At 41.1% G+C, this 62,500-nt stretch overlaps 1 protein-coding gene across 3 annotated transcripts; it reads left to right on the forward strand.

Moving 5' to 3' along the window:
- Positions 1-42,220: 42,220 nt before the first annotated feature.
- On the forward strand, positions 42,221-49,707 carry LOC117809017. 3 transcript variants are annotated; one of them, XM_034678684.1, is made up of 8 exons: positions 42,221-42,335; positions 43,092-43,127; positions 45,917-46,078; positions 46,236-46,335; positions 46,609-47,555; positions 47,726-47,878; positions 48,096-48,185; positions 48,974-49,707. In XM_034678684.1, exons 5-8 carry the CDS (start codon positions 46,620-46,622, stop codon positions 49,277-49,279), a joined length of 1,485 nt encoding a protein of 494 aa, XP_034534575.1. In that variant the 5' UTR covers positions 42,221-42,335; positions 43,092-43,127; positions 45,917-46,078; positions 46,236-46,335; positions 46,609-46,619; the 3' UTR covers positions 49,280-49,707. The 3 variants fall into 3 exon arrangements, 2 of the variants coding, with proteins under 2 accessions (XP_034534575.1, XP_034534574.1); XR_004630422.1 differs by lacking the exons at positions 42,221-42,335; positions 43,092-43,127; positions 47,726-47,878; positions 48,096-48,185; positions 48,974-49,707 and having other exon boundaries at positions 43,142-46,078; positions 46,609-46,731; XM_034678683.1 differs by lacking the exons at positions 42,221-42,335; positions 43,092-43,127; positions 46,609-47,555; ... (1 more) ...; positions 48,096-48,185; positions 48,974-49,707 and having other exon boundaries at positions 43,142-46,078; positions 46,236-46,352.
- The last annotated feature ends 12,793 nt before the right edge of the window (positions 49,708-62,500 follow it).

Raw genomic sequence — 62,500 nt, forward strand, 5'->3', positions numbered from 1 at the left:
GCAGGGGCCCGCCTGCCTGCTGGATTATGTATATGAGATGTGGGTTGCAGGATCACAACCTGCCACCTTCTGCACACTGCAAGAAATGTCAAGTCATTTAAAGCTGCACCTGCCTCCACAAAGTGGTGCTTCAGCAGGGTGGAGCGGCCCGGCCCGCTCATTAAGATGCTGTTCATTCAGACTGATGAGTGACAGACAGGAACATCACAGAAAAACATCCACACACAGGAAAACAACAACAACAAGGCAGTGCCAACACACATGCTCAAAATCATTACAATGTCTTTCTCTCTGCAGGATTCCACTTTCAGTACTTCAAAAGCATCATGAACTCAAACACAGGAGGATCTGATTCAGTCCCAATGATGGATGATGAGGACTGACATCAAGGACCGAGAAGGTAAGTAATCACAGCTGAAGCAGCGAGCATGAGACAGATGATCCTGTATTCAGAAAAGACTAAAACCAAGACAAAGTCACATTTCCTCTGTGTCTGTGATTCACCTCACATCACACACTCTGCTTTTACTATGGAGGAGAAGAGCTCAGTCCTCCTGTCGGTCTACATCTCTGTTAGTAAAGACCACTTTTATCCTGTCATGTCATATTTCATGTGGTGTGTTACACTAAGAGGAACAAAACAGTCCAATGTCATGTGGTTGTTAAATGCCCTGAGTCTGTTGGGTTTGCATATTGTGGAGCTGACATTGTTCGGACCCATACAGAGGCTCTCATGATCAGAAAATTCAAGAGATGAAAAAACTCCTTAACACAGACTAGAATGACTAACATGTATCCACCTTTACCTGTACAACCAGACAACATCACCTGAGACACATGATGTGAGAGAGATCCAGAATCTGACAGACTGTGGCTCAGAAAAACCTCTTTTTGACGAATGTGAACCGGGTTGTATTTCCGGGCTGGTGCTCGCGCTGGTTCGGAGCTGGTGGAACACGTGAACCAACACGGCACCAGCTTGTTTTTCCGCCCGCTCGAGCCCGTGGAAGAGGCACGCCATGACGTCAGATTTGAGGGACCACTTTTCCCAGCAGTGCTAGCGTGAACTTTCCCTCACAATAACAACGATGGCGGGCAACAGCAGCTTGTCTCCTCGGCCGACCGCTGCTTTGCCTTAGAGTCCATTAGTCTCTTTTATATTTTCACTGCAGGACAATGGAGGAAACACGTTTGGTTTGTGTTTTTGATCACAGGCCCCCGTCCCTTGCCCAGCCCCTCACCCCTGATGTAAGTGATTCGCGGTTTTAGACCAGCAAAGAGTTGGAGCTGCTCTGGAACCGGTCTTCCCGGCTGGGAGCCGGTTCACTCACAGTTGAAACACAAAAAAAGGGTTCTCAATTGAGCGCCGGCTCCAAACCGGCCCTTAACTGCCTCGGTCGAAAAGGGGTAAATGTGACGTGTGGAGCCCCTGAATCCCCATAAGGTGATCATGATAGTACTTTTGATTCATGTGGTATGTTTAAGAGAACCTCCAAATTTTGACTTCCAATTCTTTTGTGATGATATGAATTCACTGTAGAGTATTTGCAGCTCACCACGCCATGCTTTACTGGTAAGATCAACTTATTCTCCATGGTTCACCAGATGAGTTAGCTTTATTTCTGCTTTCTTAGTTCCAGCATTGACGTCTGCTTATCATTACTAAAAAGAATCCGTGAGAGACCTTAATGTTTCGGCTGTTACCAAATTAAACTGCATGTTGGTGCCGACAGGAAATGTTTCTGTCGAGTTCATCACAGATGGCAAGAGAGAGTTCACACTGCCCACGTAGCTTTTTGTGCTAAAGCTAAAAACATCTGTTTCCAAGTAAACATGACATTTGTATGCACACAAGTTGATAACAGGATAACTTAATATATATATAGATAATATATTGTACACACAATAATAACCTACATGCAAAAGATAATATCTTGTGTGCAAAAGATAACCCATTTCCAAAGGTTAATTGACATGCACAGAAACTGTAACGCAGCAAACACTTTGTGCAAACAAGATCATTTGTTCACACAGGATAATCATTTGTATGCACAAAATAATAACTTGTACAAACGAGACAATCTTCTCTAGCACTTTTATGTGCAAGATTATTTGTATGATAATTTGCCTGAAAATGATTATTACATGCCTCTGAGTTATTATCTTGTGGGTACATATTAAGTTAAAGATTATAAATTCTGTGCACCAGATTAAACTGATCACCTTTGAGAGGAGCTCTGGAGAAACTCTGCAGCTGTTGGGGAGCGTTTGAGATGTAGAGAGTTAATTTTTCGATGTGTAATTATAAGAATGTGTGGGGCTTTGAGGGGCCGCAAGGCTGCCCCTGTCAGAGCCTCACAGCACCAGCCCTTTGGACCCGCTGTGGCCCTAGGCCCCCGGCTGGGACACTCTTACAGCGGGCCCCCTCTGCTAAGCGTCAGATCTGGAGGGCCGGGGCGTCGGACATTGTGTTGAGAGAGCTCTTGCTGAGGAAAGACTCGGCTGCCGACACAAACAAACCCCAGGTGGCTGCTTCACAGTTTCACAGGTAGAGACAGCATCCTCTCTCACTCAGCTTTTCAGAGAGATGTTTTTCAAGACAGAGCGTCAGGGAGTGGAGCAGCTTCACTATTTAACTCTACATTTACATCTCTTTCAGTGTCAATCAGACCCTCAGGGATTAACTACAGGGTTAGCCTGGACTGACCTGACACACAACATGGAGCAGAGATAAGTGCAGCTCTAACCTAATAATAATAATAATAATAATAATAATAATAATAATAATAATAATAATAATAATTATGATTATGATTATAATTATAATAATACAAATAATGGTAATAATAATGACGATAATAATAATAATCATAAATACATAATAGTAATAGCATAACAAATAAAACAATAATCATCATCATTGTAATGATAATAATAATAATAATAATAATAATGATAATGATAATGATAATGATAATAATAATAATAATAATAATAATAATAATAATAATAATGATAATAATAATAATAATAATAATAATAATAATAATAATAATAATAATAATAATAATAATAATGATAATAATAATAATAAGATAATCTAGGGGAAAGTATAGAGTATTAAAGGCAACAAGTGCAAGGACAAGATATGAATAACTTCCATTATTTATCAAGTGATTTTCAGGATGTTCAATCAATAATCAATGTTATACAATAAACACCTCATGTATACAATCTTAACTCCGACACACACACACACACACACACACACACACACACACACACACACACACACACACACACAGAGAGAGAGAAAGAGAGAGAGAGAGAGAGAGAGAGAGAGAGAGAGAGAGAGAGAGTGAGAGAGAGAGAGAGAGAGAGAGAGAGAGAGAGAGAGAGAGAGAGAGAGATAGCCTGTTTGGCGTTGAGTAGTCTGGTGTTGGTCAGAGCTTTCTTCAGAGCCAAACAGCTCTCTTATTTTAAACTCAAAGCACAGCCAGAGACTTCAGCAGAGAAAGGGATCTCTAGCCGAGTTCTCAGCGTGATGCAGACTTTCTGTGGACATGCCGTGAAATAGCTTAAGATCACTGAGCGTCTATTCTGGTTACAGAAACCTACGCTTTCACTTAACTGTCAAGTACAGAAATATAGCTGCACTTCATCTTTTGAAGCTGGATCAAACATCACCACTCAGAGGAATTAGAAAGTGTATTTGATCTTTGCAGCACAGTTATAAAATGTGGTAGAGAATATTGTTTACTAACTTTTCAGTTTCTGTCAATCAGAAACCTTAAAGTCTACCAACACCAGTTTATGAAAGTCTAACTACAAGAGGAACCGGCCCAAGATTAAATGAGTATTTGTCTCATTGCTGAACCTCTGGATGTCTAAATTTGAAGCTTAACAACGACCACCAGGTTTATTTCTGCTCTGTGGACACAGTGACCATCAAATACAGCCTTCAAATCTGCATCCATCTGAACAAGCCACATTGAGATCCTTGAGGCTCAAATCCAGGACACACAAGAGACAAAACTAAGAAGCACCGCTCCTTCCCTCCGGCTAAAAAGGAAACATCCGGGAGCTGCTTGTTCAGTATTAAACACGAGTGTAAAGAAGTCGTCTTTGCAGGAGAAATGTCCGGCTAATTAGTTTGTTAAGATGAGAGAGGGTGTGAGGGGGGAGACAGGGAGAGAAATGTCCCTTTTCTTTCAGTCCAGACAGGTTAAATGTGCAGTTAGGCTCGCACAATGGAGCCACCCTTTCATATGCAAAGATGAGGTATATGGAGCGAGCCGGGTTTTGTGGCCGGTGATCAGACTTCAATTGAGAGGCACCAAAGTGTGACGGTATCCCCTCCCCTCCATGCCTCCCACTTTTCCCTCCTTCCTCATGCTCCTCCAGCTTGCATCCATGTTTCCCTCCATCCTCCTGCGGCATCACTATCCCTGCTTTATTTCAGAGCAGCGTCCCAAAGAACTGTGGTTACACTGGATGAGTCTGCTGCTCATGATTCAGACAGGTGGAGGATAAGGGTCTGATGGAGGATGGAGCCTCTCATATCGCTCAAAATTATTTGTGCATTTAATCTTTAGACTTTATTCACTTGTTATTATTTTGTCCAAAATAGATATCTGATCAAGTTGGATGTGGTTGGTACCATTATTTGGAATATTTAGGGCCTGTGTCCACTTTTGACAGCCACAACCACATTTTCACTTTCAGAGCTTCCTGTTGCTTGTTGTGAAGTAATCTCACAGCACTTCTGCTTTTCTTGATATATTGACAGTGCTTTCTGTTTAAAAGGGCTCTGGATGCTTTCATTTTATGTTAGAATGAAGGACTGAAAGGAAGGAGCCCACGTTCTGGATATCCGCGACAAACTGTCGTCTGTGCTGAAACGACATCTGGACCGTTCCAACGTGGTCATTCACGTGGGATCAAATGACGTCACTCAACAGTCAGAAATCCTTCGTGCGAACTTTCTGCAAATGCTCTCTGCCTTTAAGAACACTGGGAACGCATCTTCAGAAGCGTCCCAATCCCATCTCTTCGGCGGGGCTGTGGTCGGTTCTCCCGCTTACTGTCCCGACACATGTGGCTGAAGAGAGAATCCAGCGCTGCACAAATGAACATGGACTTTATTAACAACTTATTCAGGAACCCCAGCCAACTGGACAGACCCGACGGACTTTATCCAAACCTGCATGGGGCAAAGATGCTCTCTGCTAACATTGACTAAGCACAACACCTGTCAGACGTCTGAGACAGCCCATGCCAACATGATATAACCCATATGTTTGACCAGAGTAACCTTCACTGCCAACATAGTGAACCTGTTCCATTAAACACTCCTACAATACCTGTCCAGACTCCTCCCATCACCCTCATGGGGCATGGACTGTCTAATACACTTTCCTTTGCTCAACTTGAAAGTCATTTCAGGCACTGTCATTCCAAAGTTTTACTTCCAGTGAATTATGACAATCTCATTAACATTAGACGCACAACAACTCCATCAGCGCCCCCTCATCCCTTGAAATGTGGCTTGTTAAATGTAAGATCACTCACAAACAAGTCATTTATCTGCCATGATTTTATTATGGCCCAAAATCTGGACTGTTTCCTGATCACTGAGTCATGGCTCACCCCTGATGACCTCTCCCCCCTCATTGAAGCAACTCCGTCAGACTTCTCCCACTTTCATCCACCAAGGTCACATAAAAGGGGTGACGGGGTTGCTATAATTCACAAAAAAGCCCTCAAGTGCTCCATCAACTCTGTAGACCCTTTTTCATCCTTTGAATTTCTGGCATTTGTTATACATAGCACCCCTCTGGTCTTCTGTGTTCTGGTATACAGACCGCCTAAGCCCAATGTCAATTTCATCAATGAATTTTCTGATCCCCTCTCCCATATTACTCCAAAATACGACAACATTCTCATTCTTGGAGATCTGCCCCACAGATGCCATGACCCGTGATTTTATCAATTGAATTGAATCTTTTGGTCTTCAGCAGGGTGTGAATGTACCAACCCACATTAAAGGTCATACCCTAGACTTAGTTCTTTTCTCTGGCATCACTATCTCTAACCCTGTGACAGAGGACTTTCACTTATCAGATCATAAAGCAATACTGTTCACCCAGCTCCTCTCTGCTCTCGCCTTTTGAACTCCTCCTCTGCTAAAAGATTTGCTGAAGTCTACAGGGAGGCATCCATCATCTCCAGTGATGAGGCCTCACCAACTCACCAGAGCACAGAGGAACTCGTTTTAGTATTCAATAACACTGTTTTGTCTACCCTTGACTCTGTTGCTCCAGTCAAAATTAAAAAATCAAAGCCTTTGGTCTCTCTGTGGCTTAATAACAGTAATGTCAGAGAATTAAGGAGAGCATGCAGAAAGGCAGAGCGGCAGTGGAAGCAGGACAAACTGCACACATCATTCCAAATAATGAAGGATCTCTTGAAGAGGTATCAGCTGACAGTAAAAAATTCCAAGGCTGAATACTTCTCCAATGTTATTGATAATAACCTCCATAATCCCAGGGTCCTTTTCAACGTACTGAAATCTGTTACCTCCGCCACCCCATCTCCTGACTCAGAGATGGCTGTCTTTAATTGTGAGGATTTCCTTATTTTCTTTCGAGAAAAAGTGCTTGACATAAGAGCTAGCACAGATCCTTCTGTCAGTAGCCCATCCATCTATCCACAGATCACTGCAGTTCTGAATCATCTTGGTCCCATCACTTTACCAGAACTCATCCACATTGTATCTACAATGAAGTCTTCCACCTGCTCTCTCAACATCATACCAACTAAACTCCTCAAACAAGTCTTAGCCACCATTGGCCCTGAGATCCTTTATATTATCAATAGCTCCCTGAAAACCAGCCATGTCCCCCAATCCTTCAAACACACTGTAGTCCACCCGCTTTTGAAAACAACTAATTCAGACCCATTAGTCCTCAATAACTATAGAACAATCTCAAAACTACCATTTCTTTCCAAAATCCTAGAAAAAGTCGTGTTCCATCAATTGCTCTCCCATCTGACTCAAAACTGTTTATTTGAAAAGTTCCAGTCTGGTTTCAGGGCACTTCACAGCACAGAATCTGTATTCCTGAAAATAACAAATGACCTTTTACTAGCTGCTGACTCAGGTAACTGCTCCATTCTTTTACCTCTGGATCTAACTGCAGGCTTCGACACTGTTGATCATACCAATCTTATTATTAGATTTATTATTGGATTACAACAATGGGCAGGGGTCTCTGGCCCCGCCTTAAAATGGTTTTCCTCAGATTTATCCAACAGATCCTTCAGTGTCTCCATTAGCAACTCAACCTCCTCCCCTGTTCCTATTCCCTGTGGTGTTCCGCAAGGTTCCATACTCAGTCCAATCCTCTTCTCAACACACTTGCTCCCACTAGCTCCCACTAGGCCACATTACTCAAAAACACAACATTTATTTTCTTTGTTATGCAGACGATACACAACTCGACCTCCCCCTAGAACCCAACAACCTCAACAAGCTAACCAAACTCAAAAAGTGAAATCATGGATGGCTGCTAATTTCTTACAACTCAATGACAATAAAACAGAAGTGATTTTATTAGGACCACCACATCTGATCAATAGTATTTCTCCTCATCTTGACTCACTGGCCCCCTCCATAAATCCTCATGCAATAAACCTTGGAGTCATACTAGATTCAGGACTAAAATTTGACAACAGATAAATCAGGTAGTAAAAATAAGTTTCATGCAGCTCTGCACCATCCCCAAACTCGAATCAATATTAAGCACCTCGCCTTCATATCATCACGCATTGATTACTGTAACTCCTTGTACTTTGGTATCTCCCAGTCTTCATTATCCTGCCTTCAAATCGTCCAAAATGCAGCAGCTAGGATCCTGACAAGGTCAAAAAAGAGAGACCACATAACACCAGTTCTTGCCTCCCTACACTGGCTTCTGGTCATCTACAGACTTCATTTTAAAATCCTTCTGTTCGTATATAAAGCACTTCATGGTTTGGCCCCCTCTTACATCTTAGAACTCCTGTCTCCGTATTACTCTGTCAGAGCACTCAGATCATCACACCAAAACTTCCTGTTTGTCCAAACAGCAAGGACAAAGAGATAGTGGGACAGGGCCTTCTCTATCTGTGACCCAAAACTGTGGAATTCTCTTCCCCCCACCATCGGGTTCTCCCTCTGTGGAGACTTTTAAAAGTCGTCTTCAACTCACTTTTATTCATTAGCTTTTAACTGTCCCTAACCACACTGGCTCAGATACTCACTGCACTGTTAATTGTATCTCTTGTCATTACTGTTGTTATTATTAATGTTAATTTAATATCTAATTATATCGCTCTCTTACCACTCTTCTTTCCCTCTCTCCCTCTGTATGTGTGTTTTTTATTTTTCATTTTCTCTTTGTTTTCCTCATTTTCTGTTGTAAAGCACTTTGGATCAACTGTGTTGTGTGTAAAGTGCTATATAAATCCAGTTGATTTGAAGATATCAAAGGAGAAGAGGACAATGTTTGGATCAGACAGAAACTATCTGGACATAAATGGAAACCTGATCCCCCTCTGTAGTGCCTGTTTAACTGATAACTTGAACTGCCATCAGGCTCATTTCAAACCAGATCAGCAGAGATGGGGAGTGTTACGGCAGGGAGGGGTTTGGACAAGAAGCAGGGAATGGTAAAACAAAGTTTGGGGGTGGTAGTTGAGGGTTATTTGGTGGTGTCATCCAAAGACTGAAGCCGTGAAATGGTGCTTGTAAAAGCTTGGCGCTGGTCGCCTCATTGAGTTGTCAATCTGCCCGGCAGGTCCCCCGTATGATGAGACCTGTCAGCGAGGGAGCAGGAGGGGTGGGGATGACCTAATGCTAAATCACCTCCCTCCCTTTTCTCCTCTGAGAGGTTTGAGTGACACCCCCACCGGCCCTCAATACGACCCCCTGTGGCGCCATGGCAGCAGACGCACCGGACCAATCAGGACGCTGGGCGAGGGCTGACTGGTCAGCGGGGAAGATTAAACACTGGAAGAGACTCAAGAAACACAGGTGGTGGAGAAGAAATAAAACACTTTACACAGAGGGACTTTTCTGAGGAGAGAAACACACACAGGCTGAAAACAAACTCATGTTTACATCAGCAGGAATCTGGCATCAGCAGATTCAGGTTTTAAATAATGTTAGCTAACTGACAGAGCTGAGGAGATTAAAAAGGGTTGGGACTTTAAGGAGAATCTGTCTGTCACTTTACTTCCTGCTGTCTATAATGTTGCTGAGATTCTTTTCTGTAGCCATGATGAGCAATGGCTAATCAACATGAATATATGTTGAAATCAAAGAGGAGTTTCAGACTAAGCTAACCAACCTTTCTCTGCAGATAGAATACAGTGACCGTGTCGTTAAAGGGGAATAGCAGATTTTATAGGTTACAAACAATCCTAGTGTTTCCTGGGGGTCATGGAGAACAGGTAATCTGTCTCTGAGTTGACTTTGCAGAGTCTGGATGTCCTGTCAAATCATTTAGTAAATTCTGGTTTCTGATGAAACTTTGAGAGGATGAAATACAGATCCTGGATTATACCACAGAATTGTGCTCAAGAGTGAAAGCTCCAGCCTGAATGTGAAGGGAAACACATGACCAATCCAATGAAAGACAGCCTTTTAGTGATGCCAAATCAAAGCACAAAGTCAAGGGCATCTACCTGGCTCCAGATCATTACATTTTCATGAATCACAACCCAGAGCTTGGGATCAAGCCGTAGACGTCCTCCTTCCAGACTCCAGCTGATACGGACGTGCTGGACTCCAGCGGCAACAGCTACTACTACTCGTCCCATCACTATCACCTCTCCCTCTCTCTCTTATTCTCCTCTATCCCTCTTTCCAGACCCAACTCGGTCGAGGCAGATGGCTGTCTAACATGAGTCTGGTTCTGCTTGAGGTTTCTGCCTGTTAAAGGAAGTATTTCCTCTCCACTGTAACTAGCTAAATACTGTGAGGTGCAATGCTCATGGTGGATTAAGGTGGGGTCAGACTGAGTCTTATCCTGTCTTGGTGTTGGGTCTCTGTTCATAATTTAACATAGAGTGGTCTAGACCTGCTCTGTTTGTAAAAGTGTCTTGAGATAACATTTGTTGTGATTTAGTGCTATACAAATAAAGATTGATTTATTGATTGATCAATGCTGATGCTTAAGCACCATGTCTTCAGCATGAAAGCCAGCTGAAAGAGATCACAGTACTGTTAGCGGAGATGCATGCTTGAGATCATCAAACCTGTACTCAGTTTAGTTTGTCTCTGAAAATAACAAACTAAATCTTTGTGAGTAAAAACACAAACCAATCATTGAAACATACTGAAAAGGACATGTTTCCAGTGAGTCAATGTGAGTGTTGAGCACAAACTCAGCGATGTGCAGTGTTTCAGTCAGCACGATGGCGAGGGGGCAGGTGGCGATGCAAACAGCTCCACCATTGGCCTTTGGTTCTCCGTCGCCTCCTTCCACCTATCACACCATGTCTTTGTCTGCCTCCGTCTCCCAGAGCTCCGCCCTCTGGACCAGACGCATTGTCCTCTTTGATGACTTGACGTCTCTGTCTGTCACCGAGATGCAGACACAAAGACACAGACACACACACAGGACTCACCCAGTCACAGTCTGGCATCCTGACAGAGTCTCTTACAAAGGTTACATGTCAATCTGATCTGACAACCATGATAAAGACTTTTAATGCAGGTCACACTCTGAAATACACAGAGATGTCATGCCTGAGACATTTCTTTAAAGGCATCATGCATGAGATACTGTGGAATATCTGACAGATAATAAGGTCATTTAAGGTAAGATGAACTAAAAACTCAACTTCTTTGTCTATACTGAAGAAATGGATCTGTTACCAAAGAGACATGTTAAAAAAAACGTCTGAACAGCTGAAGTCTTTTATGATAACTTGAGGTGGGCTGAAAAGAGGCATTGGACTCAAAAGCACAGCCTCTTTCCAGCCAGGCGTTACAGGTAAGGTGAAAGAAAGGGACTGTGATAGAGTCTGGGTTTGGATTCAAGCCATAACAATACAGAAAACAGGTTTCCACATACCCTGTTCCCACTCTGTGCCTGTTTAAAGTAAGCATGTGAAAGTCTGCTCACTGACTCATCTGTGTCTGTTGTGTGCTGCGGTCAGGTTTCGCGTAAATACCTTCATTTGTTTAAAATGTAAACTTTAGTCTTTAAATTTGACTTTCAAAGTTGGAGGGAGCTCCTGGAAAGAGGAACAGATGGAGGGATGATTTGCATTGAGTCAGGGTAACATGTACAACATTACATAGAAATGGTGTTTGAGTAAGGAGCTGCCATGTCTCCTGATGCCGGTCACACTGTAAAGTAGCTCTCTAAAGATGTTACGTGCTATTCTTCAGTCTTGGCTCCATCACTCTGGACATTTCAGGGATTCTGTTGGAAAATGAAAGGTCTAGTAAAGTTTAATTATGACTCAAAACCCTTGTGGCTTTTGTTTTTAAAAGCAAGGATCTGCCTGTTAGACCTCTGTGTCACACACATTAACACACAGACAACGCATGCAAAAACACAGGCTCTTTTCATCCAGCTGTGTAAGATGCTTGATTGGTCCAAACCCCGTGATGACAGTTATTAACTTTCCCTAACATGAGCAACACCAGAGACAAACTGATCACACGTCATGTCAAATCAATCCACAGAAAAGAGTTCAGACACATTTAGCTTCTGCTTGTTGACACCATAGACCGTAAGGTGAGGGGAAACTGTTAGCATCATACTGTTAAACAATGTGGCTAAAACATTAGCTTCAGTTAGCATGCTAAATCAGCAAGCTACGGACATTTCCATATTGGATCCTGTCCATGAAGGAGTGGAGCAGGTGAGAGAAACTTTAGGTTAGTGATCTCTCCAAAGAAAGTTAAACCATGAGCGGTGGTGATGATAGCAGCAGGGTTCAAAGTTGTGACATTAGTTTCTTTTTAAAGGTGTGTGAACCACAGAGCTCAGAGAAGAAGGAGAGCTGAATGAGGACAGTTTCATGTTCAATCCACCGCAACAGGCAGAGAAGAATCCATCACCATGGAACGATCACTGACGAGGAATCACTGGGACTATTTTTAAAAACTGTAAACAGAAATCATTTAAATCAATAAAATCATCTTTAATCAATGATTTTAACAACGTGTTTGTATCTTCAGTTGGCTGGCTAATAAGCAGGATAATGTCTGGTTAGCAGGTTGTTATGGGCAAAAGAATCCTGACTGGGTGAGACAAGACCCCGACGCGAGGAGGAGGGGTCTTGTCATGAATTCTCCAGAGTGGGTTTGCCTGTTTCACTGATACATCTCTGTTACCTGCTGACTTGGTTGCTCTAAAGTATCTTTTCATTTTCAATTGGACAAAGCAAAAAAACATTAAAGATGAGAGCTGAGTGTGTTTATCAAATGAAAGAGCACATCATGTTACGAGTTTGGTTTGAGTGAATGAAGTAAAGAGCACAGAGCGACATACGTTCAAAGTCAAAATACATTCAGAGATTACAACACTGAGGATGCTCTGTGAGGGCTTTCTTTAACTTAATCTAACCTTCTAATGATACACATCTGACATGCAGAAGGAACACTTGCTTCCTTTTTTCTCAAGCTAGTTAGCTCAACATGCTGGAGCTAACTAGCTTGAATAATGGAATATGAATTGAGCCAACTCATTGAAGTGTTTCCACTTTGGTTTTAGCTTGATTTTGATTCTGGAAAGACAGAGCTGTACCACTCTCTCTTCAGGAACATGTATCAAGCTTTGAAATCCAACATTTATAGGCCTGTCTGTTGGTTACAGTGGCTAAGCTTTGACTTTGAAGTTGCTGTTTGTGGAAGATTTTAGTAAAATGAGGTTTCTTCAATACAAAGGCAAAGAGGACTGTTGACATTAAAGTCTGTCAGGGAGACAGAGGGACTCCAGTGACAGGTTGGTTACTCCTGGACATCAGAAGTGACAACAACACTTTTACCAAAACATGTGGAACGACTTTGTGACTCAGAAAATACGTCTTGTTCCTGGAGTTAAAAAGAGCGACTCTATATTTTAGGGCCGTCAGAAGTGAGCGGTTTGTCCCGCTTGGCGCGGCGCGGCTCAGGAGGCCCTCTGGGACTGGCCTTGTTTATTTGGACAGCAGGCAGTAATGTGGCGAGCTGCAGCCCGGGAGGCTGACCAGGAATGTGGCTGAAGGTCTCATCTGGCCTCATCAAAAGATGACCATGAGCCTCTCAACACGGAGATTACTGCATGCCCCGCCAAACCCACACAGCAGCGGGCTGTCTGGAGTGCACTCACTGGCACAATGAGAGGCGAAGTGAGGACACTTAGCTGAAGGAGAAATCATTTTACTGCTTCATGTTCCCTGCTGAGTCCCTCCGGTCTGTCTCCTCACCGGAGTTTCATTTGTCACTTATCTGGTCGTGCTCTCACGTTTTATCCTGGTTTTACTCTTATTCAAAATAGATAAAGAAGATTTTAAGATTATTTTTGGGCCGTTATTGACAGGATAGCACGTTGGATAGAGTAAGAAACATGCAGCAAAGAGCGGCTGGTCAAATTCAAACCTGGGCTGTCTGCTTTGAGGACTGCACCCTGGCACCATGACTTTAACCCCTGAGCTAAACCAGTGCCGACATATTAAAACCCAAAACTTAAAAGACCTGCATTAAAACTGAGTTTCAGAGTTTAAGTCTGAGCACCAAACACCAAAAGTAACATGCAGAATGTCTCTCCTGAGATGTTTCCCTCTGATCTGTGTCCTATATGTCTGTGTGGATCTGTTGTGGCAGGAAGGCTCTGACTAAATATTGACCACCAAACTTTGGCATTAACAAAACCCTGACATTTACAAACACATGTCACACTGCAGAGAAGTGGTTAACCTTCACATAGTCACAGAAATAGAAGCAAAAATGTCTGTTTCTGAAAGCAGCTCTGTTTGCATCTCTCCAAACTGCTCGTCCTTCATCATATACTAAAAATACTTCTTTCAGCAGCAGCCCTGAAGAAATGTCTGGATTTATAGTAGTGATATACCCAACTAACAAATCAACTCATCTTGGCTGCACAAGAAAAACAGGATAAATATCCTATTAGCTGTACTTCAGGGTCAGTCAGAGAAGGGTTCAGAGTTAAATGGTCACAATGATCACTGTCTTTGTGGGCTGAGTAGAGTCTCTTCGGCCCTCGCAGACATTTTGCTGTCCTCATCTTGTAAAATACTCTCCTCCCTCGATCTTGGATGTTTTTATTCGTCCCACTCTTTTGTACCAGTCACATGAGATAAACATCATCACCCCCAGCCTCTCACTAGTGCTGAATTTTCAAGAATATTTCCTGATATGTTCTGAAATCAGCTAACTCTGACTTCACATGGAAATCACTCTTGCCTCTTTTCCACCAAAGTGAACCGGGTTGTATTTCCGGGCTGGTGCTCACGCTGGTTTGGAGCTGGTTGAACTCATGAACCAACACGGCACCAGTTTGTTTTTCCTCCCTCACGAGCCCGTGGAAGAGGCACGTCATGACGTCAGATTTATGTGACATCTTTTTCCAGCAGCGCTAGTGTGAACTTTCCCTCACAACAACAACGATGATGGCGGACAACGGCAGTTGTCTCCTCGGCCAACCGCTGCTTCGTCTTGGAATCCATTGGTCTCTTTTATTTTTTCACTACAGGACAATGGAGGAAACACGTTTGGTTTGTGTTTCTGATGTAAGCGGTTCGCGGTTCTAGACCAGCAAAGAGTTGGAGTCAGCTCTGGAACCGGTTTTCCCGGCCGGGAACTCACAGTCAAAACACGAAAAACCGGTTCTCAGTTGATGCGCCGGCTCCGGACCGGCCCTGAAACTGCCTTGGTCGAAAAAGGGAATCTCGCAGTAGAAAGTCGGGGTGAAATTGCATTCACACATGCAGCTCAGCCCGTTAACTTGTTAGTTATTAGGAGTTCTCTGTGTGTGAATACAGCTTGGGTCGACCTGGTTAAAACAAGGAAGAGGATCCATGTTCAGTGAAAGAAGGTTTATTAACCAAAAGACAAATAAAGGTAAAAGATTAAACAGAACCTTACACCAAGAAACACAGGAAGGAATCACTGGAGGAAGAACGACACAAGGAGAAAGCACCAAGACGCATGAACCAACAAAGATACGTGAACACAGGGAAACTAGATACACACAGGAGGTTGTGTAGGAGGTCTGTTCTCTAGGCCTCACTATAAAGACATCAGGATGAGATCTGACTGACAAAGATATGGTACATTTACAGCTCCCGCTGTTTTAGATGGTGCTATATTTCATCACAGATGGATTCACTGAATCAACACCTGAGAGGAGATAAGCGCGAGTAGCAAAGACGTTTCAACACGCCTTTAAAATCCTTTTGAACTCAAAAAGCCGTGACAGAGATCGGCCGGTGTTTTGGTTTAAACAGTGACCCTGTTAACTGGAGACTTTCAGCCGGATGCATCCCTCATAAACGTCTTTAGACGATCATTAAATATCTGATGAGGATATTTTGAAATCTTAATAAAAACTAAACTAGTTTGCATTCCCAGGAACTCCCTCTGTGTTTCAACAGCTGTGTAAACTCCACAAACACTGACACGTTCAGCTGAAGGTCTCCAGTTTACAGGGTCACTTTTAAAACCGTAACACCGGGAGAGACGCATTCACGGTGGGCTGAGAGAAGACTACTGTTACAAGCTGCTAAATCAAGAGAATCACAGCTTCTTCTTTTGAAAAGTACACACACATACAAAAAAGATAGAACAAATAAAAACTAATGAAAGAAAGAGAAATCAAGTGAATCACAGATGTGTGTGATGTTATTGTGGACGGAGGGAGGAATAAAAACACTGAGGTTAATCTACCAATCAGACACGTTCAGCATTGCAGGCCCCGCCCCCCGAAAGTCCCAGGACCTTTGAAAAGTACTACCCCCCTATAGCAGGGGCTTTTTAGGGGGGAGATTATCTACCCCTGAACTAAATTCAGACCTTGGGTCCACCGGTCGAAATGCATGTAGTTCAGGGGTAAAGTTCCTCCGGTTGAAAAACACCTTTAAAGTGACTGTGTGAAAGTATAGAAGCATTCCTCCTGACTCTGCTCCTGACTGCTCTCTCCGTTCACACAGGAGGACGCTCATAGCTGCTAACTTGGTAACTGAGGTAGAGTTGGCATTGTATCAGTCTAATTAGGTCGCCCCTGTCTGCATTACATCTGCTTTAACCATTAGCATAACTCTTTATTTAACAAGCACCAAATGTAACATCGAATTACATCATTTAAATCTAACTTTTATACCAAGTTTGGCCCAGAAAGAGGACTGGGGGAAGCACAGAGAAGTGACAGAAATGAGAGGTACACATGCTCTTTTAGCTCACAGTTGAAATAATGTCCCGTTACAATAGAAGCACCATTGAACCAGTCTGAGTATCACAGTGGGCCCAGTGTTTCAGGGCAGCTCTCCGCTCGGCTCCTCACATCCTGCTCTTCCTCTCCTCTCACCTTTAATTGGTCGGAGCAGCCGCCGGCCAGGACGTCTCGGCGCTGCGTGACGCCTGTGCTCCCTCCCTCACAGCTCAGACAGAACGGCCTCTGTCTGCCACAGTTTCCATGAGTACAAACCTACCTGCTCTGTTCATTTCTATTGTGAGTTATGAGTTTATAAAAATTTGCACCAGCCAACAGAGTCTAATTTTAGCTGCAGTAGCTGCACAAAAAAACATCTCATACTGTTTTATACTTTTCCCCTGGTACCGGGACTTTCCTGTGTGTCCACTGTTCATCTTGTTTTTAAACAGAACCTGGAAAATGCTTATTTGTCCAATCAGGACGTGTTGTTTTTCACGCATGGTCATGGTTTGTTGTTCCTAATGCAGTCAGTGCAGAAAGACTATAATACTATGATACTATCTTCGGAAACTTCCACATGTGAGAGCATCGAAAAAACACCATCGTGGATGCAAAAAACAACAACTTAAACTGAATAGCTTCTTTTCACTGAGCTGATGTCCTTTTTATTAATAACAATAATCTCTGTAAAGAATAAATGGCATGTTTTGAAAGAAAATGGATTAAAACAGTATTTTATTATATACATTTTGCAGTTATCAGAGGAAACAGGTAAGGTTTGATGTTCTCCTAATCCTAATCTCACTGTATTGGTCTTGTCCTTGTTTTAAATGAATCCTTGCTTTGACGGTTTGTCATTTTAGAATAATTTGAATGTTCTTGCTGGATTTTCTTCTTTTATCAGCACTTTAACTCCCCCGCACCTTTCCTTTCCTTTTTTTGAATCGATTTCTCCAATACACAGAGGTATAGTCCTTTTTACTTCACCTATTCTTCAAAACTCAGTGTTTAGATCACCCAGCTCAACTTTTTGTTTCACATAACTGTAACAGACTGGGGATTGAGAAGCTAGAAGCTTTTAAATGTTCCTCATGTGTCCCTCACAAGTGCTGACCAGAGAGAGATGATGTTTTTATTCACCAAAACCATGTCCTCTGGACATTAAAACGGCTATCTGTCTGAGTGTCTTTAAAAGTGAACTAAAGACTCTTTTTAATCTGGCTTTAAATTTGTAGTAATTTCCTTTTAGCCTTGGACTGCATTATAACCATTATTACCATTGTTTTAGCATCATTTAAATATATTTTCATTTATTCTATCTTACTATATCATATTATATTCTAATAATTATTTTTCTAAATTATTTTGTTTTATTTTCTGGAATTAATCTGATTTTATTATGTAGATTTTATTGAAATAATTGTATTCTATGTTTATTTTTCTGGTATTTAACTGATTTCATTTTATTTATTGATTTTATACGAATGATTTGACTTGATTTTTCTGGTATTTATCTGATTTTTTTTATTGATTTGATTGTCAGTTTTATTTTTAAAGTGTTTTAAATAACTTTCCACTTTCACCTGTGCTGTTGTTTTCTGTCTCTGGTTTTTAGTAAAGCACTTTGGGCTGTATACTTAAATGTATGAAAGCTGCTATCTTTTTGAAAAAATCGTATTAGTACTTATTTATATTTTTTATTAGTGATTTTGGAACTAACAAATAAGCAAAAGGACAGTTAACAAAGTTGCACACAACACATGACACTGAACCGCGGCAAAACGAATAGAAAGTGTACCAATAGAGAGCTGATGGCATTTCACCAGAATTCAGATGACTGCTGTAAGATAATAATAATAATAATAATAATAATAATAATAATAATAATAATAATAATAATAATAATAATAATAATAATAATTCTTGGAGCAATTGGAAGGTTGCTAGTTCAAAACTGAGAGGGTCAGAGAAGGAATAAGCAAAAATATATATATAGAATTCTAATAAGATTAAAGGTGCTATCTAAATAAAGTTGAGTAGAGGCTAACAGCCTTTAGCTGCTTGTTCTTTAACTTCTTTCTAACTCAACACCTCCACATTCTTTTGCTTTTTGTCCACATTAGCCAACATTTCATGAGACTTGACGTCGCTCCCTGTGGAGCAGCAGTAACACAGCAGACCTGTGAACACATCTGATCAGTGGAGCCACATTAGCTTAAAGTTAGATGTGTAAGTGATCTCTGAACCATAGAAACAGCAGACAAACAGAAAACACTTCTTGTCCTCTGCTTTAAACTCTAAGTAGGTAATCTGCCTGTAGTCTGGTGAAACTGTTTCTTTATCTTCATAGAAAGCTTCAATGGAGAACATTTAAGCCTTAATTATAGACTGCAGGGCATGTAGAAACATTAGCATACCCATCATTGTGTTAGCAGAGAGAAACTGCTGCTGTGTCTTCTTGAAAGCTGTTCTCAGTTCAGAGCGTTTAATTGTAGAGCGTGAGGGATGTAAACACGTTTCTGTATCTAAGAACTGAATCAGCTGAAATCACTGGTGTGCTTTGGTGGGAATCAGACAGAGAACACTGGAGCCTCGACCAGCCGTCTGTCTCTGTTCTGCCTCTTTGTCTCTGCTTCATTAACGTCTCCTGGAGGAGGCTGCTCGACGGCTCTCTGTCTGTCTCTGTGTAGACTGACCCGTAGCTGTGTGGTCAGACGGCGGCGACAGTTTGAGCCTCCCGGTCATCGGGGCTCTCGCCAGACTGTCTCACCCCTACAGTGCCAGGCATAGCTTGGAGACAGACAGGTGCCTCTCTGTAGACCAGGACTCGCTGCAGAGAACAGACTGTGACTCAATTTTTAAACTCATTTTGATGGAACACTTCACAAAGGCTCAGAGATTCACAAACAACACTTTGCAGAACATTGATGTTCTTTATGTAAAGATCTTCAGTTATTCTCATTTATCTTATACTGCAGTCTGATTATTAAAAGGAGACCAAACCGGCTTTAGATTCTTTAAGCAAAGAATCCAAACTTGTTTTTTCCACATTTGTAAGCAAGTTAAGTGATTATACATGTTGCATTTCCCACAGGGACTCACACGAATCCAGAGGTCATCACAGAAGTCAGAGTCAAAGTCAAAGTCTTCTGATTGTCAAAAACTGCAATATGCACCAAACATACAGAGGATTTGATATTAGGTTTCTCTCTCAGACCCTAGCAACGACAACAACAGATAAAGATAGGAAATACACACAAGACGAAGAGAAAAGATAAAAAAGACCTAGCTAGAAAAAGATAAGCTAAATATGAAAAATAGGATTTATAACAGTGCAAAAAGTGTGTTCATCTGAGGATTGAAGATGTGATTCACTTAACTAAAGGGTGGATCATGAGCAGTGACCAGTTAAAAGATGCATGCAGAAAAAAAGGGACTGCTAGATTAGGGCCTGTGTCCACCAACAGCTTTTTATACTGGCTGTGTCCACAACCTCAGTTTCAGTTTTGCATCACTTTAGGGGAGATATGTTACAAAAAGTTTTCCCATGTCTAACTGCTAGCATGCTTAATATTTGTCTTTATCCAAGGGAATATTAAAAGCAAAATGCAAAAACAATGGATAGAAAAAGTGTCCTGACATCATCAGAAAGCAGCGCTGGACCTGGAAGTTGTTCCCTCAAAGCTAATGCCAGGGTCAGTTTCACATTGTCATAGACAAAGCTGATACCTGAGGAACTGTCCTTTCTTGGTTTTGATTGGGTGGTGAAGGAGAAATAACTTTAATGAGTGCAGCATTGATCCAAAAGGTAAACTATTTTCAACTGAGAGTGACAAAATAGAGCTGATGCTAAGGGAGTTACTGCACTTCAGATTCGCAGCACTGAAAACACTGGACTGCAATGGTTTTGTAAGGAAACAGGCACAGCTAGCACAATGATTGTTATCAGTGGACAGAGCCTTTACGGCCAAGTTCCACCAGATCTGTGTCCGATCCATCTCTGATCCGTCAATGCACTGGATCTAATAGGTTTCTATTCTAGTCAATGTGTTAACTTCCACTGGATCCACTTTGTTGTGTTCCGGCTGCGTCTCTGATCCGGCAGGTCTGAGTCCTCCGGATCAGATACACAAGACTGCTATTTCTGCCGGATGCCAGAGCATGATGGATCAATCCCAACAGAGCAGATGGAGCGGGACAGGAAGTCAGGTTTCACCAAAACAAAATGAAAACATCTGGTTAATTTTCAGAATAAAACACTCTGTGTTATCACCAGATTGTATTTCACTTAACTACAACAACAAACCAAAGTCATGATGAGTGGAGCCAGGCCTGGAGTCAACAGGTCAGAGGTTTTCAGAGGACCAGAAAGACAACATGAATGAGGAGAGGAGGAAGAGAATCCTTGATTCAATAATTACTGCAGGAAAACCTCGGTCACATGACTCCAGCTGTCCGGAGGTCCTGCTCCGTGCAGGTCTGGTGGGTGTTGACGGACGAGAGAGCACGGAGCTGGACCACAGCTGATCAGAGATGGACCGCGGACACGGATCTGGTGGAAGTCCCGGGTTAGTCTCTGCTCTCTGGCTAAAAGTAACAATACGAAACTTTAACATTTTGATGGTTAGATTTCGACTTATCTTTACTTTAGTCTTGGTGTTGGAGAGAATGTTGTTTAGCCTGACACCAAAAAGAGTGAACAAGGAATAAGCGAGGGACACATCAGGAGCATGATAACAGCCGATGAATCCGTCTGTACATTTAAACACTTTGCAGAACTCTTAGGTCAATATGATGATGATAATCTGCTCACAAAAGCATAACTTCCTTTGCTAATGCCAACTCAAGGAACATAAATGTATATTTTTAGATTTTATATGTTGTTTTGAAAATAAAGACATTTGAGATTGACTTTGGAACGAACCCAGCTTCATGGCTGACCTCGGGACGAGAGCAGAGGGTCACTCTCTCTTCCCTCCTCCTCTGATCAGGACAGCTGCTCCTCATCTCGTCTCCAAGGTTTGTGGTAGAAAGTAAAACAAAGTCAAACAAACAGAGGGAGGAGAAGTCATTTGTCATCACGGGTACAAACACAACAATCAGAGACATACCAGAGAGATCAGAGTCACAAGCATTTCTTATCAAACTGTGTCCGTGTTGATGGATTTGATTAAGCATTCCTTCTCTCAGTTTGACAGTTTGAGCCTCTCTGAGCTGGAGATCATCCTCTGACAAAGTTCCCTTTGAGAAATACTGACACCAGTGTTCAATCTCAAATGGAAGCATTTTTAGCCTCTATCTTGACTTAAGCTTCAGTTAAAAAATTAGAACAGTTTCTTTTATAAAAATCAATCCTTTCTCTGTTTTGTTTTGTTTTTTTGTTGTTATTGTTGTTTTGTTTTTGTTTTTACCTTTGTTTTCCTCTTTATTCTTATTCTTATTCTTATTATCACATCTTTGTTTGTCTGTTTTTTTTATGTTTCTCATATTCATGCCTTTTTTACTTGTTACTTGTCTACTATAACTCGGTCACTTTTCTTGTAAAGCACATTTCTTGCACAATAAAAAAAAGGGAAAAATAGAAAATAAAATAATAAATTAAAAAATGAATTAGAACAGTTTAGTCTTGCTGAAAACTCATACCTGAACAGTGCAACAAATGGTCATGCCATTGGCCTCTTTTCCATCTTTCCATCACTCATTTTCATTCTTTTGAAGTCTAAACCCCCGATGGACTCTACCTTTAAAGCAACAAAATTTACATTTCCAACTCTACATGTTTTTGTCATAAGATGTTAAAAAGGTACTGATTGAACTTGGAGTGAATATTGGTGAGGATAAATGGGACGCGATATGGAACCATACAAGAAAGATATCGGTTTGTAATCGTGCTAGACTACTGCAATTTAAAATCCTGCACCGCCTGCAGATCTCTCCCAGTCAAAGACATAAAATGAATCCCCAACTCTCACCTCTGTGTTTAAAATGTAAGATTTCAGTAGGGACCTACACGCATTGTGTCTGGTTCTGCCCTAAAATTCAAGCATATTGGGTTGACATTTTGCAAAATATGGAAAAAATTCTTGGTGTGACTTTGTGTCCTGCTCTGGCAGACTGTATAATATTCTTACATATGCTGCCAGGAAGAATATATTCTTGTCATGGATAAGTGAAAAACCACCATCTAAGGCTAACTGGCACAAGATAATCTTGGAGTGTTTTCCTGTTGAGTACTTAACCTGTTTGCTTCACTCCAAAAAAGGACAATTCATGCAAATATGGACCCCGTATCTCTGCTTCTCAAACTCTACTGTGGCTTCCACTCTTGAAAGTATTATGCTTGACTAACTCTGGACGTTGCCCTCATTTTGAGAGGAAAGGAAGAAAAAAAAAAAACCCATCCCCAATACTAATAATCTACCTATGTGTTGTATGCTTTTGTTTTGTTTTCACATCTGTATATATGGATATATATGTGTATGTATATATGGATGTGTGTGTATATATATATATATATATATATATATATATATATATATGTTTTATCTATATGTTGTATATATATATATATATATATATATGTTGTATATATGTTTTCTTTTCTTTATTATTTATGATGGATGTGCAGACCAATGTTGTGCAAGTTTTTTGTTGCTGTTATTTGTGAAAAAAAAGAAAAAAACCCAATAAATATATTTTGCAAAAAAAAGGTACTGATGATACGCAGAACAACCTAAAGGGTTAAAAAAGATCCCTTTTTATTTATTCTCTACTTTTCAACAGATCTTGGAAGTTAACTTTCTTTCATGACATTTTTAAAACGCTCCTTCAACATGCTTCTGTCCTAAAGGCGACCTACACTACCAGTCAAAAGTTTGGACAAATGAACTCTTGACAAGGCTCATGTTCATTAGAAACCATTCCAGGAGACCACTTCATGAAGCAGACTGAGAGAATACCAAGAGTGTGCAAAGCTGTCATGAAGGAAAAAGGGGGCTACTTTACAGAATCTAAAATATATATATAAATATAAATAAACACTTTTTGGTTGATTCAATAATTTCCAAGCTTTGGACTGGTAGTGAACATCTGAGAGTGAGTACAACACAAGCAATGGTCGAGACAGGAGGTAACAACATGAGTCAGTGTGCTGCTTCCTGTCCAATCAGACGCAGGGGCTGACAAGGCTTGAGAAAGGTAATGCAGACATGAACAGTTAATGAATCTGTATTCACATTTAAAACGGTCTCACTAGAAAGAACAGCGTATTCCTCTAAGTTGGGGAGACTTCCTGGCTCCAGTTGTTTGACCCTCTTCTTGGTGTATGACAGCCCTGCCAGTTTGTTTCAATTAACCTCCTGCTGGGATCCTCTCTGCTCTGCATGTTGACCCTGCTGCTGCTGCCCATTTCTACCCCTGGAGGAGGGGCTGAGAGTGAGACCCGCTCTGGATCTCACCTCCTTGTTTCAGAAGGTAAACAGCAGTCTGTACTTGTACCTTTATTAACAGACACAATGACCTCAATGATTACTCCACCTCCTACGTCACGATGTCATATATAAGAAGATTGTTGTAGTCAGAAAAAAAGGCCACAGCTTTTCTTATGGTTTCCATCAGGACCAGTTTCAGGATGCCCCTGTTGGTTCTCGGCAGGAGATAGGACACCCGGGGGAAATCCTTATCTCCCTGATCCTTGGGCACACGTGACCCGACCACAACATGTTTGACTTACTGAGGGCGAGTAAACAGAATGTGGTTTGAAGTCTTTATATTCAACAGAGGTCACTGTTAAAACGTGTTTGTGTGGCAAGGAGACAAACAACCTTTACAGAGACTTTCCCGTCAGGTAGATCTGGATCAGCTGATTCTGTGCTCTCCAGTTTAGGACATTAGTGGTGTTGTTTACACATGCACCAAAACTCCTACAATCATACAGACATGTTCAGATGCACTTTATGTGTGAGCCATAGACTGTATAAATAATGGACGTAGTCTCCGTGACGTCATCCATCTGTTCATGAAGCGCTGTTTTGGTCAATCATCGACGGCAGCCATTATGGAAATATTGAACTCAACATAACTGCTGTCGAGCGAGTGTGACGTAAAGAGGCGGGCTTTAACAAATGCACAGACAAAGTATACAGTATAGAAATCATTTTCATGAGGTACAAGGAGGAAGATGAGTGTTGAGAATCATGAGGGTTTACTTTTGATTGTTGGTGTAAATATGAAGATAGGAGATGAAGATTTGTTTTGTGGGAATGCTTTCATATAATGACAGATAATAGTGAATAAAGGGATTAGATACGTTTTAACTTCTCCCTCCATGTAAAGTAAAATGTTTCAGTGCTTGCTAATGGAACTGAATGATTTTTTTAAAATTCTATTTTACTTTTACGTGATCGAAAATAAGACATCTAATCAAATCAATGATAATATAATAATAATAATATAAATATATAAACAGAGAAAAGATAATTTCTCAGTTTCAATGCTTGACATGTTCTCGTAGTACTGTTTCCATTTTATAAAGAGTTGAAATGATTAGAAAACCACTTAATTCTGTGTTTATCAACATTTCACACAGTGCTCTAACTCTGTGATTTTGGTTAACGTGGGAGACAGTGGATTGAATCAGTCATGGTCGTGAGATATGTGACACCACTGTTTACTTTTCACCCTAAAGATGCTTTTAACAAAGCATCGAAGCTCAACACAGGATCAGAGGTATCCGCTCATGAACTCTGTGTGAGTGTGTGTGTGTGTGTGTGTGTGTGTGTGTGTGTGTGTGTGTGAGTGTGTGTGTGTGTATGTGTGAGTGAAAGACGGCTGAGAAAACAAACAAGCTCAGATTCACAGAGGAACAGGGAGAATATAAACAGGAGGAGGACTCCTAATTACATATTTCACAGATGGAGAACAAATCTCTGGTGTTGACATCCCTTTTTCTTTGTTTTGCTCTTTTCGTTGGTTATTGTTTTTCCATGTGCTTCTCATGCCCACAGAGTCTCCTGTGGCTCTGTATGGGCATTTCACACATAAATCTCATACAGTGAGAGCTCACAGTTCAAAGCAGCTCTTGAAAAACATCAGCCTCAGTCTTAATTAAACACAACTGTGGAGCTTTGGGTTCACTTTCAGTCATAATAAGCACTATTGTCTGAGCTGGATTCTTTATTACTGAACATTACAGACATACTCTGTTTTATTACCTGGCTGTGCTTTCTGAAATACTCTTTTTGATTTGATTTGAAAGTGTTTATTTAAACATGTAGAAAATAAAAAGTGACACTAAACACTAAACAAAAACCAAACGTTACATAAAGAGCAAACTGAAAAGATAATAAAAGTAATGTATCATCTGTAATATGAACATCCCGGCACCGGTGCAGCTTCTTCCCTCAGGCCGTATCCCTCATGAACAATCAACAGTAAACCACTAAAGAGTCCTGTGATACATCACATACATGTGCAATACTTTGATTTCCAGTGCAATATCTCAATAACCACGTGCAATATTGTAATTTATTTTCCTTAACACATTTTATTATTATATTCATCTACTACATGTGCACTCTGGCTAAGTTAACTTATTCATGTCTTTAAAAGTACTTCTTTACCTTTCTTTGTACAGATACTATTTTTATTTAGATTTTTTAGATTATATTTTAGGTTTTTATATTTATTGCCCTTACTTTCTTGTTGTGTCCTTACTGTCTTGTTGTTAAGTACCAGTGTTCCATTCACCACGTGAAATTCCTCGTGTGTACTTTATTGGCAATAAAGCTTTCTTGAATCTTGAAGATCATCTGGTGACGTGTGGTGTGACATACCGACTGGTGGAGGTTCCTTCTAGGGCAGGGACGTCAAACTCATTTCAGTTCAGGGGCCACATACAGCCCAAGTTGATCTGAAGTGGGCCGGACCAGTAAAATCACAACATAATAACCTATAAATAACGACAACTCAAAATTTTCCCTTTGTTTTAGTGCAAAAAGGTACAAGTACATTCTGCAAATGTTCACATTTAATGAACCATCTTTCTACAAAAACAGCTGTTGGATTATACAAACAGAAAGTAATCTATTTTCTCACTTTGAGAAAAAAAGTCCCGGTAAAAAAAAAGTGCTGTTCAGGTGCGCTCCCTCAGCACTATGATGTTATGCGACCCCCCAGAGGACAAATTTTAAATAGTAGTTACTTTTATTGAAAATTTGCAGTTAATGTCTTCTCTGTCATTTTTTCACTTTGTGAAGTCGTTCCGCGGGCCGGATTGGAACCTCTGGTGGGCCGGTTTTGGCCCGCGAGCCGCATGTTTGACACCCCTGTTCTAGGGTACACAAAATGAGAGTACCTCAGAAGTCTGCTGTCAAGAGCACTAAGAAAAGCTGACTATACACTTTATCCATAATAGAATCAGTTTTTCTCCACACTACTAACACAGGAAGGGAGCGGGTGAGGGGCAGAGGGACAGAGAAACAGACTGGTGAAGGTTAGGTCAGGAGGAGGTTGAAAGGAGAAAGACTAAGAGGAGAGAGTGTTTAAGTGCCAGCTGGATGTCTTTGGGCATGATGGTGACACGTTTGGCGTGGATGGCGCAAAGGTTGTGTGAAAAACTTTGTCTGTCTCTTTAGTCCAGCTATCAGTTGTACAAGGAGGTTCACTCAGCCCCCTTTAGCATAACCGTCTTCCCCATCCCACACAGAGCCGTCGCATGGGCTGTGTGAACTGTTCACCCACACAGGGCCTATTATTATTATTTCTAATAAATACATTAGATATATGTGATTTTGTCTGTCTGTCAGAGACACTGGATTTGTGTCTGCAAAAGTTACTCCAGACCCAGAGCAGGCATATATAACGGACTACTTTAATTTGATAGTGGACCAGGCCCTCACTGCTCTCCATACCTGTTTTAAACAAATGCAGGAGTTTGGCAAGATGTGTGGATTTCTTCTTGATCTGACCAAACTGTGTGAAAAGGAGGAGACTGACCTGCAAAGACAGAGCAACAGACTGAGTGATGCTCCGAGCACGTCCGAATCTCAGGATCAAAGTGCACAGGACCTCTTCGAGGAGTCGAGGATACTTGGAGAGGTAATCCCAAAGGGAACAACTACAGCACTTCAAACTCTTTGTTACATCAAAGGAATTGAAGGAACTTTCCCCAACTGTGAGATTGGGCTCAGGATCCTATTGACTTTCCAGTAACGGTGGCATCGAGCGAGCAAAGCTTTTCAAAGTTGAAACTAATCAAAAACTATTTGTACACCTCCATGTCACGGGACAGACTGTGTGGGCTTGCCCTGCTATCAATGGAGACTGACATTGTGTCCAAATTGCTTTATGAAGATCTTATTGTTGAGTTTGCGGCCAAGAAGGCAAGGAAGTGACTCTGACATGATCAGTTTCTGTGCAATTTACGCATGGTGAGTCCATCTCACTTGTTAGAGTTACAGTGCAGTAAATAATGAGCTGTGTATAGTTGTAATGAAGATGGACGTATATTATACTTGTTTAAAATGTCTATTAAAACTGAGCTGACATGATGTAAAGCCACTCTTTGCACAGTTGATTTTTTTCCCCTTTGAAATAAATATTAAAAAGTCATAGCTGAGACTATGTGTATGATTATGCTGTATGATTCTATTGATAAATACATAATGCAGCGGGATAATGCGTACAGTAGAACTAGAAGCTGTGTCCGTGTGACTGTTATTCATGTGTAATTGCACATCCATGTCATCCATTTCAACTGCTGATTCTGTGTTGGTAGTTGACCCTCTCAAAATCCAGTCAATAACCAGGAACATATGTAGGACTGAATCAGCAGGCCCGGATGGCATTTCTGCAGTGCTTCTTAAGGCCTGTGCAGAGGAACTTACTCCAGCTTGGTGCCCTTTTTCAGCGGTCTGTGGATACACACACTGTACCTGAACTGTGGAAAAAATCCACAATCATACCTGTACCTAAAAAAACATGTCCCTCTGAGAACAATGATTACAGACCGGTGGCTTTGACGTCAATTGTTATGAAATGTTCTGAGAAGTATATTGTGTCCACACTGAAATCTGAGGTTAATTGTCTACTTGATCCATTTCAGTCTGGGTACCGACAAGGATGAGGCACTGATGATGCAGTTAATAGCATCACTCATTTAACTTTAAAGCACATTGAGGACCCTAAAGCCTATGCACGTCTTTTAGTTATTGATTTTAGGTCAGCTTTTAATACCTTGCAGCCTCATCTGTTGATAAGGAAATTGTCTCAGATGACTGTAAATCCTTTGATTATTAAATGGTTTTATTTTTTTTTAACAAATAGATCCCAAAATTTCAAAATAAACACCACCCTCTCTGACACCAAATCTATTAGTACAGGAGCACCTCAAGGCTGTGTGAGTTCCCCTATCCTCTTTACACTCTACACTAATGAATGTAGCAGCAGCCTCTCTGGTAATCTGATTTTGAAGTTTTCAGATGATACAGCCATTCTCAGTCTGCTGTACCAGGACTCAGGTCTCTCCTCATACTTCACTGAGGTACAGATCTTTGTTCAGTGGTGAGATGATAACCACCTTTTAATCAATGTAAAGAAGACACAGGAGATGGTGTTTGCCCCTCGCTCTGTGGGTGATCACACTACAGTCCTTATTCATGACAAAAACATCTGTCAGGTCAACTCCTACAAATATTTAAGTGTCCACCTGGATATTAAGTTCAGCTGGGAGACCCACATTGATAACCTGTGTTCCCTCATACAGCAAAGATTGTACTTTTTACGTGGGCTCAGGGTGTTTTGTGTTAATCAGCAGGCTATGTTTTTCTTTTCTCAGGCTGTACTGGAGAGTATTATTAGGTGTGGGATGACAGCATGGTATGGTAACCTCTCTGTTCAGCTCAAAACCAAACTCTCTCGCCTGGTGCAGACTGCCATGAAGGTCATAGGGAAGACTGGCAACCCTTCCCTTCAGGCCATTTATGAGCAGTGTGTTCTTGGGCAGGCTCAGAGAGTACTTTCAGATCCATTGCACATCCTTTACTCTGAGTATGACCTTTCACCGTCTGGAAGAAGGTACAGAGTCCCCAAGTGTAAGCTGAATGGTTTTAAAAACTCCTTTGTGCCAATCTCTATTAGAATTTTAAATAGTAAATAGCCTGTTAGGGTTGGGACAGTGTTATGGTGTTCTCTCTTTAAGACTATGCTGTGTGTTGTATGAATGTGGACTATTCATTGTATTTTTTCTGATTTATTCATGTGTTCTTGTGTCATTGTGGTGATTTTTGTAGGAGCAGGTAACATGTGCAGCACTGATGTCAAAGACACATTTCCCTACAGGGACAATAAAGTACATCGTATCGTATGTCAAAGAGTAGGGCCTTGCATTTCAAATTCGCACAGGGCCTCGCACTCCCCCTGCGACGGCCCTGCATACAAACATACTCACCGGCCACTTTATTAGATCATCTGTAAGCATGTCGATGCTACGGATTATAACAGACATAACAGACATCGCAACTGCTGTGAGTTCATGAAGATGAAGACTTACTCTTTCACTAACACCCAACTCGGTCGAGGCAGATGTCTGTCTAACATGAGTCTGAAGTTTGTCCTCTCTGCTGTAACTAGTTAAATACTGTGAGGTGCAATGCTCATGGTGGATTAAGGTGGGGTCAGACTGAGTCTTATCCTGTCTTGGTGTTGGGTCTCTGTTCATAATTTGACATAGTGTGGTCTAGACCTGCTCTGTTTGTAAAAGAGTCTTGAGATAACGTTTGTTGTGATTTGGTGCTATACAAATAAAGATTGATCGATTGATTGATGATATTAGGTACACCTGTTCAATAGCTTAACACAAATACCTCATCAGACTATCACATGGCTGCAATTCAATACATTCAGGCATGTATAGGTGGTCAAGAGAACTCCCTGAAGTTCAAACTGAGCATCAGAACGGGGAAGAAAGGGGATTCAAGTGACTTTGAACTTGGCATGGTTGTCAGTGCCAAACGGGATGAGTATTTCAGAACTGCTGATCAACTGGGATTTTCCTGCACAACCATCTCTAGGGTTCACAGAGAATGGTCCGAAAGAGAGAAAACCTCCAGTGAGCGGCAGCTGTGTGGATGAAAACGCCTTGTGAGAGGTCAGAGGAGAATGGGCAGACTGGTTCGAGATGATAGAAAGGCAACAGTAACTCAAATAATCACAACCAAGGAATGCAGAATACCATCTCTGAACACAGAACAACCTTGAAGAAGACGGGCTACAGCAGCAGAAGACCATACCGGGTGTCACTCCTGTCTGCTGAGAACAGGAAACTGAGGCTACAATTCACACAGGCTCACCAAAACTGGACAACAGAACATTAAAAAATGATGCCTGGTCTGACGAGTCTAGATGTCTGCTGCAACATTCAGATGGTCTGGTCAGAATTTGGCATAAACAACATGAAAGCATGGATCCAACCTGCCTCGTATCAACGGTTCAGGCTGCTGGTGGTGTAATGGTGTGGGGGATATTTTCTTGGCACACTTTGGGCCTCTTAGTGCCGATTGAGCATCGTTTAAAAGCTGCAGCCTACCTGAGTATTGTTGCTGACCATGTCCGTCCCTTCATGACCTCAGTGTACCCGGTATCTTCTGATGGATACTTCCAGCAGGATAATGCTCCATGTCACAAAGATCATATCATCTCAGACTGGTTTCTTGAACATGACAATGAGTTCACTGTACTACTCTGGCCTCCACAGTCACCAGATCTCAATCCTTTAGAGCTCCTTTGGGATGTGGGGGAACAGGAGATTCGCATCATAGATGTGCAGCCGACAAATCTGCAGCAACAGTGTGATGCTGTCATGTCAATATGGACCAAAATCTCTGGGATGGGATGTTTCCAATACCTTGTTGAAAGTATGCCATGAAGAATTAAGGCAGTTCTGAAGGCAAAAGGGGGTCCAACCTTTTACTAGCAAGGTGTACCTAATAAAGTGGCCGGTGAGTGTGTTTGTATATTTATGCAAGTAAGCATTCTGATAGATAAAGGCCCCATTACAACATTGATTAATCTTAAACAGTTAAAACAACACCAGGAACACACTGATCACACACATCATATCAAATCAAAGGGTTAGGATACAATATGATGTACTTTAGACATCCTGCAAAGTACTTTGTCTCATCTCTAAGCTGCTGATCTCTACAGAGTCACTGAAACCAGAAGAGTCACAGATAACAGCAACATCAGTTGTGATATTTACCTCATCTCTGTTTAAAGTTGTGAGAGCAGCTGAGCTCTGAAAAAGAGGAGAGCTGAGTGAGGACAGAAGTGCCAACATCAATATTCCTGCAGAAGCCTCATTCCCACAATCATGGAACCAGAGGGAATCCTTTCTTTAATGTATTAAGAGAACATTTTTAAATCAGTAAAGTCACCCTGAAGGTTTGTGTTCACTTGTTTAGGTCTCTTAGTTTGCTGTCCAACAATAACCAGGAAAGCATGTGATAGTGAGCAGGTGGTTATTCAGATTTGAAGTCTGAGCTGGTAGTGCTGCTGCAGACTCTCTGTGTTCATTTACAGGCCTGTTAACCCCTCTGTCTATAAGAAGCACACAGACAGTGTTTCCACTCACAGACACAAAGGATTTGTTGTATTTTGTTTCATGTATGGTGACAACCTCAGCTCTTTGTTGTGTTCTGCTCATGCTGTAAAGTTCACCCATAAAAAAGTCTGATGAATTTGCAGCACCATAAAATCCTGCACTACTCAGTTGTCTTTGAACATGTTTTTAATTTCCTGTCAAAAACACACAAACACACAAATCACCACACCCAGACCGACACCTCCAGACTGCATTTAACTCCACACTGTTTTATGCAATATGTCAAATATTACAAAAGTCACGAGAGAAATCCTCTTCAAGAAGAGTTTACAGACGCCAGCTAAAGAGTGGTGTCCTGTGATGTGAGATTAAAACTCTATGGGAGTAAATGTAGCAGGAGAGTCGAGATGATTCACTAAAACAAAAGTACAGCTCAGTTCATCTCCCCTCAGATCGATCCAAAGGTTAATCACTGTGACTGATGAGGTGAGACAGAGTTATCTGCATCATCTGTGTTTGGAGCCGTGCTGTCGGTTTCACGGTCTACAGATGTCTTCACTTCAGAGTCGAGCTTTAGGTCAGACTGTGAGAACTGTTCATGCACCGCAGCACCTGAACGCTGCACTGAATAAAGAAACACTGGTGAGGATCAGGGCTCAGATACTGGGATTTTAAATGACGTGTGTTTGAACACCCTGAGAGGCTGGGAGGTTAACTAAAATGATGCTGTAATTCCCCCGTAACAAGATCATTAAAAAGTTATTAAGAACAATAGATTTCTAGTAATAGTCTGGTCTTAATTTAAAGGGTAAACTATAACTACAGTGGAAATCAAAAGTCTACTCCCCCCTGTTAAAATGTCAGGTTTTGTGATAAAAAAAAACTGAGACCAAGATAAATCATGTCAGAACTTTTTTCCACGTTTAATGTGACCTATAACATGAACAATTCAACTGAAAACAAAATTACAATCTTTAAGGGGGAAGAATAAAAACTAAAAAAATAAAATAATGTGGTTGCATAAGTATACACATCATTTAACTAATAACTGTTTGAAGCACCATTTGATTTTATTACAGCACTGTTTCTTTTGTAGGAGTCTATTAGCATGGCACATCTTGACGTGGTGATATTTGCCCATTCTTCTTTATAAAAAAGCTCCAAATCCATCAGATAGTGAGGGCATCTCCTGTGCACAGCCCTCTTCAGACCACCCCACAGATATTCAACTGGATTCAGGTCTGGGCTCTGGCTGGGCCATTCCAAAACTTGAATCTTCTTCTGGTGAAGCCATGCTTTTGTTGATTTGGATGTATGCTTTGGTTTGTTGTCGTGTTGAAAGGTGAAATTCCTCCTCATCTTCATCTTTCTAATGGAGGCCTGGAGGTTTTGTGTTAAACTGACTGGTGTTTGTAACTGTTCATACTTCCCTACACCTTGACTAAGGCCCTGGTTCCAGCTGAAGAAAACAGCCCAAAGCATGATGCTGCCCCCACCATGCTTCTCTGTGGGTCTGGTGTTCTTTATGTGATGTGCAGTGTTGTTTTTATGATAAACATACTTTTTGGTATTATGGCCAAAAAGTTCAACCTTGGTTTCATCAGACCATAAAACATTTGATGCTTTTGGGAGACTTCATGTGTGTTTTTGAAACATGTTGCCGGGCTTGGATGTTTGTCTTCATAAGAAAAGACTTCCATCTTGCCCCCTTACCCATAACTGAAACATATGAAGAATAGGAGAGATGTTGTCACATGTAGTACACAGACAGTACTAGTCAGAAAACCCTGCAGCTCCTTTAATGTTGCTGTAGGCCTCTTGGAAGCCTCCCTGACCAGTCTTCTTCTGGTCTTTTCACCAATTTTGAAGGGATGTCCAGTTCTTGGTAATGTCCCTGTTGTTCCATATTTTCTCCACTTGATGATGACGGTCTTCACTGTGGTCCATGGTATATCTAATGCCTTGGAACATGTTTGTACCCTGAACTGAGGACATGTGATGAAAATCCTCCTACAACAGCTGACCTTTATTGTGATTAATCAAAGTCACTTTAAATTATGACAGGTGTATACTGACTACTATTTGTCATGAGTTTGAATGTGATTGGTTTATTCTGAACACAACCACACCCCCAGGTATAAGAGGGTGTGTACACTTATGCAACCACGTTATTGAATTATTATTATTATTATTATTATTATTATTATTATTATTATTATTAATAATATTAATAATAATAATTTATTGATTTATTGATTTATTTATGTTTTTTGTTCAGTTGAATTGTTCATGTTATAGGTCACATTAAAGGTGGAAAAATTTCTGACATGATTTATCTTGGTCTCATTTTTTTACATCACAAAACCTGGTATTTTAACTGGGGTATGTAGACTTTTGATATCCACTGTATATATGGTTGTGTGATGGTGTTCATAGTAAGCACCAATAACTTAAAAACATAATCACACAAATATTTTGTTCCTGTTTGTTTGAGAGAGCGCTCCAGCAGAAATGACGTACTGTGACTTTAAGCTGATATAAGACGAAATTGGTTTCTAATATGTCTGACGTATAAAGTCGATCAAACCCTCTGAGTATGACTTTGTCTCTTCTAACAGGAAGCATTTAAAACTTAAAGGCCTACATTATCACCTGGACCGCCTTCTTTATTAGCCGCCCTCTGAGGAAAAGTGGGTTTGTAAAGAAGGAGGGAGTTTCACTGTAATAAGCTTTCTACATGTCTGTTGACGCACATTGGACTTAATGACATCCAATCAGTCACATCCTCAGGGCTCCACACCAACAATTACAGGCCTGCTGGGCTGCAGCGGATGGTAATGGCTCTCATCAGCTGAATAAGGTTGTTTAAAAGAAGCTGTTACTCTAAATGACACTTTGGTGTGTTATTAAAGGAAGCGGCTCTTTTAAGACTGGCTGACCAAGTTTGGCTTCCTGCTCACTCTGTGCTGTACACTAAGCAGTTTACCGTCCCTCATGTCATGAGTTTGTTTAGTCCTGTTTATTCTTCTTCTTGTGTTTCATGTCTTCTGCTCTTATATTCAATCTCTGTGTTTCTTGTTTTATTTTGGAGTGCTTCTTCCTTCTGTGTGTGGTTTAGTTTGACTTCCTGCCCTCGTCTTTCCTTCCAGTTTGATTGCACTCATTAGTTTCACCTGTGTCTCGAGTCACACCTGTGTTGATTACCCTGTGTGTATTTAGTTTCCCTGTTTCTGTCCTGTGTCAGTTCACTGTCTGTTTTTATCATATCCTTTATAAATAATGGAAGTAGTATCTGTGACGTCACCCATCTGTTTCTGAAGCACTGTTTTGAAGCTGATCGTCGGTGGCGGCCATATTGGAAATGTTGAACTCAACCAAACTTCTGACGAGCGAGTGTGAGTTAAAGAGGCGGGGCTTTAGCTTTCTCGCTAACAGCTACAGTGTTCCCGCCTGTCAATCAAGTCAGCTGAGCCCCTCATAATGGAAAACTCATAATCTTAGTTTCTTTTAAATTGCCTGGTTATAAAAGAAAATAGATATTCAGACTAAAATCGTTTTTTTGAACCAGGCTGTAAATGTTTATTTCTGCTGTAAATGGGTTGAATTCTTTGAATGGTTGAACATGTGGTTTCCGTTACTTCCAGATTCAGCCTCTAGTGGATTTGCTGTGAACTGCAGTTTTCGCACTTCCGCATGGGCTTCAATTCATGCGGCCCCAAGTTGCCGCTTGGTCTTACTTGTGAGTGCGTCCTCAGTGTGTGTGCTTGTTCAGGGGATTTTCTTGTGAATTTTTGTCATAAGTATGTTTTGTTTTATCTCTATTGTTTATTAACACATTTTATTTGAGTCTGCATTTTGGCTCCCCTTCTTTTGTTTTTGCCTCATGTCTCGTTCACACCAGACGCAAACCATCGTGCTCTTCACACAAATACAAATGCAGGAATGTTTTGTGTTTACTCACTCTATTCGTGCGTCAAAACAGCGTGTACACGAGTGTGCAAGACGCAAATTTTGGCGAGGGGGAGGGGGGGTTTCCCACGCCACACTAGTCTGTTGTTATCAAACAAGGTTGAGCTTGCGGACACTGAATGGGGAAGCTGGTTATGCCAAAGGGGGCAGAACTAACTTCCTACTACAACCAATATCAGGATTCAAGTGACAGACAAAGTTTTTCACAACCCAGCAGATAATCCTCCTCCCTCTCTGTCCTCACAGTGAGCTCCTGTTTATTCCTGATCCTATAAAAACAGGTAGAGTCACAGAGTTCAGGAAGCTGCACAGAGATAGAATCAAAGTGTCCCATATATTCCAGATGAATGAATCTCTGCTGGTCCATACGTCACACTGCACGTCACCGGGTGATCTGCACGCTGATTGGCTATCGCAACGCGATTGATTCACTACAGTTCAGATATTTCAACTCTCATGAATTATTTGCGTGAATTATTTGGATCATTCACACTGCCAGACCACTACTCGCATCTATTCACGTCTTTACATTGACTTTTCATGTAATTCATTCACGAGAGAAGAGAAGTTTGGTTTCATGTAAATTAAAGCAATCACAGGAGTACAGACCATAGACTGTAAAAAATATGGACGTAGTATCCGTGACGTCACCCATCTGTTTCTGAAGAGCTGTTTTGAGACCAATCGGCGGTGGCAGCCATATTGCTTCTGTCGAGCCAGTGTGACGTAAAGAGGCGGGCTTTGAGCCTCCTAGCCAACAGCTGCAGTGTTCCTGCAGGCAGCTGTGCCTCTCATTGGAAGACTAGTAATCTCAATATCTTCTAAATTACCGAATTAGAAAAAAATTCACCCCCCTCACAGTGAGAGGACATCGAGAAATTAGCTATTCAGACTACACTCATCTTTTGTACCAGACTGTAAACATGTTTATTAATGCTGCAAAGATCAGCTTTTTCCCATTCATGTGTATGTGACTTCCGGTACTTCCGGAGCCAGCCTCAAGCGGATCCTTGATGAACTGCAGCTTCTAACACTTCCGCATTGGACTCATATTTTTAGACCGGAGGTTGCCGCTTGGTACAGACAGAAACAGGAAGTGTCAGAGGAAAGGACTATCTGGTGTCACGGTGAAAAAACTCTGAATCTTAAAACTGAATTAAGAGGGTTTTTTTTTTTTTTTTTTTTGCAAAAGTAATATTTAAATTGTATTGTTTTTAAACGATAAAAAACATCTGTGTAAATTACTTTTGTAAATGAAAACATCTCAAACCAAAGTCAGTTCCCAAGACAGTAAATCAGTCACCACTCTGTGTTTGGTATGTTAGGAAATGGTTAGCAGTTGTGTAAAATATGTGATTTGCAGATAATGGACAACACCATGCAAAACCAAACCACCAATATGCTCTTCACCACATTACAGTAATTAAAGACAACAGGACACACAGAATGAAAACTTCCTGTAAACATGAGCATCTGTTGTTTTCACCAACAATAACTTATTCTCCTTAAACCCCCTGACACTTGAAGGCATCAAACCTCTAACCCTGCCCGTGCCTCGCTCACTCTTTACCCTCGGAATGAGACAAACATCCCACTCTGTTTTTACAGATTCCTCCTCCCGGCTTGTTATTCGCCGCCTGTGGTTGAGTTGTAGGAAGTGGTCCTCATTTGTTGCAGAAAGTGGGTTTAAGTGGTGCATTTTTAAAAAGTGATTTATGAGACCTCTGGGTTCCTCTTTTGTCTTTACAGCTGCAGTTTCCTCACAGCGTAGCTGAGACACCACACTCTTTAAATGCTTGCTTCCTTTGTGTTGTTGTCCTTGAATGTCAAGGACTTGAACCTGCTGAACCAGGACAAGGAAGCCAGGGACTTCACTGAACACATCACACAACCTGCTGCTACATAGAGTCCATGTGGTCACTGATATCATTTGTATCTTTTATTTATTAGGAGCAAAAAAGTCACATTTCTTTGAATGTTGACATCAAAACACCCAGAACTAATCTTAGACTGGATCTACCTTTACCTAGCTTCTGACCATGCTCTCAGGATCAGTGCTCTACCAGGCGAGCTCATGGGACATGGTTTGTTTGTTTGTTGAGGCTTACAGTTTCAAAAGGAAGGCATTAGCTTGTGGACTAACCAGGAACCCCTTCACAAGTGAAATGATTGCAAGTAGAAACAGACAGTTTAATGTCCACAGTAAACAAACAAATAATGTCTGCATGAGGAACAATGCTAGACCAGAGAGTAAAAACAGGCCCGTACAGGCTATTGGCTATGCATGTAAATACTTCCAAGTGCACAAATGGATTTTTTCCTCTCAGTAAACACATCAAGCATTTCTGATATGTGTTATAGTTGTCATCTGGCAAAGCGAGGAATTGATGCTTCTTCACCAAGCGGCAACATCCGGTCTCAAAACATGAAGCCCATGTGGAAGTGTTATAAACTGCAATTCATTGAGCATCCACTTGAGGCTGGCTGCAGAAACACAGGAAACCACATACACACCCATTCAAAGAAGACGATCTTTACAGCATTAATAAACATGTTTACAGCCTGGTTCAAAAAACAGCTTGGCTCTACGTTGATAATTTCTCTATCAGCACACACTGTATGGGGTGATTTTTTTCTAACACGACGTTAGAAAGTTTTTGCCCAAATAAGGACATGACTGACTTGATTGACAGGCGGGAACACATAGCTGTTGGCTAGGAGGCTCAAACCCCACCTCTTTAAGTCACACTATGCCTGGTTGAGTTTGGCATTTTCAATATGGCTGCCGCCGCCGATTGGCTTCAAAACAGCGCTCAGGAACAGATGGGTGACGACACGGAGACTACGTCCATTATTTAAACAGACTATGGTCTTCACCAAAACACAATACCTTTGGTTTGTTTGTTGGTCAGGATTAGTACAACTTCAGTGACTATGACTCTGAGGAGGTTTGGGTCTTCTAACTAGTTATAGATGGAACAATAGAATAAATAATCCCTTTCAATATTTAAATCAATTACAAGTATAATTTTAGCCTTATACTTTTTATGTTTCCCAGATTACCTCACCATGATGTAGGAGCTGTACAAGTTGAGCTGAGTCAGAAATCATCATCAGCATGGGAAGCTGTTGATCTCATCAGGTGGTTGTATCCACACTGTTGTGTTATCAGCATTGAAAAGCATGAAGCTTGTTGTAGTGATGTGTTCAGTGTGGACAGCGGAATCTGCCAGGGACCGAAACATGCAAACCCCAAACTGTCCCCTGCAGTCTGCTGAGTGTTTGACTGACTTCAGGGGAAAACAGGTTCACACAGTGAGGGGTTTTATTGCTCCCCCATGGGGAGCTCAGTGTGTCTGAAATGAGTTATCACCAGAGCCAGGCTACATAAATCTAAGCTGACAGAAGCTCTCTGCCAGCCAGGAAACAAGTCAGTCAGTCAGTCAGTCAGCGAGGCCAGTTAGTGTTAAGCTGACGGCAGAGCAGACAGGTCGGCCGACTCAGAGGCTAGACCAGCAGGATTCAGGACGCCGGGAGCTCAGTCTGTGCTGCTCTCAGTCAGATTAAAACCCTTTTAGGAGTATTCAGGAGGGAGTGATGATAACCAGTCAGTCAGAGGGATGTTGCACTGTCAGCAGCAGCAGCAACACAAGACAACACAGAGAAGCCCAACACCTTTGTTCATGAGGGGGAAGGCCTAATGTATTTAAATGCAGTCAAAGGAAAGACGATATGGATTTACTAGATTCATTTTATATCCTAAATAAAACAGACCCCTTTGTCTCAGTGAGAGACTGTCCCTGTAAGATCTAACTTGGATTATTAAATCCACACCAGAGGGACTGTGATTTCAAGTTTAAGTTCTCCTCTGAATACAAAACTATTGCTTGTTACAGGTGACTGAAAACTGTGAACCAAGTATAAAGATTTAAACTCATATAAAGTCTTTTTTTTCTGTTAGTGCTGGAACAGTTCTGCCGCATGTAAAAAAACTGCACTAGTTGTTTTTCCTCTGTGCCTGTCTTTCCTCGTACATATTGAATTGGTTCACACCGTGCATTGAGGGACTACACTGAATTTGAAACTACAAAAGTAAAGTACAAAAATATGAAACAGTTAATCCTTGAAGAGTTCATTTGCGAAAATGGAAAGCTCAGTTTTTATAAATTTTCAAAAAACGTATTTCTTTTTAATAAACATATTTAATAAAGTTACATTTTTAAGATACCTCTAATTAGTAATTTCCTTTTGACTTAGTCAAAGCTACCCAATTTCAGTGGATTGATAATACCTAAAGCTAGTAATAGAAAAAATATGTTTTTTGAAACATTTTGAAATTTTTAAAGAATTGAGTTATCTGTTTTTGCAAATGAACTCTTCGTTCCTGCAAAGGGGGCAGATATTAACTTGACTTAAAGTAATGCCGGAGCTTTTTAAAGTTATTTTGGAAATGCTCTGAAAACTGTCCCTCTTTCCCTCTTCATAAACAAGCGAGGGTCTTTAGCTGAGACCAGTTGAAACTAGTCCTCAGTCTTATTGAGTTAACTCCAGTAAGTCTTCTGCCTGATCTCAGATAAACTGCATAAAGAACTATCTCTTTTATAACAGAGTCAACCTCTTTGAAAAGGAGAAAAAGGTGATTGATTAATTGATCTAAATGAACTAGTGGAGAAGTTTGGGGTTAGTCTTGTATGACGTTGAGGAAAAATCACTGAAATCAAATAAAACTGTGACTTAGTGACCCTCCTGTTTGTTTCTTACAGACCTGATGTGACTCCATCCTGTTTCTCTGTACACAATAAAAGCCTGCTCATGTAAACAGCTCTGTTTCAGTGCTGAGTTGTGCAGGGGCCTCATGCTGTAGACAAACATGAAGGTGTTTTAAAGACATGTCCCTTCAGGAGTGTAAGTCAGAGACCCATGATAAATCTGTGTGCATGAATGTTTCTGAGTCCCTGAGTGTCTCTAAGCCGACGGCCTTCTATAAGTCATCCAGCCGGCCCTGAATAACCGAGTGTCTCACTGGCTGACTGCTTCAGCAGCCGTCTGGCTGACGGGGCTGTTAGGTGATTACAAGGACGCCATTGGGATTTACAGCAGAATAATATGGCCACTGTTCACCCTCTTTCCTTTCTCTCGCGCCCCATGAGGATAGAAAGGGGGCCGACGGGGGAGTGATTAAGATTTTAGGGAGCTGCCTGGCTGGTTCAGGGGTTAGAGGGTAAAGAGTGGGGATTTATTAGGGCCGTAAATTAGGTCCAGACCTCTTCCCCCTCATCGCTGTCTCCTCCTTCAAGACCCCATTATGCATAATCCCTGCTTCTTAAATCCCAAATAATTTCCTCCACAGATAAGCAGAGATATGTCGACTGATAGACGGATGGATTAATGGACAGATGGGTGGATGTATGGTGAAGTAATCACAGTAATGTCATTCATCCAGCTGTGAGAGGTTGAAAAACGTCCCTGCTGTGACACGGACAGCCAGGCCTTCAGGTTGGACCTACAAATCTTTCTGTAATGTTTGTGGATGTGTCAGCACCACAGAGATCTGCCTGTACTGCAGCCTGTCCTGCAGCCTGTCCTGAACGACCCCCGACACGTCCCAGTCTGCCTAAAGAGGAAACAGGGACGCTCAGTAAACACAGAGGAGCCTCCTCAGCTCAGGGTGCAGGGATGGAGTCTGAGCAACATCTGTTCCAGACATGACACCATGACTTGGTGCTGATTTTAAAGGTGGTCTGTACGATATTGGGATGGATTTTATATAATGGTCTTTATTGAAACTTTGCACAATTTAATTCAAACAAAATGGAAGTTTATCCCAGTTTTACTTCCTGTATCTGCTGCAAGGATCTGAGGGGCTGTCGCAGTGTTTTTATTTTCAATAACATAACTCTTAATGTTTGCAACATGAACATTAAAGCTCCTGTGAGGAGTGTTTACCTTCTTATCAAACAGACTAATATAAACAGTTTCTTTATGACCTACACTGTAAAATGTAATTTTGCACATTTGTTATTCTAGCATATTATTCTATGTCAACATGACAGCAGATTACTTAATATGTTGTGATAACACTAAATTATTAGTTAACATCGTCTCAACTACAAAATACATTTTGACTTGAAAATCTATGTCCAGATAAATCGGTAATGCATGTTGACCTGACAATGAAGGTATTTGGGTGGGCGTGTGGATTAAAAACGCCTACGTCATCACGTTTCTGCGACCGTTACCGAGGTGCATTGTGGACATGATTTTGGCGCATCGCGGACTTCACAGTGGGATGCTGAACTCTTGTCGAGTCGACACATGAACCTGTCTTCAAGGTGAGTAAAATTGATTATAAAATGAGTTTGGTTGCAAAAGTATCTAAACGTTTTTAATATTTAGACGCGCAACTTTTTTTCTAGAACTGAAAAGTTTGCCGAAACGAACTTTTGGCTCTAGCTAAAGTAACATTACCCGGTGAGTTCAGTTACCCTCCAACTATATGAGTAACGATGCCACATCGCCTCGGTAAGTGTTAAATGTGGGCTGGTGGATATATTCAACTAATTTCAGAATTGAATGCGTGAGTAACTTTACAGCATGGCTGCTATGCTGGTTGCGTTTGCCGTCTCATTTTACCTCAGCTCCCGCTTCAAGCGGTGAATCAAAGAGGTATGAGACTGAGCGGCTCCTTTGAAACCTAACATTCAGTTGAATTGGCTTTCTTTAGGTAACGTATATGGGGCACGGGTCCGTCACATGACATGGCAACATCTTCACATCGTGCATGCCAAGTTACAGCACTGCAGGGAAAAATGTGTGGCTGTCAAATGGCACGGACACACATACGTGACTGATGTTTTCTTTAGGAATGATCGTGTAATTATATTGTACAGGTACTGATGTTGGCACGAGGATATTGCAGCAGCCCCTGGAGTATTCCTACTGATATGCTGCGTGCTTGGCTAACTACATGTCCTGTACCATAATCTAAATAACATCTTGTTGAAACACATTAATAGAGAAACTATGTGCAAAATTAACTTTATGGTGCAAACAATATAATTAAAACGAACATGTTCCTTCTTTTATAGGTCCGTGGAGCCTAAATGGTGAAAAAAAGTGAACTGGTAAGTTACTTTTTTGTTTATTTCTGACCTCATCAGTATTACAATCATCCTATGAAATAATTATTGATACAGAGGCATCAGGGGGTGTCTGGGTAGGGTGCAAAAATAATTTGATATTACATTTTTCTAGGAGAAAAAACAAACTTGTTGCATAAATGTAGTTGTAACAGCATTCATAACTCGCTCTTTCTTTGTCATTACATTTTTCCTCAGGTATGTGATCACAAAAACAGCCTTTTTTCTTTTTTTTTATTGTTGTTGAATGAGGTGGACCTGTAAACTTTGTACTTTTTTCTGTGGAAATCGCAAGCGAATCTTTGAACATTACGAAAGTAGCCATAGACATTACGGTGCAAACTGTCCACTACCCTGCATATACACAGACTGTGCACAATATTTTAGATCTAAAAAATCCCTGCAGATCCATTTGCGAGATCATGGGATCATAGAAAGTGGTTCTACTGGACTTGTTGGCTTCAAATTAAAATGCTCATTATGTGACTTTAATGAGCAGGTTGGCCTAAAGCAATATATTACTCATCTTGGTAAACATCTGAGGAATAAGGAATCAGTTATCTGTCCTTTTAATCAGTGTCCTTTCAAATCAAGCAAATTCTCTAGTTTTTCTTCACATAAATGCCGTTGTCACCCACATTGTACTTTAAAAGACTTTAAGACTGAACTTATTGTACAAGAAAGTGTAACTGATGACTTGACAGAAAGTGAAATAGCTGTTGAATTGCAATCAAATGTTGGTGACAGTGATATTCCTGTGTCACTTGAGGATTATTCTGACATTGAAACAGCACACCATGACACAGCTGAAAAAATTCAGGGAAGGCTTGGGTCTTTACTTTTGCGAATGCAAGCAGTCTTGCATGTTTCCAAACTAGCCACTCAGGAAATAGTCAGTGAATTTTATGAAATTGGTGTTTTGATTGGTCACCTAAACGAGCATACAGTAAAAAATGTACTTGGAAAGCACTGCTGTAATACGGATGAAAACTCAATAACTTTAGTAACAGAAGCTTTACACAGCCTCAGTCCACTTGACTCCATTTCAGAAAGTGGGTGTCTGGGGTCAGACCAAAAAAGGTTGTGCTACTTCAAAGAGAAATTTGGTGTCATAGACCCAATTGAATATGTTTTAGATTTGCCATCAAAGAAAACATTTGTTTATGTCCCAGTCCTAAAAACTCTTCAAGTATTGTTAAATAGGGGTGATATTATTGACAAAATTTTAGAAGAAGCAAGTACAGGATCAAAACCTGGACATTATAAGGCCTCGTTTGACGGATCATATTTCAAAGAGAACCCACTTCTTTCTGGGGAAAATCAATGCATTTCCTTAGCTCTCTATATTGATGATTTTGAGGTCTGTAACCCTTTAGGAACCTCACGGAAAAAGCATAAGCTGTGTGCAATATACTGGGTTATAGCAAATTTACCTGTTAAATACAGATCGTCATTGTCTAGCATATACCTTGCTCTCTTATGCAGAAGTGTTGATGCCAAGACATTTGGATATGAGAACATTGTAGAACCACTTTTAAGAGATATCAAACTGCTTGAAAACCAGGGGATTTACATCAGTAGGTTGGGAACCAGTGTTAGGGGTACAGTGTTATATGTGTCATCTGATAATTTGGGAGCACATTCTTTTGCTGGTTTTCAGGAGTCCTTTAACGTTGATAAGTTCTGTCGTTTTTGTTTGGCCAGTCGTAGTGATATTCAGAGTTGTTCAGTACAGAGTGGGTCATTTTTATTGAGAACCAAAGAGTCACATAATGAAAATCTTTACATGCTGAGGGAGAATGAGAAATTGAAAAGTATTGACGGAGTGAAAAGAGACTGTGTATTAAACAGATTGTCTTACTTTCATTGCATAACTGGGTTTCCCCCTGACCTTTTACATGATCTTTTGGAGGGTATTGTACCTTTGGAGCTGTGTTTGTGTTTGAAAAAATTTATCGGAAAAAAGTACTTTACGTTACATCATTTGAACACTGTCATACAGCGGTTCCCTTATAAATTTTCTGATAAAACTAACAGGCCACAGAAACTTTCAGAGAAAGTACTTGTGAGTGAAACTATTGGAGGCAACGGCCATGAGAATTGGACTCTGTTGAGGTTGTTGCCTTTACTCATAGGTGATGTTGTACCTGAAAATGATGATGCTTGGTGTGTAATTCTGGAACTTAAAGACATTGTGGAACTTTTGGCATCCTCCACATTTACAGAGGAAAGCTTGTGTTACCTTGAAGGCAAAATAAGTGAACACAGAAAACTTTTACAGAATGCGTTTCCAGGCCTGAGACTCAAGCCAAAGCACCACTTTCTGGAACACTATCCTCATTTGATCCGCTGCTTTGGACCACTTGTTGATTTTTGGACAATACGTTTCGAAGCAAAACATAGTTTTTTCAAAAAAGTGGTCCGTGATGTCAATAATTTCAAAAACATTCTATTGACATTGTCCCTCAGACACCAACTTATGTTGGCATACTACCTGGATGTGCCTAATCTGTTCAAACCAACCGTGGAAGTTAAAGGAGCATCAAATGTTTCCGTGGACATTCTGACTGCCTCTGTCAAGCAAGTGATTAAGAAGAAATTTGGAACTCTAAGCAGTGTATCACTGGCCACAACAGCATTCATACATGGAACAAAATATACTAAGGGAATGTTTGTGTCAATTGGAAGCACAAGTGGACTTCCTGATTTTTGTAAAGTAGTCCATGTGTTGCTTGTATGCAACAAGCTTTTCTTTGTTGTTGAACCTTTCTCAGCTTGGTATCTGGAGCACCTCAGGTGTTACGAAGTCTGCAAGAGAGACCCCGCACAACTGATCGTAGCTGAACCTGAAGAGCTCAACCACTACACCCCCTTGACAGCATACACTGTGCAAGAGAGATTCCTGGTTTCTCCAAAGGCGTTTCTTGTTCATTGAGGTAATTTTTTATGGCTCATAATATACATTCTTTCACCCCATAAAGTTAAGATGGTCGTAAAATGTGTATCAGATAGATGCATAGGTTTAGTGTTGTACAACTACACATACATGTTAAAGTGCATATATATATATTTTTTTTTTATTCACAATTTTAGTTTGGAGCATCACCTGGACTGGATCACCTGGTCACACCTTCATTGCAGCCACCGGTTAAACTCAACCAAAGAAGTTGCTGTCTGGTCTTTAGTAATAAAGGTCAGTTTTTGGAATTATTTTTTGTACAGTAATAAAGTGTTTATAATATTGTGTAGATACAGACACCACCACACACTGCTAGTGGGTCATAAGTGGTAATTGAGAGGGATTATTTTTGAATGAGTCTATTCATTGTTTAGTTTTATAAGAAAATTCTGCATACAGGACACTTAAAAGACTTGATCCAAATGTGAATACTAGTGTTTATATGAACACATTTAATCATGTTGTGAAATCATGTAATATCGGCTTTTTTGTATTTGTCTTTTTGAGTGAGAGTCATCATGCTGATGCGCATCATCCTGAGTAACGAAGACATTAGAAGAGTCACCATAGACAACTTGCCTGAAACTGTTGATGACTTCTGCTTGCTTCTGAAGACAAAACTCGGATTGGATGGGGACCTTGTGGTTCAGTATCAAGACCCCGAATTTGATAATGAACTGTGTAACTTGAGCAGCATATCAGAGCTTCCGAAAGACAGAGTAACTTTGAAAGTGTACTACAAGTCATACCACACAGACTCAACCCTAGATACAGCAAGCCTGTCATCATCATCATCCCTTGATGAGAGCCCTGGTGGTAGTCAAACCCGTCAGCTACCTCAGCCGTTTGTCATTCCTTCCTTTTCTTTTGATGTTGAGTTGAAACTGAGGCAAGGAAATGAGGCCTACCACAAAGATGGGACCCTTCTTGACGTATCAAAAGACATGAAATCGGACATCTTGGATAAGTTAGCAGAAGTGATATATGTCCACAACCCCTACCCAAAATCTGAAGAGTATGATCAAGTGGCCCAAGCTCTCATCAACAAGCATCCTTGTCTGAGGGAACCAGGGTCTGTCCATGGGTGGTTTTGTTGGAAGTTCAGTTTGAAGTTTAAAATGGGTAACTTCAGACAGAAGCTGCGAGTGGCCGGGTGCTCTGAGCTCAAAGTAAACTCTCGTACCTCTGGTCCAGCTGGGCCAAAAAAACTGAAGAGGGACAAAAAGTCAGAGGTGAATTTTCTGCCAGATTTTCCAGAAGGGATGATACAAAGTAATCTTGACATGGACAGATCAGCCATGGCCGTTGAGATGAAGAAAAGAAAAGTTGACTGGAAGCAAATTGGTGATATGATGAATGACACATTCCCTTTACGGAGAAAAGAGATTGTTGAAGATGAACCACTTGTGGCAGAAGTCAAAGAAAGATGGCCAGCATTGTTCTCTGAACAGCAGGTAATGTTTTCTCAGAAAGTCCTGAGTTGACATTTGTCATGTTTTCAAAAAATTTAAATGTATTCAAAATGCCTAATGTAAGCAGTTATCATAAGCATATGCTTCTACTCCCCCTCCTCCTCCCCCTCCTCCCCCTCCTGCTCCTGCTCCTCCTCCTCCTTCTTCTTCAGATTGTAGCTGAATTTGCTCGCCTGACATCTGTTGACCTGAAAGGCTCCCTATTTGCTGGGATTGACCAGTACCTGGCAAGGTTCCTGGAGCTGTACAAAGCCAAGAGTGGCATAGTGGGACTGACCAGGCTCACAAGACAGCTTGATGAAGACGTAAGTGATAAACATCCACTAAGTTTTGGTCAGCATAAACCCATTTAAATAAAAGACGGCTGAAACATGAAGACTGTCATGTTTTGTAATTGGACATTTGGTATTTTAACTTCTCTAGAATAGGGGCCAGGATAGGTTGGATACCATTGGAAAATAAACCATAAACAATAATTTGTATTGTTTGTTGGGTTTTTTTTGTTGTTTTTTTTTTTACCAGAGTTCCACACAGAGGAAGAGGACTGTTCTTCTGCTGGGCCTTCCTCATTATCTCAGAGATGATCCCTCACATTTTTTCAAGACTGTGGAGGTGAGCATGGTTTGTTAAAATTCTCTTTTACAGTTTGCGAAAATAAGTCAATTAATTGAAGATGGCTTGTAGGCTCTGAAAAGTTCTACTCACCCAATCATAACTATTAAATACCCTGCCCCAATTACCTATATCTTGTAGATGCCAGACATAAAAATGTGCACTCCATTCCTTAACAAAAGTAAAAGTTCTTTTCAGCTTTGGTAAAATTGATTTGTGATACAATAATACACAAGTCACAAACTGACTACTCAAGCCTATGCCTCATGCCATAGAGCTATGATATCCAAAAACTATTTAAAACCTATATGATAGCCATGATTCCTAATTATAAAAAAATTGGCAATGCACTTGATTCTCAAATTACTGTTAGCTTTTAATAGATCCTATAAAAATGTCCTTATTTTATCCTAAGGACAAAAACAACTGTAGAAATGATACATTTTTGTTTTTTCACTTTAAATGGGTCAGTCTTTTAGAACTACTTGCTGGAAATATACATATCAAATATGAATCACATTTTTGGGTTGTTTAAACTTTAAAGGTCAGTATGTTTAAATGTTGAACATTTGAATGAATTTATGTTAATACAAGGAAAGAGACCCTTTAAAGTCACTGTCACCTATAAATTGTTTACATAGGCTACACAAAAGATGTGTTAGTTAAGTTTTAAGTACTTTAAATATGAGATCAAATCCCAGACTTTCTGGCTAGTAGATGCCACCATGTGAACTGTATATTAACAAAAAATAGTAAGTGTTGTTTTTGTTTTTTGTACTTTTATGTAGGCTACAGATGATGAGCAGGTGTTCACCAAGGAGATGAAAGTGGGCATTGTGATGGTGAAAGAAGGAGAAGACATCGTTGATGTATCAGTCATCCTTGAGGAGGCGGTAGTCCTGTGTGGTCTGAAGGACATCCCAGACGCTGTTGCTATGCTGATGGGCCTTCTTTATGCCCTCAACATTGACTATCCAAAGGAACTGAAGTACACATTTGAAGTGATTCAGAAAGTCCTCATGAACATTGGTGGCGGACAGTGTTCCTCACTTGTGCATGGTTTAAGAAACCGACTCCTGCGGAAAACCATGTAACCCTGAACTCTGATGCTTCATCCCAAGCTTAAAAGGGAAAATGTTGCTGTCTGTTTTGCATTTTTTGCAAGGTTTCATTTGTCCTGACTGTAGGACTGCATTCAGTTTCAAGAAGGGCTTTCTTCATTGTTGTTGCCATGCTGGTTGTCTTTTTGCCCTCAACATGTGTATGGTTTATAATTTAATGTGTATAATAATGCAGATGTTTTTTTTACGTGTCTGCATCTTTCAAGTTACCAACCTGAGTGTTACCATTCCAAGTGTTCAAGTATTATGCAATATTCAGTCTCACAACTACTATGCCATTTCAGCTCTATGGTTATTTTTACATGCTGGCTATTTGAACAGTTTTTTGTTGTTGTTGTCAGACATAGTACAGTTTAAGACTTAACTAAAATGTGAGCATTAAAAAGTGTGACACTGGTTAATGGGTTATTTTCATGTTTCTGTTTGAAACAAATGTGTGTCGGTTATAGGATTATCTAACAGTTGTTTTGATACATCAGTAAACTAATAAATATGAATCAAATAAACAAGACAGATAATTTTAATTAAGCTGAAATACATTTCTAATTTCAGCCAACTACTATAAGCAGTTCAGTAAACTAACAAATTTAATTTAGATTAACATTAACAAAAGGTTAACATAACTGAATAGTTAATTGAGTTGAAATAGATTTATTATTTCAAACAACTACCTGAAGAAGTTAAGTTAACTAATAAATATAATTTGAATAAACAAAAACAAAAGGTTGCGATAACTAAAAAGTTTAGTTGAGTTGAAATAGATTTATTATTTCAAACAACTGCCTGAATAAGTTCAGTAAACTAACAAGTCTTAATCAAGATAATTTATGTTGGTGTTATAACAACAACATTTATTTTTTGACCTAACGTAAAATTTTAAGGCAGCCCTTTACATCATATTTTTACGTTGAAACAACTAGTTATATTTAACAGTGTACCAATGCAAACAAGAGCATGAGCAAGAAGATTAAAGAAGTCTATTATAGTTTTTACTGCTGCAAGGGAGGAGGTGTCAGACAACGTGATTTACAGCATGAAGAAAAACCCTTGTTTACTTTTCCACAGCAGATATTCATGGTTACTGACACATCTGACTGTCAGACATGTACAGGAGAAGGTCAACAAAGAAATAAGAGGTATCATTTTGTCCAGAGGAGGCACCAAAATCAACACAAACACAAGGTTCATCACAGGAGCTTTACATGCAGAATCGAATGTAGACTTTGCTCACTGTCATTTAGTAATAACAAACTTCTCTTGTCATGTCATTGTTGTGTTCCTGCTTTTATAAAACTCAGAATTAACATCATGTTGAAGTAGCTGCCATCCTTCTGGAGCTAGAAACACAATCAAAGTCACCTTAACATGTGTAATCTATTTTGAAGCAATGTTTTACAGAACACCACAATCTTCATATCTGCTCAGATCACATGTATTAGTAATAATAATATACGCTACACTCAGCCTCTGAAAAGCGCCTAGTGCTTCCAGCACACAAGGCCTCAAAATCACTAGCTGGACTCTTCTCTTCTGTTGCCCCTAAATGGTGGAATGAACTAGCGAACTCCATTTGATCTGCAGAGTCCCTCTCTACTTTCAAAAGCCAGCTAAAGACCCAGCTCTTTAGGAAGCACTATGCACTTAGCTAGACTGTTCTCCACAGTTGTCCCCAGTGGCAGATCATGTCTTCCAGCTGCAGTTGACTCGCACTGTCCTTTCTCTACTCTGGGAATCTGTGTTCAGGTCTGGAGTGACCCAGCACTTGGTACTTTGGTCATTATTGTGGTGATGTTAATTGTTGATGATGATAATGGAAGGTCTTAAATTGATTGGTTCCTTCATTGTAGATGTTCCTTATTTACTTTTGTGCATTGCCTTTACACTGCTTGGCAGTACCTGCACCCAAATGGACTTGAAGCACTTTGTTACTCTTACTGATCTTGTTTCCTCTTGTCTAGATCTTTGCTTGTGTTGTTCTTGTTCTCGTATGTACGTCGCTTTGGATAAAAGCGTCTGCTAAATGACATTGTAACATTGTAACATTGTAAAGGGACGCAACATAAAACACATCAGTATCAGCAAGGATAAAAGCAGTTACACAGTGAGCGCCACACAGGATCTCAGCTGGTGTCCAGGACCTTACCTCAAACACTTTTCAATGACTTAAAATACGTCTAAGTGCACCCCAGGTAAAATGGGTCCCCCTGGAATAGTTTTTGTTGTCCAACCGAGCAAAAACATTCCCACACTCTTCGCCTCTGCTGTTGTATGGTTGGATCCATCCGCTATCTGTCATAACTCATGACGATCAATAACTCAGGCTTTCAAGCCTCTGTCCCGCCCACATCACATTGTGCAGCGCCGTTTTTTGATTACCTACTGATTTCATGTGACACCTGTGAGAGCGTACATTTCATGTTTGTTTGTGTTTTTAACTTTCACTATGAGAATGTTTTGGTGTTTTCTTACCGCTGAGTGAGACATGAGTTGACGTAGTGCAAAACACAAACCATGTGCTGAGGACCGGTTTAGAATCAGTCACCATCATATGGTCGCCAATCAGCGGCGCTCGTGCATGTGAGCGGGGGCGTCATTTTGGAGGAGCTCCGATATGCTACATTCAAATTCATGCTAGTTCTCCGTGACTACCAACCCTAGCTTTAACATCGTTACTCGACATTCCTATCCTACATTGTTGCCGAAGGAGAAAGGAACTTTGGAAATTGCAAACAGATGTTTTTTGATTCATCTTGACCACAGACCTGGTGAGATAGGTGTCTGTCGGAAAACCTATGCTAATACAAATTAGCCACCTGCTCACAGTGTCTTAGGATCTTTGCAGCTATTCAGCTGGGGATGCTGTTGCTCCATGTGTGATGTGCTACGGTAGATCTGAAGGCAGGCTACAGAGAGAGTGAATAGGACTGGATAGATGGCGAGCTAACACTGGACGGAACTTCCTTCGAGTATTAGCCATTCCCCCGTTGGTGTGGTAGGGTTTGAAAGTGAGAATAGTCATGACTTGATGAACTATTGAAAAGGCTTTGAACTCTTGATGACCACAGTGAATTGATACCTGTTGGTATTAATTCATGATGATGATGAGACTAGTGTCAACATTCACTGGGATTGTTAGAATTGTGTATAATTGACCCTGATTTAGGTTTTGAACCACATGAATGTTACATATTGCTCAATTTCACTGAGCTAGCTTTTCTTGAACTTTATTTATTTTCATTACATATTGACAAATTAAGTTTATATTTATGCATTTATTTTTACTAACGTTTGTTCCTTGAGTCATCAAGTGATCTCTGTTGAATTATTCCTACGTTACAATACAGCTGTTTAAACTTGAATTGTTTGTGTTTATTGATTTTCCACAAAGTTCCCGAGCCGGACCTCTAGCCCTATTACTAAGTCCTAAGACACATATTTTGATTTTAATATCATTTCACATGTATTACATAAGACATCAACGTGAATAGACAAAAGGAGACAGGAGGATGGAAATGGTTATTGTCATGGTATTTCTCCCCAGTGTTCTGCTCTATCCACTGTCCTATTACTCAGTGAAGGAATTACATGTGTGAAAATAAAACAATACAAACTTATTTCAGCACCTTCTCCCCCTACATAACCATCCTTTGACCAACTTGTGGGCTGTGTGACGTTCAGAGACACCTCGAGAGAGAGATGTTTAAAAACTTTTCTGCAGAAGAAGAATAAAAGGAAACATGCAGATCTCAGTAAAACTCTGGATGCTGATGAAGTGGACACCTGACGGACAGCATTGTGTCTCAGTGATGAATGGTGTTGAGCTTTGGACTCTCGTGAAAGCATTTACACGTTTGAATCCTCCTTTGTTCTTTAAGATTAGTGTGATGCACTGTGATACAATCATTTTAGGCACTTTATAGAGACTTACACTTACACTCCACACTTACACTAACAGACACTAACACATAACACTTGGGCTTCATATTTTGAGACCGGAGGTTGCCACTTGGTTTCAATCCTCCTTGTGTGACAGTAGTTGTAAGTCTTCTGAGAAGCTGTATCCAGGTTTAAATCAGTACAGTTGGACTGAAGTAATCTACCCCATCATGAATGTCCTCATGTATGTAAAACAGAAGCGTGTTTCATGACTTGCTGAGTTGGCAGACTCTTTATTTATTCATGTTACACAAAGATTGTTCTTGTTCCACTGAATTGAGGTTGTAACTCTAAGTTGCCGCTGATGTTCTGACCTGGATCAGTTTAAGGGATAAATAACAAAACGTCCTCTGTGCAGCATTAATGCTGGTTCCACATTTCTGCTTAAAGCTCATACACAAACTGAATTTTGAAAAATGATGTGACCTAGGAAATTGGACCAACCAAGCTATGAATGCTGGGAAAACGTGCATTTAAAAATGTTCATTGGTTGGAATGCCTTTTGGGACTAAATAATAAGTAGCTTTACAAACCACAGGGGGATTACATGCCTGTTCATATTATGCAAGCACAAGTCCATCAAATCAAAGAAAGGCAAATGTTTTCCTGGTCTGACCGTTTGACCAAATGTGACAGTGAAAATAGAACTAGAGAGCTCCTCTTCATCACCGCGGGCCTCATCTGCTCAGTGTTCAGAGGCTATTTTCATCATTAAAGGCCTGGGCCTGCAGTGCTGTGGGTGTGTTTTGGTTGTCTGATTATAGGGCATCCTTTAAAGAGCGTGTGCTTTGTGGTCTGAGCTGATGGTATGCAAGACGCCATACAGGCTTGTGCTGGTGCAGTGGCACCATGTAGAGATCTGAGTGTGAGTTGAGGGGTGGGGAAGAGATTGTGGGACATGATGGGCAGGTGGGCAACATTAAAATATCTGTTCATAGTATATTCACCCATCCTGATCCTTGTTTTTACCAAAATGATCAATTTGAAGAAGCGAGGACTCGCTGACTTTACTGTCGGTTAGTGATAAACAACCTCTCCTGCTGTGTGAGCTGCATTTGTGTCCCCACAAAGATCTGCTAAATAATCTTGTGGAGGAGCACGTCTTCTGGTCACTTACATCGGACTTCCACCAGATCCTTGTCTGGTCTGTCTCTGATCCGCTGCAGTCCGGCTTCTTGCTCTATCGTCCGTCAACACCCACCAGTTGTGTTTTCAGAACGCAGCACGGAGCAGGACCGCCGGACAGCTGGAGTCATGTGACCGAGGTTTTTCCACGGTAATCACTGAATCAAGGATTCTCCTCCTCCTCTCCTCATCCATGTTGTCTTTCTGGTCCTCTGAAAACCTCTGACCTGTTGACTCCAGGCCTGGCTCCACTCATCATGACTTTGGTTTGTTGTTGTAGTTAAGTGAAATACGATCTGGTGATAACACAGAGTGTTTTATTCTGAAAATTAACCGGATGTTTTCATTTTGTTTTGGTGAAACCTGACTTCCTGTCCCGCTCCATCTGCTCTGTTGAGATTGATCCGTCGTGCTCCGGCATCCGGCAGAAATAGAAGTCTTGTGTATCTGATCCAGAGGACTCCGACCTGCCGGATCAGAGACGCAGCCGGAACACAACGGAGCGGATCCAGAGGAAGTTAACACATTGACTAGAAAAGAAACCTATCAGAACCATGGGGGGTACTGAGGTCACATCACAGATCGATGCAGATTTGTGCAAACTTTCCAGCTCAGCCCTCAAGAGAATAAAACAACTTTTCAAATACTTTTTTGTTGAATGAATAAATGTGGACGTTGGTTTTCACAAGAATGTCAAGAATGTTTGTTAGCTGCATTTGTATGCAGATATCTTTTTATAGTGGTAACATAGTAATTCACATTACACCAACGCTACTCAACACACTGAAAAACTACAACACTTTTAATATGACATTGTTTAATGGATTTCACGACTCACATAAGCTGCTCAAAGGATTACCTTACCTCTAGCTACTTTACATTTTCAACAAAGCCAGTGTCTGTTCAGTGACTCATTTGGTGGAGATAGAAATGAATCATTCAAGTCATCACAAAGTAAGTAATAAAACCTCTTTAAATCCAGATCTCACTTAAGTTTTATGGAGTATTTGGTGAAACTGGTAGAGTACCAAGTATGCTGCCCTGTGGCACACCATGTGACACACAGCGGTGTGGGATTGTTAAACATTGGTCAATTATGTGGAACCTTTTTAAAGTTGTGAGATACTGGGATATATCAAAGTCAAAGATGTTTTTAAACGTGTGTGATCCAGCTAACATGATGATTCTGTAGAAGTTTCTGTTGTCGTTTTGTTTCTAGATGAACGTCTCAGTCTGAAAGCTGTAATTAGAGTAATACACTGACTCCCCTCTCTCAGTTTACCTTCCCTCCATCTTTCCCCCACACTTTCTCTCCCACTGAGCGGCCCATTGACGCACCAAGGGCTTCTTTCAGCATGTCTTCAGGTCTGTGGCTCTTTTCAAGCAGCGAGTGTGGCCTGACAGAGGACGTTTTCAAACCGGCCCTGACATTGATGAAACACCTCCGGTAGAGTCCTGGAGCTGCAGTTAAACACACAGTGGTGAGAGTGTTGACTGAGACCAAGAGTCTATGTGTGTGTCTCTGTGTTTATGTGTGCGTAGCTTTCTCAAAGTCAAACAAGGAACAGAGGCCCCATTTGATGTCTGACACTTTGAATCTCCACAAATGTTTGGAGGAAACCTGTTTCTCCACGGCTGCCTGATACAGTTTGATACTTTGTACACGACAAATGTCTAAAACATACTTTGACCATCCAACTACTCCTCTCAAATAAATAACCTGCTCCTCTTTCACATCGAAAACTTGGCCTGTCAGAGAGGTCAGCAGAGGCTGCAGAAATGACTAAAGCATGAGTTTCTATTTACAGAACCGTCTCTGGTCCTGGTCTCTGCCAGGTTTCAAGACCAAACCTGGATATCAAGAAGAAAAACTAATCATGAAGTATAACATGTTGAATTTGAATTACTTTATATGCCCCTCATGTTTGTCCATGTGTCTATACAGAGTCCTCTTTTTTAGATTAATACTATAAAAGAGACAAATGAATATGTGGAATATTTAACTCCAGGACAATTTTCCCACAGTAACGACAACAGTGTGTCAAATCAAGTTCTACTGTATAATTTCCTATTGAAGCATTTCCTAAGTAAGGGATAATGTAGAGGGCTTCGCGTCAGGGTCTTGTCTCACCCCGTCGGGATTCTTTTTCTCATAACAACCTGCTAACCATACATTATCCCGCTTATTACCCGGCCACTAAAATATTGTCAAAAAACCTTGATTAAAGATGATTTTATTGATTTAAAATGATTTATGTTTACAGTTCCAATTGAACATGAAACTGTCCTCATTCAGCTCTCCTTCTTCTCTGAGCTCTGTGGTTCACACACCTTTAAAAAGAAACTAATGTCACAACTTTGAACCCTGCTGCTATCATCACCACCGCTCATGGTTTAACTTTCTTTGGAGAGATCACTAACCTAAAGTTTCTCTCACCTGCTCCACTCCTTCATCATATTGATGGACAGGATCCAATATGGAAACATCTGTAACCTGCTGATTTAGCATGCTAACTGAAGCTAATGATTTAACCTCACCTTACAGTCTATGGTGTCAACAAGCAGAAGCTAAATGTGTCTGAACTCTTTTCTGTGGATTGATTTGACATGACGTGTGATCAGTTTGTCTCTGGTGTTGATCATGTTAGTGAAAGTTAATAACCATCGTCAAGGGGTTTAGACCAATCAGAATCAAGCTTCCTACACAACCGGAAGATCAGTAAGACAGCAGGGTAATAACATATCATATTATATCCTCCTTTAAATTTCAAAAACAAGTCTCTTCTGTGGTGAGTAGTTGTGTCTTTTCAATTAGAAAAACTAGAGCATGCTTCTATCACATCTTCTGTAACTCTCTGGACGTGGTGGTCGGTCAGTCCTCCGTCTCACCCCTGCAATACGTGTGAAATACTGCTGTCAGATGTTCAACTGCGCACATCACCCCTGTCCTCTCCTGGCTCCACTCGCTCAGTGTTGATTTTAGAATTGTATTGATAGTTTTTAAGGCACTCCATTGATAAGCTCCCTCTTATTAATAAGAACTTTTAACCCCTTATACCCCAGTGGGATCACTCAGGTCTACTATGAAGTCTCTTGGTCGTCCCTTGGGCTAAATACAGACTAAGGGGTGACTGCTTTTGCAGTTGTGGGTCCAGTTTGGGGAACCAGCTGCCTTGTCATGAGATGCTCATGAGGGGGCTTTATCCGACAAGAGAGCACGGAGACGGACCGCAGCGGATTGGAGACAGACCAGACCAAGCTTTGTTTTGTATTTTCTTTGGTCGTGTTTCTGTTTGTAGATTGACATTGTGTTTCATGTCTTGTTTCCTTGTATTGGTTATGAGTTATCCTTGGGTCCTCCTTGTTGTTTATTAGTGATCCATGTCTTGTGTTGGATTCCTTTAGTGTGTATTTCTCCTGTTTCCTGTTTTATTTTGGATTACTTGTTCTTTCTGTGTCTGGTTTAGTTTTTCTTCCTGTGTTTCCCTCCTCTCTGATTTCACCCTGATTGTTTTCACCTGTGTCTCGTGTCACACCTGTGTTAATTGCCTTCAGTGTACTCCAGCTGTTTTCAAACCTCCTACTATACCAGCAGTACGTACTGGTGTGGTCTAAATTCAGTATGTAGTATGTGAACAAGAGCAAAATCTGCAGTATGCCAAAACTCCCCGGATGTAGTACTGATTCAGGAACATGTCTCAGTCTGCAGCGGACCAGTCCCCCTCACGTACTGTTTCCCATAATGCACAGCACTAACGTTCTGCTTCTTCTTTTTTGATGGGGGAACTCAGTTTTTAGGTGCTGTAAAAAATATTAAATTCCATATAAACCACTTCTTAACTCTTTAAATCAGAAGTGATGCTAAAGAAGCAGTTTATCTATCAGCTTGGTCATTGTTTACTTCAGCTTTCTGAAACCTGAAATCCAGTGACGCCTGACCCAGCATCCTGCAGACCAGATCCAACAGAACAGTCAGACTACAGACTAAATTCAAACACAGTATGCAGTATGTACTGCAATCAACATTTGCAGATATATGTAACAGGCCGTTACGAAAACAGCCTCTGTGTTTCCCCTTTCCTGTGTCAGTTCATCGTGCGTCGTCCCTGTAGATATCTCTCCAGAGTCTTCCTGTGTCTCCAGGGTTTCTGATGGATTTCCAGTTGGACTTTGGATTTTTGTGATCAGTAGGATTTTCGCAGCTCTTTTCTTCCTGCAGTTGTCAGACTCTATAACCAATAATTCATATGTATATATATATATGTTATAAGATATGCTTATTTTTTACCTCTTTAATTTTAATTTTAATAGCTAATAACTTTTTGATAATTGATATTTTATGGGCTCTTATTTGCTTATTTTTTGCACTGTCTACTTTGTTACTGTGACACTTGAATTTCCCCATTGTGGGACGAGTAAAGGACTATCTTATCTTATCTTATCTTAGTATGTTTTTGTTTTATCTCTTTTGTTCATTAAACCTTTTTTGTCTGCGTTTTGGGTTCCTCCATTTTTTTTTCTTTAAATTGCGACATGCCTCCTCACATCAGATGTGCAGACATCACAGTTTCATTTTTCTCTGTGTGTGACATACTTAAGTCAGCTCACGCTGTTCGCTACACGTAGTATGTAGCATGCGGTTTCAAAAACAGCCAATCACAATGGAGGGGAAACAGAAACAGGAAGTAAAACTAATACCTACAAAATAAAACAGGAAACATGACAGACTAGAAACACGCATAAGGATCACGGAGAAACACAAGGATGACGACACAAGACAAGGTACCAAGAGATACAGGGAGGTCCTGTAAAAATACACTGGAAATCTAAGAAAAACAACTAAACACATGAAAGGTGAATGGAGGGATGAAGGAGAGGAGCGATGGATTGAGAGGCGATGGTGGTTTACTGTAACAGCTCTCATTAACAGCTCAGGAGGAACAGGAAGTAAGGCTCTCTGTGTCCTGCTCTGCCCTGCTGCATGCCTTTTACTACGCTGTTATGGTCTGACCTGTCTCACTGTGTGTGTGTGTGTGTGTGTGTGTGTGTGTGTGTGTGTGCGTGCGTGTGTGCATGTGAGAAAGAGAAAGAATGAATGAGTCACAGGAATACAGCAGAAATCTGGTCAGAGTGTGTGTAGAGAATGAGTGTATGTTTGGGGTAGGATCTGGGTACTACAGTGTTGTACACACTCACACACACACGCACACACACACACACACACACACACACACACACACACACACACACACACACACACACACACACACTCCCACATATGAACATCATAGCAGGTCCAGAGCAGTAGTTTCCCGGTTGTGGAAGTGAATGTGACTATTACTGAGGTATTAATGTCTCCAGATTGCAGGCCTGTTCCTGCCCCCGCATCCGCCGGCACTCCTCCGTCCACAACCGTGAAATTGGGACCATGTGTTGTTGCTGCACTCCTCTTCCTCCACCTCCTCCTCTTTCTACACTCCCTCTTCTTCATCTCCTCTAATTGGCCAAGAGCAGGTTCTCGGCCTTCCTCCTCCCTTCTCTTTCTATCACAGGAATGGAAGTCTGTGTTGGTCTTTCTTTCTACAGTTTCCATCTTCCTCCGTGACTCCTGCATGTTTGACCAGACTTTAACGAAATGGTTAGTTCACAGTGATGTCTCTGTTTATATCCACTCTGAAACACACAAATGCAATCAGTGGTTGTGGATGTATTTCAGCATTGAATTAAGTGGTGGACTGACAATCAATCAATCTTTATTTGTATAGCACCAAATCACAACAAACATTATCTCAAGACTCTTTTACAAACAGAGCAGGTCTAGACCACTCTATGTCAAATTATGTACAGAGACCCAACACCAAGACAGGGTAAGACCATAGACTGTATAAAATATGGACGTAGTATCCGTGACGTCACCCATCTGTTTCTGAACGCTGTTTTGAGACCAATCGTCAGCGGCAGCCATATTGCTTCTGTCAAACCAGTGTGACGTAAAGAGGCGGAGTTTGAGCCTCCTAGCCAACAGCTGCAGTGTTCCCACAGGCAGCTGTGCCTCTCATTAGAAGACTCCTTATCTCAATACCTTCGAAATTGCCGTGTTAGAAAAAAAATCACCCCCCTCACAGTGAGAAGACATCGAGAAATGAGCTATTCAGACTACACTGGTCTTTTGAACCAGGCTGTAAACATGTTTATTTCTGCTGTAAAGATCGTCTTTTTCCCATTCATGTGTATGTGACTTCCTGTACTTCTGGAGCCAGCCTCAAGTGGATCCTCGATGAACTGCAGCTTTTAACACTTCCGCATTGACTCATATTTTTAGACCGGAGGTTGCCGCTGGGGTAAGACTCAGTCTGACCCCACCTTAATCCACCATGAGCATTGCACCTCGCAGTATTTAGCTAGTTACAGTGGAGAGGACAAACTTCCTTTAACAGAAAAGTCGAGCAGAACCAGACTCATGTTAGACAGACATCTGCCTCGACCAAGTTGGGTCTGGAAAGAGGGATAGAGGAGAATAAGAGAGAGAGGGAGCGGTGATAGTGATGAGACGAGTAGTAGTAGCTGTTGCCGCTGGAGTCCAGCACGTCCGTATCAGCTGGAGTCTGGAACGTCCACAGCAGGAGGACGTCTACGGCAGCTCAGAGGAACCTACGAGACAAGGGAGCACAGGGACTCCAGAAAGGTCTATGGTTAGTAACTTTAATGGGACAGGGAGAGTTAAAGTAAGTGATGGGGGGGTTGGGGGGAAGGGGGTGAGATAGGATCCCGGTGTGTCAGTGCGCCAGTTCCCCCGGAAGTCTAAGCCTATAGCAGCATAACTAAGAGCTGGTCCAAGCCTGATCCAGCTCTAACTATAAGCTTTATCAAAAAGGAAAGTTTGAAGCCTACTCTTAAAAGTAGAGAGGGTGTCTGCCTCCCGGACCCTGACTGGTAGATGATTCCAAAGGGGAGGGGCCTGATAACTGAAGGCTCTACCTCCCATACTAGTCACAATTAGACTAAGAGTTGGTATTCCTGTTTGTATAGTAAAATACATAAATTAGACACCAGGTATCGGGACAGCAACAGACGGGAGATTGTTGTTAATGGTGATTGAAAAGAAAGGTTGAGGTCTAAATGAAGCAGTCAAGAAACCCAAGAGAAGGAGAGGGAGGCTGGGATGAATGAGACGTGGTTGTGTGTGTGTGTGTGTGTGTGTGTGTGTGTGTGCGTGTGCGTGCCTGCGTGCGTGCCTGCGTGCCTGCGTGCCTGCGTGTGTGTGTGTGTGTGCGTGCGTGCGTGCCTGCGTGCGTGCCTGCGTGCCTGCGTGTGTGTGTGTGTGTGTGTTTAGGGATTGCTGAGGTGGAGAGGTCACCTCTCGCCAGGATGCGGGGGTCAAGTTTATTTTTCCTGCCAGGGGAGACGCTGACAGAGCAGGAGGAGAGGACAGAGGGACAAATGGAGGGAAGAAGGAAAGAAAAGAGAGGGAAAGAGTCGAGCAAACAAGCTCCAGACTAACTCAGAGAACTATTAAACATGAAAAATGATTTTCAAACCTTGTTTTGTTTCCTGAAGGCTGAACATGCACAAGACGTTAAAAACAAGAACCCTAAACTCAACACAAACTCCTCACTGCTCTTTGCTGTCCAATTATTAGAGTTCAAATCAGTAATTTAGTCATTTAATGTGGCATTCTGGAACCTTTCAATCTGCATAGCGCCAAGTAAAAAGCACACACCAAGACACACACACAGACACACACACACTCTCACTCTATCAGTCTCCTGAAGTACTTCCTTCCACTCGAGCACGAAGAGTCGCTCGTCCAGAGTTTGTTTATCAGGACACTTCAGCAGTGACAGAGACAGACACACACTCCATACACACATACACACAAACATTAAGACTTATCAGGGTCTCTTCAGCCACACACACATGCACGCACGCACGCACACACACACACACACACACACACACACACACACACACTCACTAGATGAGCAGAGTCATCTTGGTGGTGTCAGGATGCACTGAAAAGCTTCCACACTCACCCCAGGATCATCTTCAGAGGTCACAGCAAAACATCCTACAGGAAGCAAACACTAAACCACACACACCCACACACAACCCCCCCCCCCCACACACACACAC

Source organism: Notolabrus celidotus, unplaced genomic scaffold (genome assembly GCF_009762535.1).
Source record: "Notolabrus celidotus isolate fNotCel1 unplaced genomic scaffold, fNotCel1.pri scaffold_201_arrow_ctg1, whole genome shotgun sequence".
NCBI classification, from domain to species: Eukaryota; Metazoa; Chordata; class Actinopteri; order Labriformes; family Labridae; genus Notolabrus; species Notolabrus celidotus.

What these genes read in the sequence shown, in the direction of transcription:
- LOC117809017 (XM_034678683.1), top strand. Translation starts at nt 43,390, where the DNA reads ATGAGGTGGACCTGTAAACTTTGTACTTTTTTCTGTGGAAATCGCAAG.